Raw genomic sequence first — 72089 nt, forward strand, 5'->3', positions numbered from 1 at the left:
GCAGCTTGCAGGGCTCTCTCCTCAGCAGCTAGCCATTGCAAATGCTTTGCCTGGGCTTCTTTTACCTGCTAGGCCTAGGCTTGCCTCTTGTAGGTGAATATCTGCAAGTTGTTTCTCTTAAACATGTCTATCAGGGATGGTCTAGTATTTGGTCCTGCCATGAGGACGGGACTGGACTCGATGATCTCTCGAGGTCCTTTCCAGTCCTAGTATTCTGTGATTCTATGATTAAACAATTTGCTGCTTATTGGCTGCCCTCTGTGTTCTGACCTTTTCTGCAGCTTCTCTGGCCACTAGCAAGGATCCCACTTCTCAGATTTGTAGCTTTCTTTCTGAGGGCAATTCTCTTTTCTGAACACAAATCTTCCAGGGCGCTTTTTTCCCCCCCAAGGTCCTTATAGCATTACTCACTCATTGCAATTGCTCTTTAACCAATACAACTCTCAATCCCAAAATTCAAATCTGCTATAAGAAGGGAGTTCTCTGGGGATACTACTGAGAGTGTCAATTCAGGGTGAACTGCTTAGAGGCAGAACTGTCACAGCCCACGACTGGGGATCCTCTGCTACAAGGCACATCAAGCCAGTCAGGGTATGTCTACACTACCCCGCTAGTTCGAACTAGCGGGGCTAATGTAGTCATCCGCAGTTGCAAATGAAGCCCGGGATTTGAATTTCCCGGGCTTCATTTGCAGGAAGCCGGCCGGCGCCATTTTTAAATGCTGGCTAGTTTGAACCCCGTGCCGCGCGGCTACACGTGGCACGGAGTAGCTAGTTCAGATTAGGTTTCAGATTAGGCCTCGTTCCACAAGGAGTACAGCTAGTTCGGATTAGAAGCCTAATCCGAACTAGCTACTCCGTGCCGCGTGTAGCCGCGCGGCACGGGATTCGAACTAGTCGGCATTTAAAAATGGCGCCGGCCGGCTTCATGCAAATGAAGCCCAGGAAATTCAAATCCCAGGCTTTCATTTGCAACTGGGGATGACTACATTGCCCCCGCTAGTTCGAACTAGCAGGGTAGTGTAGACATACCCTCACAAAGAGAACTTCTGTTTCATCAGACTGATTAACAAAAAGTCATACAAGCAATTCCCTCAGACATTCCAGTTCTTCCACATGCATAGGTCAATATAAAACTCAGTTCTTCCCTAAAAATCATGCTGTTGTGAATCCTTTAGCATCTAAAATCTAAAAGAAAGAAAGAAAGAAAGAAAGAAAGAAAGAAAGAAAGAAAGAAAGAAAGAAAGAAAGAAAGAAAGAAAGAAAGAAAGAAAGAAAGAAAGAAAAAAAGAAAGAAAAAGAAAAAAGAGAGAAGAGAAAGAGAAAGAAAGAAATAAAAAAGAGAGGAAAGAAAGAGAAAGAAAAAAGAGAAAGAGAAAGAGACAGAAAGAGAAAGAACGAAAGAGAAAGAGACAAAGAAAGAAAGAGAAAGAGACAAAGAAAGAGAAAGAATGAAAGAGAAAGAGAAAGAACGAAAGAGAAAGAGACAAAGAAAGAAAGAGAAAGAGACAAAGAAAGAAAGTTAAATTTGTTAAAGGAATCAGATACAGGCTACAATTGTAAAGTTCTTTGTTCAGGCTTATATCTGTGATGGAATAAATTACTATCTTAAATTAAGTCTCTGGATTATATCCACTTCAGATGGGTCATTCAGTCCTTTGTTAGAATTTCACTTTGTAACAAAATTCCTCTGGAAGTAAGAAGCAGGAGGAAATGGAGGGGCTTCTAGGGCCTTTTATATCTTTTGCTATGTGGAAGAAAACCCAATGTTCTTGTCACAGAATCATAGAATCATAGGGTTGGAAGAGACCTCTGGAGGTCATTGAATCCAACCCCCTGTCCAAAGCAGGACCAACCCCAACTAAATCATCCCAGTCAGGGCTCTGTCAAGCCAGGACTTAAAAACCCATAGGGATAGAGATTCCACCACCTCCCTAAGTAACCCATTCTAGTGCTTCACCATCCTCCTAGTAAAGTAGTTTTCCTAATATCCAACCCAGACCTCCCCCACATCCGATGAGCCTTCTGTGAAAAATTACACCAACAAGATGGTGTTTGGAGTCACATGGGCAAGTCACCTGTCCATAAATGACTCGGTTTTTTTTACAAGTAGAAGCCATTGCTCTCATGCTAGTCTGAACATTCACTGGAAGGCTCGTCAGATGTGGACTGGCACCTTCCAAGGCCCATTGTCTATCAGTACTTCTATTCAACTTGAATATTCCTTTCACAATAGGCTGGCCACGTGTGTTACTGGTGCTACTCAGATTCAAACATATTTAAATACAAGTACATAGCCAATACAAGTATATACCTTCAGATACACAAATGATGCATGCATGCAAACAACATAATTATAACCAGCAGATCACAAGCTATTCATAGACACCTCATGTGGCATACTTTGTACAAAATTGGTTGCAAATATGTAACAGTGGTTGCAACAGTGATCTTTATGGTGTTATTTTGATTAGATAACATCACAGAAGAGGTCAGAGAGATGAAGAGATTTACCTGAAGTCTCACAGGGTATGTCTACACTACCCTCCTAATTCGAAATAGGAGGGTAATGTAGTCATACCGCAATTGCAAATGAAGCCCGGGATTTGAATTTCCCGGGCTTCATTTGCATAAAGCCGGCCGGCGCCATTTTTAAATGCCGGCAGTTCGAACCCCATGCCGCGCGGCTACACGCGGCACGGAGTAGCTAGTTCGGATTAGGCTTCTAATCCAAACTAGCTGTACTCCTCGTGGAATTTAACAATGGCGCAGGCCGGCTTTATGCAAATGAAGCCCGGGAAATTCAAATCCCGGGCTTCATTTGCAATTGCGGTATGACTACATTACCCTCCTATTTCGAATTAGGAGGGTAGTGTAGACATACCCACAGTGGTTCAGTGAGTGAATGAGGAATAGCCCTCAGGTCCTAAGTCTCTGGAGTCTCAGTCTATCACTCCGCCGTGTTGCCTCTCGGAGCATAGTGATTATCAGTGGGAACTGCTGACAAGAGCTGAACTCTTGACTTTCCAATGGTTTCATCTATAAAGTTCAGAGATGCAGAATTGGGTACTGAACTTTTCTAAACTTGGGATTTAGATTGGATGTTGTGGTTCTGGCACCACTCTGAATGTATTGGATGTGTATCTTTGAGATTCTCTATGCATATTTGACAGGTGTGAAACTATTCCTCATACACTTAACCACTGTTCGATCCTCTGTATTACTCATATTCTACTGGTATTCCATCTGTTTCATGTTTATGCAGCTTTGTTTTTCTTGCTTGCTCACTAAAAATGCTTTGCTATTTTTAACTTCTTTTGGTGATTCCATACAAGTTATACAGAGGAAAAATTAGCCAATGGCTATTTTAACTGTACAGTTGGTTAGCTATGACTCTAAGTTTTTAATATATTCTAGGCCACAAATAATAACATGAAATTGGTTGAGGTAATTTGTACATTACATAATTTTATAAATATCTATGGCCAGGGGCTACAATCGATTGGCAGTCAAAAAAGGTTATATCGTGAATGGAATAACCCTCTTACAAGTACATAAAACAATTGAACATTGTTAACCTTAATAACATAGCAGGCAGTTCTGTGATGTATATTTTGCACAATAATTCATCTAGGTGTTCTTTTCAGTGAAGGCATTTTTTCAGAATGCACAATAAATGCTTGGAATTTATAACATCGGTTTAGAGGGAAAATATTTCTTAATAGAGGTTGCACTGTTATTGTGAACTTCAAATCACTATAATGAATCCACACAACGAGTTGCCAAAATCATAGTGGCAAATGAATTATCTCAGAAACCTAGAATAGAAAGAGCAAACTCGGGTGACCCAGCCACACCCTACAATATTAGTAGAGCCGCTCCCCAAGTTACAACCACCTCCACTTATGACCATCCACACTTACGACCCAAGGGGTCATAAATGCAGATCCGAGTTACAAACGGCGATCCGCGCTTACGAGCAGCGCGGTCACCATGTAACTCTATGGGATCCAAGTTACGAACACTTAGAGTTACAGAGGAAGTGTTGGTCCGTGTACATATTTATTCAGCTGTCGCCACCTATAGAAACTGTGCATGGAAATGCAAATCTACATTTCATCAGAGTGAGAATGAAATGACTTTCTACAGGGACATCCTGAGACAGCTGGATTTCCCCTCTTCCCCTCTCCATTCCATTAAAATATTTTTAGGATCTCCTTAGAGTCAAACCTAATTACAATGCTATAGCAAAGCATTATGCTTTGGGCAGGCTATACAAATCTGCTGGAGTTGTCAGGGTTAACAGTAGAAAAATGGGATTAATTATCCTAAATTCTGCTAATTCTATTACAGTGAAATGTGCTTGACAGACTGCCCAGTAGGGTTTTCGTGGGCCAGACCCACTTCCTCAGATCAAATAATGGAAGAAAATAGTCACAACCATATATATCAAAGGATACAATTTAAAAAAAATGAACACACATGAAAAGGACAAATCACATTACAGAACAGAAGGGGGATGTGGGGGAGGGGGGGAAGGAAGGTGAATGCCAGTGAGTTAATGATATTAGAGGTGGGGAAGGGGAAATGTCTGTGAGTTAATAGTATTAGAGATGATAATTGGGGAAGCTATCTTTGTAATGGGTAAGATAGTTGGAGTCTTTGTTAATTCCCCTGCGGAGAGTGTCGAATTTTAGCATGAATGCCAGTTCAGAGGAAACCACCATCTACTACAAGAAAACCAACAATAGAACACCACTTGTCATCACCTACAGCTCCCAACTTATACCTGTCCAACACATTATCAATAGATTACAGCCTACACTAGAACAGGATACTAAACTCCAAGAAGCTCTGGGAGACAGACCCATAGTCTCCTATAGACAACCACCTAACCTCAAGATGATTCTTACCAACAACCACAGGACATACCACACTAATACCAACCCTGGTACTTTCCCTTGCAACAAACCCCGCTGCCAGCTTTGTCCACATATTCACTCTGCTGACACCATTATTGGGTCTAACCAAGTGAGTTATAAGATCAAGGATACATATTCCTGCGCCTCCAGAAATATAATCTATGCTATCATGTGCCGAAAGTGTCCGTCTGCTATGTACATTGGACAAACGTCTCAGACACTTCGCCAAAGAATCAATGCCCACAAAACAGACATTAGACAGGATCACAAAGAAAAAACAGTTGCTTGTCATTTCAACCAGAAATGACACTGTCTGAATGACCTGCTAACCTGCATCCTACTTCAGAAGACATTCAAATCTACACTTGAAAGGGAATCCTCTGAACTGGCATTCATGCTAAAATTCGACACTCTCCGCAGGGGAATTAACAAAGACTCCAACTGAGGAAGTGGGTCTGGCCCACGAAAGCTCATCATCTAATAAACCATCTTGTTAGTCTTTAAAGTGCTACATAGTCCTGTATTTTGTTTCAGCTACACCAGACTAACCCGGCTACATCTCTATCACTGCCCAGTAGGGTGTCATTGATGGACAAATATTCTTTCCTCCATAGAAAGAATCCCTAGGTGTAAAGTACAGGGTCTTTGGGGAGGAAACTGGGCAAAGAGTGTTTTCAGCAGTTGGATCTGAGTTTTGTGTGAGTCCTGGAGGGAGGCAGAAGTCCAAGGCAAATGCTTTTTTGCATGGGGCAGTGGGGGCTTTCTTGGATTTTCTGCAAAAAGGAGTTGCCTGAATGTAACAATTGTTGTTTCAGGAAACAGGACTTTGTGTGCACCCTGTAAATCAGCGGTTCCCAACCTTTTTATACTATGGACTGGCAAACTGTTTCAAACTTTTGTCAGACCGTTACAGAAACATTCGCGTATTCATTACGGTAGTTAATTTGAAGAAATCACGTGTTATTTTACATTGTGGCTGTACACACACAATAAGGGAATGGGGGAAAATGGCGCAGAAGGGAAAGGGAAAAAGGGGGCAAGGAGCGTGAGCTAAAGAGGAGACCAAACTGGGGAGACGGTGGGCTGAAAGTGGCGGGGTGCTGACTCCGGCTCGGAGGCCTTCTCCTGCCTTCTCCTCTCGCCCCACCACAGCCACCTAGGTAGTGGTAGCCCCTGTTTAGCCCTGGCCACCCTGCCAGAGGGTCCCTGAGCTAGCCAGCATGGCCGGGCAGCAGCAGGTCTCTGTGTGTGCGCGCTAGCGGGGCTGGGAGCAGCTGGAGACAAGGGAGAGGCTCCCACCGAGTGGGGAGGGAGGAGAGAGTGGCCCGGCAGCACCAGTGCAGGCGGGAGGGGAACGGGCTCACGAGCAACTGGTTCCTCGGTCTCACCTCTCACATGAGAAGCAGGGCGGGAGACTGGCCTGGGGTACTTGGGAGCTTCTTCTTTCCCACAGCCTCCCTCCACGCAGCCCAGGCCACCGGAGCAGCTGCCTTCCCCTTCCCCAGCTCCAGCCACCAGAGCAGCCACCGTCCACGTGGCCCCAGCCACCGGAGCAGCTGTCTTCCACGTCCCCAGCCCCAGCTGCCAGAGCAGCTGCTGTCCACGTGGTGCTGGGTCTGGCCACCAGAACAGCTGCCCTCCACAGTGAGGCCACAATGCTGCTGTGCAAGGAAGTGGGTGGGCAGAGAATTTTTTGTGCACACACAGATACTCGCCTCTTACAGGGAACTATGCTCCACAGCTGGGGGCATGGCCTGGCAGTGTGCCACGGCCAGACAAGCAGCGGTTTGCTGGCCTGCCACCAGTCTGTGGACCAGCAGTTGGGAACCACTGCTGTAAATAAAAAAAAAAATAAACAAATTACAATAAGAAAATAAATGAGTTGGTCACTGATTTCTGCTCCATTTGGGACATTGACCTACCAGAGCCAGAAATTTGCTACCACTTGGCAAAGAGGGAATAAAACTGTAAATACAGCACATAGAGATCATTAATGGAGCTGTCAAAGGTGCATGGTAGACAACCAGGTCAGAAAAGATTATACTTTCATAATTGCTTTGACTTCTGCACCTTTTGGTGGAGGGTGAGGGGAGAGGAGGTATATTCAAAAAAGCATTTCAATAACAGCATAAAGGATTTTTCAGAAATTGGATGAACTGGTGATATATCCACGCTAGTATACTTGATTCAGTCTACATCTAAGGAATGGGATAGGCTTAAGAGGTGTTTTGGCAAATGAGAATGGCAACTGGCTAACAGGCTGGAAATAAAAAATGTGGGTTTTGAGCCAATGAAAGCTTGCTGATCATAGCAGGTGTACATTGCTGGAACCTTGGTAAGTTACAATGGCTTTGGCCAATTGCCAGGAAAAAAGAGATTTCCACATTTGCTGAAGCAACTAAATGCAAGAGTACTGTAAATAATGAAGGGAAGCAGAGAGAGATAATGGAATCTAGACATCAGATGTATTTTATACTGTTGTCTATTTTACTGGCTTGGCATCATGTTAAGTTCAGATAAACGCAGACCAATATACTCTGAAACAAACACAAACAGTAGGTCGGATTTGGAGGATGTTATTGCTTAGCTAAAATGCAGGTACACACAAATCTGGTACTAGCTATGTGGGTGAGGAGGAATGCATTATCCTAAACAGCCTCCTCCCTTTTGATTACAAAAGAGCATTTGAATACTTGAAAATTTCAATTAAGCTTTAAAATTTGGCTTCAAAAGCTTCAGAAGTGACTGTGGGGACTGGCTGCTCGCAGGGAGCAAATATGAGCTGATGGCTTGGATTCCCCACCGGACTGTGCTAAATTTTTTGCTCTGTGTTATGTCACTTCTGAAGCCCTGCTAATGCACTGAGATCCAGGGGACATACCAATTTCCTTATTTTGATGTGCTGCACCCACCTAGTAGCTTATTCATTTGGGGAATACAGTTATGTGCCTCCCTACCAGGAGCGGCCCTAGACTAGCTGCCAGCAACTGGGGCCCTAGGAGAACCATGCAATCGGCACCCCCACCTCCAAACCCCTCAATGATAGTGCACCACCATTTGGTGCCCCATTTAACTTGGTGCCCTAGGCGACCGCCTAGTTTGCCTGTATGGACGGGCCGCCCCTGCTCCCTACTTCTTCTCTTCTGCACTGTTGAATCCTGAGGAATGCATTTCTTTGTTTCTAAGCACCTGACTCCCTCCTACCCTAAGAAATAAGTCTGCAGAAAAGTAATGTGAGGATGAAACAGAAGCTCAATCAGGCTTTTCCATGTAACTGGTGGAAGTCAGTGTGCAGGAGGTCAGAGAAGCAGATCCAACTCTGGCTAAATATGTGCAACTCAGTTGGAGTCTATGTGGTATGTTGTCACTTTAAATTTCAAGAATTTCTCCTGCTCCTCTTTGGAGGCTCTGTAGGGAAGAATGCAGTCTGGGCATAGCAGAAATGAGTTTGCAGATAGTTTGCCTAGAGCAAAGTGAGGTAATTGTCTGTGCACACGTGTGTTCACTCTTTGTCTTGGTTCTTGTTTATCATTCTGAATTAACTCTACTTTATTTCCCTATGTTGCAGCCTTCCAGCAAGAGTACTTCATGTTTTTATCTAATTTTTAGGTGTATGCTGTGAACATAATTTTCATGGCTAAATTCTACATCAGATGGCTAAATTCTACATGGCTGCTTCAATGACCAGTGTGTATGTGAATGAGGTGGATGCCAATGGATCCACTGAAGTGAGTGTATTGGCTCCATTGCTGAAGTTAAATCCAGCAAATAATTGCTAGGCTGTATTAAGAGACAGAGAATTACACTGAAGAAATATGTGATGGCACCCTTCAATGATGTGTTCAGTTTTGATTACTTCATCCCAGAAGACAGCAGATACAGAAAAGGGTCATGAAATGGATGAGAGGAATGGATAGTCTTCCATATTTGTGAGACTCAAGCTATCTACCTAGTAAAGATAGGAGTGGGAAAAGTAAGACTTGGTTCAAGGTAGGGAAGAGAAGCAGTACTAGGCTGGGGAAAATCCTACTGTCCAGAAGCCTTTCTAAGACTGTTAATCAGGAGGACTCTCGTGTTTCAGGATTTCTCATGGTGGACAATGTCTCAGGCCACGAATAGTTGAGGAGGATGGAGAATGAAATGTGGGCCCTAAGACTGAGACAGGAAAAGGTTGCTAGAGATCTTGGGTTGAGCGTGAACTGTTTGGCTGTGTTCAGACTCAGGGTTTTTTTCGGGAAAAGTAGCCTTTTCCCGAAAAAACTTCCCCTGCGTCCAGACTCAAGCCGCGTTCTTTCGAAATTATTTCAAAAGAATGCGGCTTTTCTTTCGATGGCGGTAAACCTCGTTTCACGAGGAAGAACGCCTTCTTTCGAAAGTTCCTCTTTCGAAAGAAGGCGTTCTACAATGTAAATAGGGCTTCCTCGAAAGAGAGCATCCAGACTCGCTGGGTGCTCTCTTTCGAAAAAGTGGCTTGCTCTTTCGAAAGATCCGCCTGCAGTCTAGACGCGATCTTTCGAAAGAGGCTCTTTCGAAAGATGCTTTTGAAAGAGCCTCTTTCGAAAGAAGCCTGCAGTCTAGACATAGCCTTTCAGAGGAGAGCAGAAGCCAGGTTGGAGAGGGATGAAGATGAAAATGGAGGAAAGGAATTGAAGATAGTGGTTGGAGAGAGCATCTGAGGAGTCTGGAGATAAATTGCGCGAGGTGAGATGGAGCTGGGAGTGGGGGTTATCTTAAGACAAAGGACATTAAACATGCTTGCACTGAGAAGGGACTCTGATGAGAATAAGAAGGGTGGGAATGGACTCTCTGGGGCAGATGGAAAGGTTGGAGGAGGAGAACAAAGAGGAAATCTCAGAAGCAGTAGTGGCAATGTAGCCATGTCTGTAGTTGTAGGAAATGGGTTAAAGTGACCCATTGTCTACCCCATGGTGAGGGTTTACACATACTTTAACCGATGAGAGTTCAGCCCCCTCCCTCCAAGACTGACTACCGCAGGGAGGTTATCAACAGAAGGGGAATGTCATGGTGCATACATAGACTACATAGTGCTCTTTCTATAGTAATTAGTTGTATTAACCAACCGAACAATGCACACACACACTGCAATCTGGTAAGGGAGCCAAAGACCGACTGAGAACGCATAGTATCAGCATTACTCACACCATGCCTTGCAGAAAACCCAGTTTTAGTCATCGCCCATCATCCCCAGCAGTTGTCCTCATGGCATCACCCTGTACTCCCTTCCCCCACCCCCTGCCATGGCACGCAGGTCAGAAAATAGCTTTTATAATGTGTGACATTGATGTCCACTGAGGTTCATAAATATTTATGAAAGTTTTAACTCCTTTTCCTTATTTGAACCTCCGAACTACAGGAGGAGAGTGAGCTGTGAGGTCTGGGCAGCGAGAGGAAGAGAACTTATTAGTACTGTTCCTTAAAGTGGCTCTGTCTTTGTCAGAGAAGGCCCTTCTGTCTCACCTCTCCTATGTTCCTCTCTTATTTTTGTAATCATTTTAGGAAGAATTCTGTGACACATCCTGAACTGTAGAAATGTAGGGCTGGAAGGGACCTTCCAAAGTTAAGTCCTATCTCCTGAACTGTGGCAGGACCAAATTAACCTAAAACCATCATGTTCCCTTGGTTATGTCTACACTAGCTCGTTAGTTCGAGCTAGGTAGGCAAATGAGGGCAACCGGAGTTGCAAATGAAGCCCGGGATTTAAATATCCTGGGCTTCATTTGCATGTTCCCGGGCGCCGCCATTTTTAAATCCCCCTTAGTCCGAACTCCGTGCCTGTGGCTACACGTGGCATGGAGTAGGTAGTTCGAATTAGAGATCCTAATTTGAACTACCGTTACTCCTCATTCCATAGCAACATGCGGCCCGGGTAATGGTAGTTCAAATTAGGATCTCTAATTCGAACTACCTACTCCATGCCACGTGTAGCCGTGGGCACGGAGTTCGGACTAAGGGGAATTTAAAAATGGTGGTGCCCAGGAACATGCAAATGAAGCCTGGGATATTTAAATCACGGGCTTCATTTGCAACTCTGGTTGCCCTCATTTGCCTACCTAGCTCGAACTAACGAGCTAGTGTAGACATACCCCTTTATAGTTAAAAACAAACAAACAAAAAAACTTCTCCACTTTTGCAAATTTTGATACCATTAATGTAATCTTAAAATGTCCTGGAAAGCTTTCAGTTGTTCCTGATGAATCCCTCATTCCTTATCGAAATGTCCTACGCAGCTCAGGTATCCCTGAGGATTGTAATGTATTTCCATTTCCAAGTCCAGCTCAATTCATCATTGCATGTTGGTCCCTTGACTTTTTCCTGTCTTTTGTATCATGTCACCCTCTCCTAGTTGAGTCCTCTGAGTTGTTACTTAAAGAATTCTCCTAGGTTGTCTCAGTGAAGAGAATCTCTCAGCTTTGAAAGTCACCTGGGTATTTCCTGTCTCCTCCAAGCCATGAGTCCTCAGATCCTCTGTTTGGGTTTCATTGTGTCAGATCTCTCCATGCGGAATTCTGAGTCTTTTTTTTTTTCTATAGACATTTTTCACGGTTTCATGTTCATAATAAAGAAAGAACTGCTTCAATTCTGCTGGAGTGCAATAAAAGTTGAACCATTTTAGTCAGTAGAGAAAGGAGGACAAGAGAGTGAAGATGCCTGTTGGAAGGCAGTTCTTTGTTCCAAACTCACAGCTCATTTTGCAGAAAATGTCAGCAAATTGCTTAAAGTAGAGCAGTAAAGCACTGAGCCTATGTTACAGAAAACATTCAGGCCTTTGTGTAAATCTTTGCAGCATTCATTAAAATAATAAAGCAACTCTATTGACCAGAAAACTAGTCCTAAAAATTAGGACTCGATTAGCGCAAAGAAATTGGATGCTTTTGATAACTGCTGTGCAATTGCACTACTATCCATCTGCTGAAATGGAACTTACCTTACATTTTGACACAAGGGATTTAGTTTAACGAGTTTCCAGAAAAAGTCTCTGACTAGAAAAGTCTTTGCCTATATGAATAATCTGCCATTTGAGAAAAGTGGATTGCAGTAGTTAGAGATGCAAAGGAGCTGTTGGATCCATTGGTTCATCTTCCCTGCCACTACGTAGACTCACCTATGGGCAGAGGGTGAAGCTGCTGCTTGGGGAGGCAAGCTCTCCAGTTTCTGACCTGGCCATATACCATTCCTGCTCCTCTCAGACTCTGCCCCCACTCTGCCTAGGTCCTGCCCTTTCCCCACTGTCTCCCTCTTCTCTTCCTTCCACCTCTCTGCTTGCCTCTTCCAGCCAAATCCCTAAACCCCAAAGTAGCAAACGACATTTGAAAAAATAAAAACACTCTTCTAAAATCTCTTTCTAAAGAAATTGGAGCATGTTTTCAACTGCCTGCTGGATTCTGAAGACTGGACGTGCAGAAGATACAGAATTAAAAACACTAAATTTGGGAATAAAAATGTCCAGTCACAGGTGTTCTGATATTCTCTGAAGTTTGGCAGAGATTTATTTGCAAAAAGCTTTGTAGTAAGTAAGTTGTCCCACTGAATTCAACATTAAATATGTGAATTTTAATCCAATTCATCATCTTTAATAAAACACGTATATCTTGCTCCCTATGTTCTCCAGTGCTTGGCCATGCAGAATGAAATGTCTTAGGTAGAGGGTATTTTGCCACTTCTGTTGCCATCAGCTAATTTTGGTGTCATTAAATTAGCTTGCATCCAGAGAAATACTGGGGCAGATTCAGCTCATGGTCTCTGCTGTGCATCCCTGTGAAAATATTCAGGTTTAATCACATTCTCCCTATACCTCTCCTTCCACTCTACCATTCAGGCTTGTCTCATTACACCCAACTACTTTTTGTATCCTCTCTGACAACACTCCATGGACTTTCTTCCACATCATTTTGCACACATACGATATCTGTCCTGAACTGGTTCTTACAGCCAGTAGCTTCCTATTTGTGATAGGGTCCACAAATGCAAAAAGATTATATTTGGGTTTTCTTCTGTGTTGTAGCCCATTTTCCCCAGGTTTCTGGAGATGCTTGTGTGTCCAAATATGTTTGTTCCACATGTTTCTACAGTCTTCATAGTTGGCATTCATTTTAGAAACTAGGTTTCAATGGGCATGTCATTATCAACTCGAGCTGTTTCTTTCCAGATCCTTTGGGATCTAGCAGATTTCTGTGGACAGAACCCGAACTAGCAAAATGCAGATGCTTCTGCACTACTGAAGCTCCAAAAAATACCTTTTGCGTTAATTGCAGCAGAAGCCAAGTGTAATTCTTGCTGGATTACAAGTGCCTAGTATCCTAAGGATTGTGCAAATCCAATAGAAGACTCAGCACAGCCCACATTCTACCAACTGCCACCCCCAGACATATGTCTGTGTTTTTTGTATATCTCTTGATAAGGTTAGAGAAGGGCACTAATGTGTTTTTCTTCCCCCTCCCAACTGAATAAATGTGGTACTTTTTTCTAAATTTAAACTACAACATGCATGCACTTAGGAGAATGATTAATTTATTATCAACTATGCAATTTATTAAAGCTAATGAAGTTACAATAGAGAGAGAATTGGCCCATTAAAGTTACACAGTTATTAATAATAACCTGCATGTCTTCAATAGTTACATTTGTATTTCAGTAGGGTCTAAAGGTTCCATTCAAGGATCAAGACTTTATGCAGATCCTGGCTCAAAAAACGTGAGAGGGAGACGTGTTTTTGATGTGGTTGAAATCCAAGATGTATTAGATAGCTGAATGAGACAAGTGGAAAGGATGAAGTTTACAGTTAAATGGTTTTTTTTAAATAACTGAGTAATCTTTAATTTATTTTATATTCCAAAATGCTTTAGAAACCATCGATGTAAGAATTATCTCCCTGCCATTAAAATGCAGTCATATTCAGGCAATGAAGAAACAACTACAAGAATGCTGCAAGTCTCAGGGCACATCTACACAGCAGGGCTAAAGCCGAAATAAGCTACGCAACTTGAGCTACATCAATAACGTAGCTTAAGTCAAAATAGTTTAGTTTGGCTTTTGGCTCTATCTGCACAGCAGGAAGTCTGAGAAAAAGCACTCTTCCTCTGACTTCCCTTACTCCTCGTGAAATGAGGGTTGCAGTATTCAGAGTAAGAAGTCCTCCTGCTCAACATTATTTTGACATTATGTCAAAATAATTGTAGTGTAAATGTGGACTATGTTATTTCGGAGTAACATCAGTTATTCCGTAATAATGCTGCTGTGTTGACATAGCCTCTGAGTGGTAACTGTGTTAGTCTGTATTTATAAAATCAAGGAGTCCTGTGGTACCTTAAAGATTAATAGATTTATGTGGGCATAAGCTTACATAGGTAAAAACCGCCTCGTCACATGAATGGATTCATGCATCTGACAAAGCGCTGTTTACCTACAAAAGCTTACGCATCTGACTAAATGGTTTTTACCCAAGAAAGCTTATGCCCAAATAAGTCTGTTAGTTTTTAAGGTGCCACAGGACTCATCCTTGTAATAGCAATGCAATCAATAATGACAGGAAGTGAAACATACTGTATCTAATCAAATTGCATTCAGTGTTTTTTATATTTTGTAGTTTTGTGTTTATAAATTATTATAGGGTATGGATAGGAGTATTTACAAAACTATATGAAAACTAGTGGTAGAACTTGGTTAGGATACCCTGGTGAACAAGGCTTCTACTGTAACAAGTTCATGGTACTTTTAGCACAAGTTGCTATGACCTGGGAGTTGTATCTTGTACTCTGCTTCTTCGGCAGCATTGCACATAGTGAGTGCCATCACTTCCTGTGACATATTGGATTTCCTACGGACGACTATGCACATGCTGACTGGGCCTGATCCTGCTTAATTTCTGGTAGAAGATGGAGAGTCTTATGGTTAAGACACTAGACTGGGATTCAGGGTCTGAGCTCACATCCTAGTTCTGCCATAGACTTTCTGTTTCAACTTGGACCAGTCACTTGATCTTGCTGTGTTTCATCTTCCCATGTGTAAAATCAGGATAACAAGTCTTTTCTTTTTCTTCTCCTTCTTCCCATCCTTCAACTGTATATGTGTTTAGATCATTAGCTATCTTGATCAGTGAGTTCCTAAATGACAGTACAACAAGGCCCTGTTCATGGTTGATCTCAATGTGCTATTATAAAATAAATAAATAATAAGGAAATGCTAACTTAAACTGGCATGACCAAAATAAAATATTTGATGTAATTCAAATAAGAATATATTTATGCGGTCAATTATATTCTTTAACAGATATGTTTTAAGCCCTCAGATATAACTTTTCAAAGACTTCTACATGATTTTATTTGCATAATTCTTATTGACTTAAGTCCCTAAAATGTGTTGTGTTGTTGAGAAAAGGCAGGAGATACCTTTATTTTTACTACCTAATGAAATAGGCATTGGGCCATATTGTCCCATTGGTTTTAAGCAAAACTTTAATAGGTCTGTTTTAAAATGGGTGGTGTGATATGGCTCAGGGCAATTAACACTATATTTTACGAGTCCTTGATAATCGTACAAGTATTTTTTCTAAAAGAAATAATGAAGAAATTAGTAATTATTTTAGTTAACTAATTTAGTTAGGGAATTAGGATGTTAGAACCAAGATAACTAAGAAGTTTTAAGTTAAAATTCAAAGTTTTTATATATGTGCCACTAACTAACCCGATAGATCCTGAAACAAGAATACATTTTCACATTGCAGCCCAAGAATCGGGGCCTGCAATAGTGAATTAGAGAAACACTTAGAGCATGGTTCAAAGCCCACTGGAATCAATGGAAACATTCTCATTAACCTCAATGTGTTTTGGATTAGACCCATGAATGAAATCCTGATCCCATTGAAATTAGGGATGTAAAAAGTCGGTTAAAAAGGCAAACGTGTAACCTCTGGAAATCTTACCAGTTATACAGTTACACGCTTCACAGTTACAATTACAGTATAAATAAGCTTTATACTGCAGAGCCTGCAGCGAAATCTCCCCGGGCTGCTCACCCTGTTCCTGGAGAGGAGGCTTTGCTGCCTCAACAAAGCTGCTTCCCCAGGAATGGAGCCAGCAAGAGCACCCAGCCCTGCTCCTGGGGAGGCTTCGTTGCTGGCTCTACAGCCAGCTTCTTGGGAGCCAGTGTGTAACCTATGGCGGGGGAGGGAGGAGGCAGGCGGGGCCTGCAACTAGAGGTTGCTCAGGATGACTAGCTGGAGCAGCCTTGCCTGCAGTGGGCCTTTCTGGGCTGAAGCAGCCCTCTGCCCAGGGCAGGCGGGTAGCTGCTCCAGTCCCTGCAGTTTACCATTATCAGTTAGAATTTCCCATGTAGGGTGATGCTTACTGGTTAGCCAGTTAACCTTTCACATCCCTAATTGAAATCAGGGCAAAACTCCCATTGACTTCCACGGGACCAAGGTTTTACCCACAGTTTTGAAAATGGGATGTACTCAGGATAAAACATGCCACTGAATTATATGAGGCTGAGGAAAGAGCTAATGATGGCAGTGTAGCCTTGCTATGTATTGCAATGGAAAAATGGCAATAGTTTCTATCAGCCCTGCTTCAAATAAGAGGTGGAGTACAGTGTTCTAAGGACTCTGTTTATGCTTGTTCAGCTGATTTTTATTTTAAAAATCCAAATATTTTGTAGTCCTCATAGACCAAATTCATCCTTGATATAAGTTCCTCTGACCATCTGTGTTTAACATCAGACCATATAGCCACTGTGGAAAGCTTTTGAGAGAGATTGTATGCACAATGGCTGCAGATCATATTTTATAAGATGTTGCTTGGAAAATGGGCTGATCATGTTTTATTAGGCGTTCCTGTGAAAACTAGGAATTTTGCCTAAATCTTGTTTCTGAGCCTTTTTACTTTGAGAAGGGAATATATCTACTCTCTAAAAGGAAGAAATGTGACTGAAAAAGAGGAATTATCACTGTTGAGTCTTGAACGTAAAATATCCCGCCCTCTACTTTTAACCAGCTCTCCTGACTGAAATCAGGAAAACTACTTAAAAATAAATTATATGATATGGACCTTTTTGTTAAAAATCTTCCTGGCGAAGCCTTTGAAATTATGCCTGTCTTTTGAAGAGGAGCATTATTATCGCAGATTAATTGGAATTCCGTATAATGATAGACTGTCCCATGTGTCCTTTGTTATGTGGCTCCATAGACTCACAAATTAAGAAAGAAACGCAAAACTTGAGAAGCCAAGCAACTAAAATAAGATAGCCAATTAATCTGAAAGCACATTAACTTTGTTAGATATGTTCCTGAGTTGCTTGAACGTCGACAAGGAGTGTATCAGGAAGCATTTCTGGCTCAGTGACCCGTTGCCAATAAAAGCTCCAAATGCTAAAAGCCACTCTGCAGGTTTATGGCTACTTCCCCATTGTTGTAAGAAAGGCTGTTGTCTTCTGCTCATTGCCACAGCTACATTCAGCCTATTGAGAGTAGCAAATACACTCGCTATTTTGGACAGAGCAGTTCTTTCATGTAGAACTCCAGATTTGCCTCTAAGAGTGTTAATGGAGTTCATGTAACAGTGGGAGTCCTGAAGTTTATCCCCAGCACTTTAGTAGTATTAACTGCTTTAAAGATTTATTAGGATTATTAAATTGTACGTGTTCTAACATCTACTAAACGGATCTCAAAGTCTTTACAAAAAGGGTAGTACTTCTCCAGCTGCAGCTTTATTCAGACTAGAATCCAATGTAATGTCTCAGGGATGAATATATATAAAAAAGATATATTAATTATTAGAGGATAAGGTAGTACTTGATGGGTCTTTTGCTGTATATTACCTTAATGGATAGAATACCGTAGCAGTTACTTACTAAGCTATTACAGGAAATGTGCTTTTTCCTGGAGTTCTGATATATTCCTATTTTAATTAAAGGAGGGGGGTATCCTCCCTGAATATTTTTTAAAGCCTGCTTTCAAAAATGAAAATTCTCATTTAGGAGCTTTTACAGGCTTGACTAAGGAGATTTCAAAATGAATTATTTGAGGTTTTTGTCTAATGTATTTATTTAATGCAGTTATTCAGTGCAGTACCTGAGATTTACTCTGTGAAACACATTATAAAAAACCTCTTAAAGGTTGTTCTCCACACTGGAGTTAGTGCAACTGAAGCAATTAATATCTGCATAGCTTGAAATCTCATTACAGTTCACTCCCCAAACACCACAGTGAATTGAGTGCCTTCAATTCCCATTGATTTCAATTGACGTTGAGGTTGCTCTGTTTAGTATTCTGCTATATGAAGTTCAACCTTCCCGCTAGCAAAAAGCAAATCAGTTACAAATTAAGGACAGTCAAGGCTCCTCATATAGTCACCATTTCTCAGTGAGTATAGCAACCTGATGCTCCCAGCAAAGCAACCACTTAGCCCCTCAATGCTGTCCTTCCCCTTCCTATAGTCACCCAGAAACCAACTGACCCTTTTGAACATTGCAAGCTCTAGACCCAAATGCCAATATAAATGTGATTGATAGAAAGTCTACAAGCTCTGCAGAAATGTGTGAATTAAAGGGCACTATCATTCTATCATTCTGGAGGACAAGGTCATAATTCAAAATTATCTGGACAGACTAGAGAAATGGTCTAAAGTAGATAGGATGAAGTTTAATAAAGACAAATGCAAAGTACTCCACTTAGGAAGGCGCAATCAGTTTCACACACACAGAATGTGAAGTGACTGTCTAGGAAGGAGTAATGGAGAAAGGGATCTAGGGGTCATAGTGGATGACAAGCTAAATATGTGTCAGTAGTGTGACACTGTTGCAAAGAAAGCAAACATGATTCTGGGATGCATTAACAGGAGTGTTGTGAGCAAGACACGAGAAGTCATTCTTCCGCTCTATTCTGTGCTGATTAGGCCTCAGTTGGAGTACGGTGTCCAGTTCTGGGCATCACATTCCAAGAAAAATGAGAAGAAATTGGAGAAAGTCAAGAAAAGAGCAACATGAGCTATGAGGGCAGACTGAAAGAATTGGGCTGGTTTAGTTTAGAAAAGAGAAGACTGAGAGGGGACATGATAGTAGTTTTCAAGTATCTAAAAGGGTGTTACAAGGACGAGGGAGAAAAATTGTTTTCCTTGACCTCTGATGATAGGACTAGAAGCAATGGACTTAAATTGCAGCAAGGGAGGGTTAGGTTGGACATGTGGAAAAACTTCCTAACAGTCTGGGTGGTTAAACACTGGAATAAATTATCTAGGGGGGTTGTGGAATTTCCATCACTGAAGATATTTAAGAGCAGATTGGATAGACATCTATCAGAAATTATCTAGACAGTGCTTAGTCCTGCTGTGAGGGCAGGGGACTGGACTTGACTGTAGTATAAGCCATATGTAGGCCTGCAGGGGTTAAAGTTCTATTCCTCTAAGCCAGCCATGGACCCTGCAGGCAGAAGCACCAGGTCTTCTTTATCAGATGGCCTTTATCAGCCGCAGTCCTATACTTCCTAGCTGAGAGCCAAGTATGGGATAAATAACATGATCCCGGCTCTCAGCCCCATGGGAACACTGAGTATGGCATTGAGCCAATATGTGCACACCTGGTAAACAACTCTAGTATAACTAGTGTAGGGAGTCCAATGTCCGGTGAGTCTCAACAGGGACCTAGATCTTGGAGGGTGACCTGGATTCCCGCAGCTGGAGCCATGTCGATTGTGGCCCTGGTGCGAGGTGACAGGAATGAGACTCTCCGCAGACTGAAGGGGTGTAAGCATTTCTAAGTGCCTGTTACTCTTTTATGCATTGCTCTGCCTGTGCTTATTGATGTGTCACTTTGCAGTATCTGTGTAACCATTTGGCAGTATTAAGCCTGTAATAATAGTAGTGACGTAGTGAGATTAATAAAAGCAACTATCCCTAAGCGACTCTGTGTTGAAGCCATAATGCTGTTTGGCCATGGTCCTGTGAGTTGACATTGACAATCTCTCAAGGTCCCTTCCAGTTCTAGTATTCTGTGATTCTACAATTTTAATATCACTACTGGACTGCAGATAGATCTCAAAAGATGAAAAATCACTTTTATAGCTAATGGGGTGTAGGCAATCTTGCCTAGCAGTCACAGTTGGGCAGGGGTCTGCCCACCAGGGACAGGAATCACCAGACTGGGGTTAGAGGAATTACAGGGTCAGGTTCCATAAACAAGAGTCAGGGTTGATTAGTCCAGGCTCAGAGATCAGAGGCAGTACCAGGTTAGGACTGATGCTGGACTCAGATCAGGTGACAAGGCAAAGTCCAGCATAGTAGCTGTCCAAGGCCTGTATGGTTGCCCAGACCACTTCCTAGGGGAAGCCCTGAGGATAAGTAGGGGCACTTATCCAATCAGAAGGCTGTGGCATAGTGTCACTCTGAGTCTCTTGGATGGTACTCCCTATGGCACCTGTTCTCTACAGTGCTCCCTGGCTGTACCATAGCAGAACCTTCCAGTGACCCTGTGGGAGTATCAGCCACCTTAGGCTCTATAGACCTGGATTCTATCTATTGGGTCCTTACAATGGGTCAGCATTGCAATTCAAAACCAAAAGTAGGAAGTAAGTGCCCGGTTCCCAGTGAAAGTCATCTAACTCATTTGTGCCTATGCAAATCTCACTCATTAAGATAGAGGGCAAGGGTATTTTTTTTCTGTAGGTGTAGCAGGAAGGTCACCCTGCTCCAGGTGAAACAAGGGTTAAATTCAGCCCTAGGAGAGGGTGGAGCCTATAGAGCAATCAATTGAGGCAAATAGCAGCCAATTAAGGCCCAGCTCCGGTAGTATAAACAGGGGGTTCTGGCAAGGCAGAGAGAAGACTCATGCTCCAGAAGTGGAGCAGGAAGGATGTGGCTGCTGATAGACTAGAGAAGGTAGTCTGGGCAGAGCAGGGCTGGGGAAGGGTAGGCAGAGCTGGGGAGCTCTGGCCAGGCAAATTCCCATGCTGAGGCCTTGCTCTCAATGCCTGAGGGTACTAGGGTTCCAGGGAGGTAGTTAGGGCAACAGAAGGCAGCAAGTTCACCCCTTGCTAATGATGAGTGGCCATTTCAGACTGCAGTTTGCCCCTGGTGCACATTGGCCAGTGCCAGAAAGAGGTAGACAAGGAAGACTTGCAACTTCATGGGACCACAGATAGGGTGTACAGTAATCAACAGCTCATCCAGCACTTTGCTCACTTAAACACCAATGAATTCCCACATCAGGCCAAGCCCTGCAGCCCCTATCCAGTTCAGTGGGATGATCGCTGGTAAAAAATTGAGAGCCTCATCTTGTTCAGATGTGCAGTTCCTGATTAAACAGGATTTGGACAGTGGGCCTCGTAGATACAAGGCAACGTCCCATTCCTGTCTTCTTCATTTTTTCAGTCTGTGTAATCAGAGCAGAACGGCTCTTGCACAAGAGGCGGTTTTTGCACAAAAAGGAGTCTACACAGCTCTTTTTTTCACACAAACCTCCTGTGCAAAAACGGCCCCTAATTAATCATGCAAATGAAGCACAGCTATATGCTAATTGGTGCTTCATTTGTATAAGCTTTTGCCTGGGAGCCCTGGCACTTCAGATTGTCACTAAAGCCACAGGGCAGCCATCCCTGCAATTTCTGGATTAATCTTTAATTCCTGGAAGTTTGGAGACTCTATCATTTCTTGTCCCTTCTCCTCCCTGAATTCATTTGAGCCTGGGGTTTAGTGGCTTTTCCTCATAGGCTCAGGTAAGGACCTTCAGACATGGGTGGGCCTGATTCCCAGAACTCATGGTTCTACAGGTAGAGGCGGGGGAGGAAGCCGGGTATACTTTACCAGGCCCCGGCTGCAATCTGAAGTATTTATATGGGATGGGGCCCGTGTTACAAGTTTGTGTTGGGCCTAAAAAATTTATGCTTGGGCCCTGGCAGAAGCGACTAGTCAGAGGGAACCTGGGGGACCACTGGGTACATAACCTCCCATCCTGGGGAAGGATGGAGACAACCTGCCCCCCCCTCCTCCACTCCAGGCCCTGCCACCTCCCCACCCTTGCTCTGCTCCCTCCCTGTCTCCATGCTCCCCCCTCCCTTCCCCAATTGAAGTGGTGCTGGGGACTAATGAGGCTGGTGTTGACAGCACGGGTCTGCCTAACACACAGCTGCAGGTCAAGCAGAGCATCATGGCCCCAGCTGCTTTGCTCCTTGGGCCACATCCTTCCACTTTCCCCTGGGGAGTGTGGGGGCAATCCTGCCCCCTCTCCCAGAGTGGTGAGGCCAGAGAAAGCAAAGCAGCTGGTCCTGCCTTGCTCCATTTCCCCAGCTGCTGGTAGTGAGTGCGGTGGGGGCTGGCTCCCTCCTACAAGTGCTAGCCCCACCCTGCAGCTTCTGCTGGTTGGTACCACCCACTTATGGTGGCAGAGGGCATGTGACCCCTCATGCTCCCATGTTTCACCCCTGGGTCCTGGTTCCCAGTACTCTGTCAGAGGCCTGTACACATCAGCTACTATTGAACTTGAGGACTGTCACAATAGCATAGTACTTGTGTATCTGTATGTTGTGCTCAGTGGACCTGTGCAGCTGCTGATTTTCTGACTAGGACCTTGGCCTTCTCTCTAATGATCAGCATCCTCAGTGACAGGTGGCCAGGTACCTTAGAGGATCGTGCGGTACCCTCTCTGTAGTCTCTTCCTCTCTACTGTAGAAATCTGGAAGAAGAGAACATTTCAAGAAGCCACCAGGAAGTCAGTCTGTGTATAACCTAGAAATACTAAGCTGCATTTAGGGCAGCTTTATAAATTGGTGCATTAGTAAAGAGGCCATTTAGTTTAATAACAACAGAGTCCTCTTTTGCCTCCCAGTGTGTGATCCATCAAACCTCAAGTACCATCCTGCAGAATGCCTGTGCATTTTTAATTTGGTGTAATTGTAATCTTCTTTGTTCTAGCCTGGAGGGTTTGGTGCTAAGGATTCCAGGATTTGGCTCAATAGAAACCAGCACAACTACAAACAATCTGAACAGTCATGCATCCAACTGACTATTGTTGAGTGAGATTGTAGCTTTGAGTAGAAGAGTTTCAGCTGAAGAGAGGCAGCACTAAACATACCTTCACTGATATTTAATGCACATTCTGTTGCAAAATATCAGCTGAGCAGGTGACTTGAGCCAGGGCTAAAAGACAAGGAGCCTTTTTATGAAAGCACAAGGCAGCATTTGTTACTGTCCTAATCAGATAAATAATAAATTAAGAGTTAAAAGGTGACGCATAATTGCAGAACGATGGCTCCTAAAGGTCAGAGGTGGAAGGGAAAACATGAAGTGCTTGCTCACATTGAAAGGAGCATAAGTGGATATGTGCAGCCCTGGGTAATACAGTTGCTCTTTCATGATTCTAGTGCACCCCTCCATGTTGTCAGAGTTTATATAACTGGGAATCAATCCTTTCTCCACTCATCAAACACTCTATGCTGATTTTAATAGGTAAGATGAAACGGAAGACAGCTCAGTATGGGTTGTAGATTGAGTCATGTTATTGAATTTGTCTGAGGTACAAAGGTTCTGCTAGTAGCAAAATGAAATAAGTGACTTTAAAAAATACCCTCCAAGAACAAAGAGCTTGGAGAGTAACATTTGTCACACTCTGTGCAACCTTTTGCCCTTCTTAATGCTTCTGATGAGAAATGTATACAACATAAAAAAACAAGGAAAGTTTAAAAAATACACTGCAAACTTGCAAGAACTAAGTGCAAGAATTGATTTAAAATAAAGTTGTTTTTTAAACTTAGCCACTACTTCATTTTTGCTTTACTAACAAATACAATGGAAGGAGAGCAAGTTTTGTTCAGTGGTTAGGTTACTGGCCTGTGCTATGAGACCCAGGTTCAATACTTTCCTCTTCCACAAGCTTCCTGTGTGACTTCAAGCAAGTCACTTGGGCCTGGTCTACACTACAGTAAAAGGTCAAATTAAGATATGCAACTCCTGCTATGTTAGTTACGTAGCTGGAGTCGACATACCTGAAATCGAATTTCTGCGTCATCCGTACAGTGGGAGGCTGACAGGAGCAAACGCCCCTGTTGACTTCCCTTATTCCTCATGAGGAGCAGGAGTACTGGCGCCGACTGGAGAGCCCTCTGAGTTCGATTTGGCGGGTCTTCACTAGACCCACTAAATTGAACCCCAGTAGATCGATGCTGCTGTGTCGATCTTTTGTGGTGTGACATCATGGCCTTAATGGTCCTCTGCCTTCATTCCCTAACTGCAGAATGGGGATAATAGTACTTCCTCACTTCAGATGAGTGTGGAAGATAACGAGCCTTCACTCTGCGTTGTGTTTAAGCAACAAGTTGCCAGAGGCAGTTTATTCGAGCAATATTGCAAGGGAAGACAGTGTAAGCGAATCTTCAAATACAAAACAATTAAAAGCCAATATATAAACCTTTCTGTTACATATAACATTAAACAATTACTTCCCTGCCCACTCAGTTCCCATCGGACACTGTCTTATCTCAAGGTTCTCACTGAGGTAAGCATTCCACTCTTATCTATGTGAGAGAGACAGAGAGGCGAACACAGTGTCTCTTCTAGCTCTCACGTTAGCAGGAGTCAGAGTGAACCAGACTCTTGCTCTGCTACTAACAAACCCTAAAATGGCCACCCAAACCCCCTTTCCCTTAGTCCTGCTTCCACATGGGTAACATGAAGATAAATGCAGCCATTAGGTCTTAAAAAAAAAGACAGCCCTTCACTCTCCAATCCAGCACTATTACATATGAGCTTAACTTCAGGTACTTGTATAGTCCCATTAATATGTGTTAACCCACCCACATGTCTGCAGGATCAGGGCCTAAAGCCTCAATTCAGGTAGGTCTCTTAGGGTATGTCTACACTACCCCGCTAGTTCGAACTAGCGGGGTAATGTATGCATACCGCACTTGCTAATGAAGCCCGGGATTTGAATTTCCCGGGCTTCATTAGCATAAGCGGGGAGCCGCCATTTTTAAATCCCTGCTGCTTCGAACCCCGTGTAGCGCGGCTACACGGGGCTCGAACTAGGTAGTTCGGACTAGGGTCCTATTCCGAACTACCGTTACTCCTCGTGAAACGAGGTGTACCGGTAGTTCGGAATAGGCACCCTAGTCCGAACTACCTAGTTCGAGCCCCGTGTAGCCGCGCTACACGGGGTTCGAAGCAGCGGGGATTTAAAAATGGCGGCTCCCCGCTTATGCTAATGAAGCCCGGGAAATTCAAATCCCGGGCTTCATTAGCAAGTGCGGTATGCATACATTACCCTCCTAGTTCGAACTAGGAGGGTAGTGTAGACATACCCCCAGGTATATGAGGAGTCCCCTTGAAGTCAGTGGAATTGCTCATGTGGTTAAGTACCATGCTTAATGGTCATCTTCGTCAGTAAAGCAACATTGTAATATGTGTCTGCAAGTATATTTTTAATACCTCATTATATTAACATTTTCCCTTCCTCCAATGGAAGGGTTTGGAGGAAAGCAAGCAAGAGACAGGACAATTTGAGTGAGGGATGTGAGGGAAATGCTGAATGAATTAAATATTAATTTTCAATTATACTCAGACATCCAACAAAATGAGTCTCCTTCTGCCTATTTGCCATGAGTGATGACAGCTGATGGAATTAATCCTTTTTATGGTCTTGCATAAACATTTTCTTTGTTAATATGGCAGCAACCTTAGAACTAACGCTGCAAAATGCTGGGCACCCTCCTTTTCCATAGCAGCAAGAGATTCCCCCCAGAAAGCTATTGCAGCCAAGGCTAGCTTCTGCAAAGGGACTATACATAATCCTTTCTCTATCAGCTAGCTGTTAAACCAATGATTCCTACCCATTTTGATTGAGATGGATCTCTCAGTGGAGAGCACAGTGCTAAAGGTACTGCTAATGAGACCTGCGTTCAAGTCCCTGCTTCACCACAGACTTCCTGTAGGACCTTGGGTAAGTCACTTAGCATCTTTATGCCTTTTTTCCTCATCTGTAAAATAGCATTTCCATACCTCATGAGGATAAATCCATTAAAGTCCATGAGGTGCTCAACTATTATGGTAACAAGTATCAGAGGGGTAGCCGTGTTAGTCTGAATCTGCAAAAGCGGCGAGGAGTCCTGTGGCACCTTATAGACTAACTGAAGTGTTGGAGTGTAAGCTTTCATGGGCAAAGACCCACTTCATCATGAAGTAGTTCTTTGCCCACGGAAGTTTATGCTCCAACACTTTGGTTAGTCTATAAGGTGCCACGGGACTCCTTGCCGCTATTATGGTAAAGTGTGTGGATAATTATTTTAAATTCATATGTAGCTATCCTCTTAGGATATGTCTACACTGCAGTTAAAAGCCCTTTGCTAGCCCATGCCATCTGACTTGGGCAGCAATCCAAGCCTAGAAATCTAGACTGCAATGAAGTAGCTCTGAAGTCTCAATCAGATGATATGGGCCAGCTGTGGGTTTTTTATTGCAATGTAGAGATCCTGAGTGATCTAGACCACAATTAGACCCTGTGTTGCCTAATCTTTTTTCTTTACTTTTAATGAAATTTGCTTTCTTTTAATGACAGAAATCACACACATAATTGAAGCTGAGGGAGATTTTTCAGCTTCAGATTAATATCTTTGTTCCCATTTCTCTTTACAAATGTGTAATAGGATAGTGTTATCATTTAACTTTCCATCCATTTCTTAGCTTTTGATAGTTCTGCTTCGCAAAGTAAATCTTGCCTAATTGTATTTATTTGTTCCCTGTTTAATTATACACCATAAGAAAGGCGCTTTTGGGCAGGAATGTGTACTTGTATATTTACACCGTCAAGGTAATGTCATCAAAGTGACCTTTGAATTTGCATTCCTCATGCTTTTGTGTCCCAAAGTTATACAGATTTCTCCTTTTGTTTCAGTTGCTTCAACAAATCAACAGAAATGAATACATTTTATCTGGAAGGCACAGTCAAGAGAAAAGCCAGATGGAGTGAGAAACTCTTTACCTCCTCTGTATCAACTCCTCAATGTGAAGCATTGTCATCTTCCATTAGAGCGCAGGCTGTCAGAGTGCCTTTGTTGTTCCCAAACTCTGTTGCCAAGGTTACACAACCAGATCCTTTGGCTCTGAATGAAAGAGCGTGATTTACAGTTCTTCCATAATTTAAAATGGGTTTGGTTCTCATTCCAGACACCTCAGTGGAATCCTATTTTTATCAAATCTGGCAGTCTTCTCTGTATTTGACTGATCCCTTCTCGCCCTAAATCCCCAATGTATAGGTATAGTAAACAGGCAGTCTCGTTCTTCATCTCAATGTTCATGTGGGCCTGGGCTAGGGTTAATTTTTCTCAGTTGAGTGAGGGTCCTTGCCTCCAGAGCCACCTGTTAACAGCTGTTATTGGTTATGTTGAAATCTTGATTTGCTGTTGTCCATAAGTTCCCCCTTATTCATTTGACTTTTTTATCCTTTACAGAATTTACTTTTTGATCATGAACTATATTCTGTTAGTGTTAGCCTATATCCACACATTTAATTCATTTTAAAATATACCTTTTATTTCTGTATAAATCCCTGTGTGAATAGTTATTTTGGAAGTGAACTATATTGATCTAGCTAAAGTAATTTTTTGACTAACTTAAGCTAAGGCCAGGTCTACAGGGCTTTGCCAACAGAGGAATGTCCATCCAAGGTGTGGAATTCCAGATGTCAGACTGATATAGCTATGTTGGCAATCCCCCTCTCCCAGGGAGATGCAGCTATGAGCAAGAGAGTCCTTTTAGGGTACGTCCACACACAATGTCCATTATTCCGAAATAACTATGTGAGCGTCTACACAGCGAGCTTGTTATTTTGAAATAACGGGTGGCTTATTTCAGCGTTTGTAAACCTCATTCCATGAGAAATAGTGCCTATTCCAAAATAGCTATTTTAGAATAGTGCCTATATAGACAGAGTGGCTGGAATTATTTTGAAATAATTGGCCTCCAGCCTTCCCATGGTGCCCTGCTGGCTGCTCTGTCCATACTCATACAAAAACAGTAGTCCCTGCTTCCTCTGGAGCCCTTACAGCTGCAGCCTCAGGGGAAAGGGCTCATTGCAGACAGCAGGCCCTGACAGCCCTGAGCCACCCAGCAGCTGCCACTGCTTCTAGGTAGGTCAAAATGAGCAACTGTGCTGCTCACACCCAACCCTCCACTGCTCCCAGGGAGCAGTCTCCCAGCTCCCAGGACCCTGCCTGGGGATGGAAAAGACACACGCTTTCCTGGTCTGGGGCAGAGATCCTGGACCTTACTGAGATAAGCGGTGACGAGACCAACTTCCAGGATCTCCACACCAGACACTGGAATGCCAACATCTATGGTCACATGACCAACAGCCTGGCCACCAAGGCTGCACCCAGGAGCAGTTGTGGATGAAAGTTAAAAAGCTCTGCCAGGCGTATGCCAAGGCCTGGGAGCACAGCATCTGCTCTGGGAAGAACCCTACACCTACCCCTATTATGAGGACCTGCACTTCATACTAGGGGGTCGGGCAGTCCCTTCCCCTCCAGTAGTCGACTGAGAGCTCGAGATGCCCATCGTCACCCTCATGGGGGGGCAGAGACACAGCAGAGGAGGAGGAAGTGGAGGAGCGGAAGAAGCCAGCACAATAACCCTCCTAACCCTGGAGACGGTACCCCATGCTCTGGACGTGTCCCAGGCATTACCCAAGGCCAGGGAGGGCCAATCAGGTGAGTGTCATCATGTTCCCTATACACCCAGGGTGGAGGTGGCAGGTGGTGAGGGGCAGCTTCATGCTCCTCACTTGGCCTTTGTGACCTGAGGATCGTGCAGTAGCCTGTGCACGTGGGAGCACACGGAGTGCCAGTCTGGGGGGCACAGCCCCAAGAGGCTGCAACAGAAGACTCTTGTGCTATTGCTCTAGGGAGGCCTGCCTTATTCCTGACACCGGGGTGGGACAACACTCTCCCACCACAAGCCACCATTACAAGGAGTCTGGGGACATGGACACACACACACACACACACACACCAGTGCAGCAAATGGCACATGGCACACGAGCATACCCGCACTCTCGGGGCAGCAGCTCCTCCTGGGGACAGTACAGTGAGGCGCAGGAGCATCTGCTGCTCACATACTTCCCCCCACCACCCTGCCCCCTCTCCTTCAGCACGCAGGGATACAAGTCCTCTCCCTGTGGGATGCCACCACTCCTGGACCTGGTGGGCACTTGGCACAGAGGGAAGCCCAGATGCCCCATGATCCCCCTCTCAGCCGCAAGATCTCAGTCTGGCCGACGCCTTCCCATGCCTACTTGTCCCTGGGACAGGGCGGTAGTGAGGCTTCCCCTGGGACATCTGGGCCCCTGCATGAAAGGGCCTGCTATCTAGGCCTCAGATGGCCTTGCTCAAAGCACGTCACCTTCGTCTCAACCGACACCTTTTGGACTCACCACAAAGATGAGGGTAAGGCTTCTGGCACAGTGTCTCCAGGGATGACTGACCGTCTATTCTTCACAGCCAGACCAGCTGTGAGAGGGGGACCCACAGGTGCAGAAGACCCATAGACGAGTTCCAGCAGGAGCACCGCACGACACTCCAATCCTTGGAGCAGACCCTGGATTGGAGACTGCAGAAAGACATCTGGCTGGCAGGAGATGCTGGAGCAGGGCCACACCATGTGCACAGCAGTTTAATCCCTGATCCCCAGCATGCTGACTGCCTGATGCTTCTCCCCTAACCTACCTCTCAGTGGCCGCCAAGTCCCCGCACCCATGGCAGTGGGATCACCAGAGCCAGGTGCAACTCCCAGACTCAGCCCTAAGTCTCTTCTTCCTCTCCCTGCTTTTTCTCTTGCCCCTCCCTGGTTCTTTCTCCTGTCCCTCCCCAGTAAGTTTGACCCCAAATAAAAAAAGCAACGAGTTTATTTTTTCCAAGTAGAAAAGTGTGTTTTATTTTCTCTGCATGCGAGGGGGGAAGGAGGAAAAGGAGAGGTGGGGGAGGAAGGCACAGAGGGGCGAGGCACAGGCCCCTAGTGAGGAGATCCAGGGGAGAGTGTCACTGGGGTCCTTGTGAGAAACTCTCCCTCAGGGCCTCGCTGATGCACAAGTTTCTTGATTGGCCTGCCAAATGGCAGCCGTGTGTGACTGCTTGAAGGCCTTGCTGAACTGGTTAGCCTCTGCCCCTACCCAAGAAGGAATGCCCCTCACACAGAACACCAGGTGGCCACCATGCAGCCACCACGTGTGGGATGTTCCACTCTCCAACATCCAGCCAGATGAGTAGGCAATGGAACCTCACCTTCAGATGCCTGTAGGTGCCCTCCATCACCATTCAGGCCCTACTATGCCTGACATTGAACCATTCCTTGGAGTGGTCAAGGTGGCTGACATTGGGCTTCATTAGCTAGGGCAACAGGGTACGCTGTGACCCCACAATACAGAGTAGCATGTCCTTGTCCCCAGTCCTGATGGTGCACTCAGGGAAAAAATGCCAGTGTGCAGCTTCTGGAACATGCTGGAGTTGTGGAAGATGCGGGCGTTGGGTGTCTCCCCCGACCACCCGACGTGGATGTCCATGAACAGGCTGCGATGGTCCGTGATGGCCTGCAGGGCCATCGAAAATACCCCTTCTAGTTGATCATAGATACCCAGTGCTCGGGGGCACAGATGGGGATGTGGGTGCCATCAACAGCATCCCTGCTGATGGGGAAGCCCATGTTAGCAAAGCTGGCGACGATGGCACCCACATTGCTGAAGTTGATGACCCTGTGTGGCAGAACAGTGTTGATGGCCCGCATCACCTACAGAAGGAGTCAAACAGAGAATCATAGGGTTGACAGAGCCCTTTGGAGGTCCTCTCCACCTCTCCTCCCCACAAAAGGAATAACCTCCCTCTTACCCCATCTCCCGGCAGGGCTTTGTGAGGGTGGGACTAAAAACCTCCCTGGGAGGGGGCTTCCACCACCACCAACCCCCCCCTTTCCATAGAGAACCCTATTCCAGCAGTCCTCCACCTTCCTGGAACAATAGCCCAAGAGCACAATACCCACATGACCAGGGCCCCGATGGTTGATCTCACACCAAACTGGTTCCTGATGGACTGGTAGCTGTCCAGCATGGCAAGCTTCCACGGGGTGAAAGCGACCCGCTTCTGGAAGGGGATGGCGGGTCACATGTGAGTGTCCCATTGCCTGAGGGCAGGGGCGAGCCACTCACAGAGCTCCAGAAAGGTCTCCTTCCTCATCCAGAAATTCTGGAGCCACTGCTCCATGACAAGCTGGTCCCACCAGCTGGAACTGGTGGTGTCCTGTTGTCAGAAGTGGCAGTGCATGATGTGTAAGGGAGGGCGGGTGGGATCCATCAGCATGAGCCATGCCCACAGAGAGCTGATGAGGGTCTCCAAGATGATCAGGGGGTTGGGTTCCTGCAGAGCCTGGGAGGCAGCCTGAAGAAACTGCTGCACGAGGTGCAGCGCAAGCTGCAATAGCCATCGACTGCCCAAAGGCAGCTCTGGCTCCATAGCTGGAGTGCTGAAGTGTCCGTGAAGGCAACCACAGCAGGCAAAGGAATGGGTTTGTTGTCCCTCAGTGAGGTAGGCAAAAGAGAAGTACCCGAGTCACTGCTGTACAGTGGGGGTCCCTTTAAGCACGAGCCTCAGATAGCCACAGGCAGCAGCCATGGGACGTGAGTGCTGTCTGGATGCCCTGCCTGAAGTGCTTCTGGGTGACCTTAAAAGCAATTCAGCTTGCACCGGTATAATGTCTCATCATTCTAGTGTAAACTAGCCATAAACAGTATTTCACTGTCTCAAGTTCAACCAAACCAGGACACGTCTTTCGAAACAAATGTCCACGCACAGACTTGAAGCAAAATAACAAAAGATGTGAATTAAGTCAGTGGAGTTATTTCAGCTCGTTTGCGTGAACCAGCTTTGTGTTGTATCTAGCTGCTTATATTGTCTTTACATTTTCAGTATTATGTGTTTGGCACCAAATCTTCTGCTCTGTTGACCCATTTAGATTTAACTTTATGGGGCTCAATGAAAATTCTATAATTGCAACATTGTGGAATTCTTTAGTAAACTCAAGGAGCAAGGATGGGGGTCCCTGGGCCTTTGAATCACCAGACCCCAGGGCAACTACCTCCTTTGCCCCTCTCCCCACATTAGTGGGGGTACGTCTACACTACAGCGCTAGTTCGAACTAACTTAGTTCGAATTAGTTAATTCGAACTAAGCTAGTTCGAACTAACGCGTCTAGAACTAAAAACTAGTTCGAACTAGCGTTTTGCTAGTTCGAACTAGTAAGTCCACATTGAGTGGACTCTGAACAGGGCTTAAGGCTGGCCGGAAGCAGTGCCGGCAGGGCATAAAAGGAGGACTTAGAGCATGGAGATGCTGTCTCAGGCTAGCCGAGGGCTGCGCTTAAAGGGTCCCGACCCCCACCCCGGACACACAGTTCTCAGGGGTGCCCCGCTTCCAAAGAAGTTCTGGCTTGGAGTGCCCTGAGTGCCCACACTGGGCACATCACACCACTCGGCCATCAGCCCGGCTGCACTTGCCGCAGGCTGCCATCTGGGGAGAGGGGGCAATCGGGGGGCTGCAGGAGAGCTTCCACCCCCAGAAGCCCACAGAGCCAGCCCAGTCCTCCCCATCGGGGGCTCGTACCCCATTCCTCCCTCACCTCCTTCCACTTACCCTTCCCTAGCCCCTCTTCTTATTGATGTACAAAATAAAGATAACGTTTCTTCCAACATTGACTCTGTCTTTATTGAAAAAAACTGGGGGACACTGGGAAAAGGAGGTGGGAGAGGGGAAGAGAAAGGCTGGGAGAGGGGAGGGCAACTAACATGATCAGGGGTTGGGAACAGGTCCCAGATGAAGAAAGGCTACAGAGACTGGGACTGTTCAGCTTAGAAAAGAGGAGACGGAGTGGGGACAGGATAGAGGTCTCTAAAAGCAGGGGTTGGGTGGAGAGGGTGCATTCAGAAAAGTTCTTCCTGAGTTCCCATAAAGAAGGACTAGAGGACACCAAAGGAAAGGAATGGGTAGCAGGCTTGAAACTAGTAAGAGAAAGTTGTTCTTCTTGACAAAGCAAATAGTTAACATGTGGAACTCCTTGCTGCAGGAGGCTGTGAAGGCTACAACTAGAACAGAGTTTAAAGGGAAGTGAGATAAAGTGATGGAGGTTGGGTCCATGGAGTCCTATTAGCCAGAGGGTAGGAGTGGTGTCCCTGCCCAAAGTTTGTGGAAGGCTGGAGAGGGATGGCACGAGACAAATGGCTTGGTCATTATCTTCGGTCCATCCCCTCCAGGGTCCCTAGGGTTGGCCGCTGTTGGCAGACAGGCTACTGGGCTAGATGGACCTTTGGTCTGACCCAGTACGGCCATTGTAAGCTCAGGGCTCAGTGTCGGGGGTCTCAGTGGACCCCCTTGATTTTCATGCACACCTGGTCCTGGGTGGCCAGGCTGGCAGCTCTCCTGCCCTAGACGGCCACTTTCCTGTGCCTAGTGCGGAGATCGTGGACGAGGTCCACGATGTCCGCACTAGCCCATGAAGGTGCCCGCCTCTTGCGGTCCAGGGCAAGCTCCCGGGAGCCGCCAGCCTGGTCCCGGCAAGAGGGGGTGGGCTGGGGGGCATCGGGTGGGTGGCTCTGTGCCGTGCCAGGTGCAGGGTCTGCTGGCTGGGTGCTGGCAGGCTTGCACCTGGCACGGGCACCGTAGCCAGCCCGTGCCCCTTTAAGGGGTCCGGGGCCGGGAGGGGGGCATAGAGTTTCCCTGGTGTTGGCCAGAGTGGCCACCAGGGAAACCTGGGGAGGGCTAGCCTCCCACTAGTTCGAACTAAAGGGCTACACAGCCCTTAGTTCGAACTAGCTAGTTCGAACTAGGCGTTAGTCCTCGTAAAATGAGGTTTTCCTAGTTCGAACTAAGCGCTCCGCTAGTTCGATTCAAATTCGAACTAGCGGAGCGCTAGTGTAGCGCATAGGAAAGTTAGTTCGAACTAACGTCCGTTAGTTCGAACTAACTTTCTAGTGTAGACATACCCTGGGCTTGGTTGTAACTTGGGGAAACAGGCACTTTTAAGTTTTCATCCTGCAAATCTGAGTTACATTACACATATGAGAAATCTCATGACTTTCTTACATTCATAAAACTACTCATCAATGTACTGGCAGGACTGAGGTCTGAAGATACATTTGGTGGATCTGTTAGACAACTACCCCAATATAACACTGCTAAACTACTCCTTTCTAACCCACTAACTCAATAAAAGAAACAGTCATTTTGCTTTCATCTGCGACACAGCTTCATACCAGACATTCTCGTAAGGTGTCCTATATTAAGATTTAATACAAAATATAATATATGCTGACTACTATAATAGGAAGTTTCATATTGTAGCTAGTTAAAGGAACCAAAACTGCAGTGGATAACTTAAATGAATACAATTTTTGATGGCTTTTATTAATTGTTTACTTATTCAATTTTGCAAACTGGCAGAGGATCTCTCAAACATTAGGGCTACGTCTAGACTGGCATGATTTTCCGCAAATGCTTTTAACGGAAAAGATTTTCCGTTAAAAGCATTTGCGGAAAAGAGCGTCTAGATTGGCACGGATGCTTTTCCACAAAAGCACTTTTTGCAGAAAAGCGTCCGTGCCAATCTAGACACAGTTTTGCGCAAGAAAGCCCCGATTGCCATTTTTGCATTGGGGGCTTTTTTGCGCAAAACAGTTTTTAGCTGTCTACACTGGCCCTCTTGCACAAAAACATTTCCGGAAAAGGGCTTTTGCCCGAACGGGAACGTCAAAGCATTTGCGCAAGAAGCACTGATTTTGGACAGTAGAACATCAGTGCTTTTGCGCAAAATCAAGCGGCCAGTGTAGACAGGAGGCAAGTTTTTGCGCAAAAGCAATTGCTTTTGCGGAAAAACTTGCCAGTCTAGATGCAGCCTAGGTGAATTAGTAGGGTCTATATTGTAATTATGATTATTTATTTAAAATCAGTTGCAAAGTGGGTAAGAACACAAGTCACAAAAGAGAATGAACAATTAAATAATATTTAGACAAGTTGGTAGGGCCTCATGGAATTCACATTAGGGTACTTAAGGTACTAACTGAGGCTCGCTTGTACCCATTAACAATTATCTAAGAGAATTTATGAAGCATAGGGGAGGTCCCGGAGGAGTGGAGAAGGACAAACATATTAACTCTTTCAAAAGGGGAGCAAAGAAGATGCTGCGGAATTATAGATCAGTCGGCAATGGGTGGATGGCAAGTGTAGGGCTGGGGAAGGCAAGCCCCAGCCCTGCCCCTTCCATTCATGCCCCACCCCCCCACCAGAGCCCAGCCATCTCCCTTCCCCCACCATGGGGAGGCAGAGCATCACACTGAACATGTGCATGCCCCACCACCACCACAAGGAAGGGAGCATGGGTCCCCCAACCTCCCCATCCCTGGAGCACGGGGAAGACGGGAGGTGCATGTCCCCCAGCCTCTCCAGCCCCAGAGAATGGGGAGGGCAGGTGGCACATTTCCTCAGCTTTCTGGAGCATGGGAACGGCAGGCACTGGGGACAGCAACACTCTACCTCCAGAATGCCTACAGTAAGTATTCTGGGGGTGGAGTGTGGGCGGGGCCAGGCTTGCAGTTTGGGAAGGCAATATCTTACCCTGCTATTATACTGGACGCCCATGCAGTCTGCCTAACTTTGAAATCTGGAAAGATGCTGGAAAAATTATCAATCAAATTGTAAGCACTTAAAGAATAACAGGCTGTTTAATAGACAACATAGATTCATCAAGTATAACTATATAACATACCATGCCCCCCCATGCTTGATAAAAATTGGCATATAAATATGAATAACTCAAAGACACTTTAAAATCACAAGGCATAAAGGATCTGCCGACGAAGGGTTCTGGGGTCGGCAAATCCCCGTCTAGACTGCCGTGCTGAGCCAACAATCAGCTGATCGGCACAGCACGGCGGCCATTTTGATGTAAATGAAGCCTCGATTATTTAAATCGCAGCTTCATTTCCCTTTGTCGTCCTGACTAATGTACATGGTTCCGTTGACGGAGCCATGTAATTTAGACATACCCTTGAGGTGAGAAAAGTTTGAACTGAGCACAAAGAATTCCTGTCTTGGGCAAAAGAGATATAAAGGGGGGAACCAAACAAATAGGGACAGATGCCAGGAGACACCCCCCACTTACCACTTAAGATGCCTGCTGGATATAGCTAAGAATGAACAGGAGGGAGGCTCAAGCTCAAGCTAGGAGTCTGCTTAGCTAGTGAAAGATGTTTTAAACAACCATTTAGGATAAAAAATTGCATGAAAGAAATTTCTTAGTGGATGAGGATTAGCTGGCATTTTGTTCATTTTAATTTAGTAACTTTGATCTGACTGTTTCACTTGCAATCACTTACATCCTACTTTTTATATTTAATAAAAATAGATGTTTATTATCAAGCCCAGGGCAAGTAATTGTTATTACCCATAGAGGGTGGGGGAAGCAACCACTATGCATATCTCTTTCATTGATAGGGTACGTCTACACTGAGGGGGTTTTCCGGGATACCTCTGGTTTCCCGGAAAAACTCCACCGCATCCAGGGAATGCATTTCCTCTTCCGCTTTTTTTTGCGGAAGTATGAATGCGCTCTTTTGGAAGCCCTGTCTTCCTCATTCCATGATGAAGAAGGGATCTTCTAAAAGGGGGATTTTCTGAAATTTGGCCTAGTGTAGATGGGCCAATAGAGGATGGGCCTTATGAGCTTTCTCTGTGTAAAACTTTTACACGGAGTAAGACAGATTTATTTGGGGTTTTTGATCCTCTTTGGGGTTTGCTTTCCTGGGTGTTTCGCTCTTATAGGTGAGCTCTCCTGTAGGTAAACTGATTCAGTGTCTGTGTCCCAGAATAGGGTGGTGGGGAGTCTCAGGCAGGAAGGCGGTCATCAGTGGCTTGATCAACACACCAGGGGATAATCCCAAAGGGATGTTTATGATCCAGCCTATCACAACATAGATTTGCAAAACCAATACTTTCCTTCTTTGATGAGGTTACTGGCCTATCAGATAGGAGGAAGTAGTAGTTGTGATAAGCAAACGAGAAATATGGCCTAAGAACATAAGAATACTGGGTCAGACCAAAGGTCCATCTGGCCCAGTATCCTGTCTTCCAACAATGACCAGTGCCAGATGCCCCAGGGGAAGTGAACAGAACTTGTAAACCGGACAGTCTGGTATTTGAGCTTTTTGTCCGGGAAATAAATTGAGACAATACCAGACATATAAATGTATCCCCCCAGTCTCCGTAGGTGCTTTCCCACAGAGACGGGGTTCTAGACCCCCAGGTGCGGCCACTCCTGGTACCGGTGTTCGCCTTCGCCTATATCAACGAATGGGTGTGTGGGGCTTGGCTTCCGGTAGGGGGAAGGGGGTCCGGGCCCACCCTCGCTCCGAACCCCAGCCCAGGGCCCTAACGCGAGGTCATCCGACCTCACTCAGCGAAGGCGGTCGTTACCCCAAACCCTCCGCTCTCAGGTTCCACGGCCCCGCCCTGGGCTGCTTCTTCCCCTTCCCCGGGGCCTGCCTACTCCCCGCCCTCCTTGGCAGGGTCGGCCTTACCCGGCTCCTCCTTCTTGCCCGGGTCCCGGCCTCCATCTGCCTCCTGCCCCAAGGAGCCTTCCTGGCCCCCTTTTAAAACCCCCGCCGATGCTGTGTCCCGGCTCCGCCCCTCCACGGCGTCCCTGAGGCGTGGTGGCCCCACCCTTTGCGGGGGGACACCAGTGACGTCACTCGCTGGCGTCGGCGCATGCCGGTCGCAGTCCCGACCGGCCCTCTCTGCTGCCCCCCAGCGGGGATACTTAAGCACGCCATAAGCAGCACTGTCCGGCTCCGCCGTGGGTTCCCTTGATCGGCCCCCGGGGCTGGCCAGAGTGCGGGGCATGGCCACGCCAGACGCTGCCCCATCACACTGGTATTTTCTAACTAAGTAAGTTTTATTATTATCATGAGTATCAGTATTTATTTGTGTACTGCCTGGCTGGTAGACATGCTCACACTGCATGAGCATGTCTACCAGTCAGACAATATGCAACTACACAGTAGAGAGGAAGAGGGGCAGGGCCAGGAGAGGATGGAATCCCTGGGGCTGGACTTGCCCATGCACAGGACGGGCGGCACCCCAGGATCTGCATGTGCTTGGGCCAGCCCTGCTCCCCACCAGCCAGTTCCCCCCGCCCCGCTCCCACCCAGCCAGCCCTGCTCCCCACCAGCCGGTTCTCCACCGGCCGGCCCCACTCCTCCCAACCTCATCCCAGCTATCCATGCTTCCTGCCAGCCAATCTCCCCCAGCCAGCTCTACTCCGCCTGACCTCCTCCCGGCCAAGCCCACTCCCTGCCAGCCTGTTCCCCCCCGGCAAGCCCTGATCCCCCCAATCCCTCCCGGCCAGCCCTGCTTCCTGCCAGCTGGTTCCCCCCCCAGTCTCCTCTGGCCAGCCCCGCTCCCCACAACCTCCTCCTGGCCAGCCCCGCTCCCCTCCCAGCCAATCCCCCCTCCCATTTTGTCTGTAAATGAAATTTCTGTGGGTTGGCAACCCTGGTAGAGAATGTGCTTATAGAATTTGTGGATTACACCAGATTGGGAGAGGTTACAAGGATTTTGGAAGACAGGGTTAGAAATAGAAATAATATTGATAACTAGAGAATTGGTCTAATATCAAGATGACATTAAGTGAAGAGAAGTGCAAAGTACTTCACTGAGGAAAGAAAATCAAATCCCCAACTACAAAATGGAGAACAATTAATTAGGCAGTCATATTGTGGAAAAGGTGCAATTGGGAAAAAGGCTAATCATTGTAGGTAAATCAACGGGAACGTGGTATGTGAAGCACAGAAGATAATTGTTCTGTTTTAATGGGCACTCTTGAGGCTTCAGCTGGAGTGTTTTGTTTTGGCTGCTACACTTCAAGAAATGTGGACAAATTGGAGAGAGTCCATAAGAGAAATGATAAAAGGTTTACAAAAGTTGACCAATGACAAAAAGTTAATATAACAGGGTATGTTTAGTCTTCATATAAGGAGACTGAGGGAGGAATCTGATAAATCTCCAAATATGTCAGGGGCTATTATAAAGAGGCTGGTGATCAGTTGCTCACCATGTCCACTGAAGGTGGAACAATAAAACTTAATCCGCAAGGAGGGAGATTTAGATTAAATAGTTAAACTGTAGGATCCCCAGCATTGGAAGTTTTTAAGACCCAGTTAGATAAGCACCTGTCATGGATAGTTTAGGTATACTTGGCCCTGCTTCAACTCAGAGGAATGTCTGGATGATCTCTCTGGGCTCGTCTACATTGGCCCCTTTTCCGGAAGGGGCATGTTAATTTCAGCGATCGTAATAGGGAAATCCGCGGGGGATTTAAATATCCCCCGCGGCATTTAAATAAAAATGTCCGCCGCTTTTTTCCGGCTTTTAGAAAAGCCGGAAAAGAGCGTCTACACTGGCCCCGATCCTCCGGAAAAAGCGCCCTTTTCCGGAGGATCTTATTCCTATTCCTTTGAAGTAGGAATAAGATCCTCCGGAAAAGGGCGCTTTTTCCGGAGGATCGGGGCCAGTGTAGACGCTCTTTTCCGGCTTTTCTAAAAGCCGGAAAAAAGCGGCGGACATTTTTATTTAAATGCCGCGGGGGATATTTAAATCCCCCACGGATTTCCCTGTTACGATCGCTGAAATTAACATGCCCCTTCCGGAAAAGGGGCCAATGTAGACGTAGCCTCAATGTTTAAGTTTATCACTTTATGATTCTAAGGTTTACTTATTATTCAGGAATAAAACACATAATTTTATTTGCATAGTATTTTATATATGTGATACTTTCTTCTCACAAATTAAATAAAAATGTCCTTTTTACAGTTATTTCAAAAACACCCAGTGAATTCAGTGGATTGTGCCTTAAGTCATTTGCCAAAATCTCACAGAACCAGGAAATTCATTCAGTTTGTTTTAGTTCCATTTCAGTGTCTTTACCCCCAAATAATTCCAGACAAGAATCTTTTATTTCCACGTGGAAACTAGATTGAAATATATAAATATGTCAACCATTTGCAATATCAGCTGGAACTTCGGCTCGTCAACAGTGTAGTGATAAGAATCAAACTCCACTCCTTTCTTGGTGATGAAAGGAAGAGAGATGCGATGAAGGCATATTCATGGAGAACTACTGAATTACTGTAGGAGACTGAATGAACAACTTGGAAGAGATTTGTAACAGCTGAGGTTTTGACTTCTTGGCTAGGGAGAAATAACATGGACACTCACTATACCAGACTGCACAGCAGATTTGCAGTCATTAGCGCTAAGGGAATATTTTATATCACGTCAAAGAGGTGGGGTCAGTCATTTCCTTCTGTCAGATCACTTTCTATTGGAATATGAAGTGATAATTAGAAATTCTAGATTCTGATGGTTTGGTGACACTTTATGGGAAGGATATGACCCAAGTGATCTTGAAGCTTTGTTGGTAGCATGCATCCATTCACATAGAAAAGCAAATGCCAGTTGACAGCTCCTTTATTCAGCTGCATAGATTCTCTGCAGACTTTGAATCTCTGGTGTGTTGCAACTCAGAGGTTGTTTCTTTTAAAAAAATGTCTTAGATTGAGCTCAGTCACAGATCCATGAGACAAAATAGCAGTGACTTTTTTTGTGGCGACAAACAGAAATATTCACCTCAAAACTTTTTATTCCTGGCTATATCCATTCCAATACTTCACAATCAGGGAATGTATTTTTTCATTCCTGTTTGTCTGTGTTTTACATTAGGCCTTTGCAAAACATGATGGGATACCATATACAATTGAACTTAGTCCATGACAACAGGTTTTTTGTGTGGCTTCCCTCGTTTTGTCTGTGGCTGGTTTCATTTGGCTCCTTCCAGGTTTTTCTCTGAATTTTGCTGGAAGAGCCTTCTAGTACCTTACTATAATTCTGAAACAGTTGAAACTAGAGAGGGGCCTGTTTCATTGGCAAAGAGTGAAACTCCATGCAGGTTAAGTTGACCAAGTGGAACTGCATTATACCCTGTGCACTGCTCTCTCCTGTGGCTGCTTCATTGCTTCCAGCTCAATTGCTCACACCTATTCCCTAGTTCCCTAGTGTCCCTTCAATAACATTCCCTCCAGGGAACACAGGCTCTCTGAGTCCAGTTGCACCGATCATGAGACATCTTCCCAATCTGTTCAAACATTTTAATATAAATATTAATCACAAATAATTCATACCCAGGCCCCCATCCTGCATCTTTTCGGCAGAGGTTGCCAGAACATAGCTGAGTTTGGAATCTTTTTTCTTTACCACAAACTCTGCTAATTACATAGCTGTTGAGGTTGTTTGATCTCCTCAGAAGGTGACCACACATTGACTGTGGCCTATCTCTGTCTCCCAGTCACCTTTCGCCAAGTTTAGCAAACTAACTTTCTGTGGAGTCATTCCCCTCACTTTAAAGGTTGGCTTCTGGATGGTGCTTTGCATTCTGGGATTGTCTCTATCACCAAAGACTTTCGCTGAGTGTCATGTCGGGCTTGTGTTTCTTGTTTCTTCAGATCACTTGTCTCTTTTGCATTGTCGCCTTGGATAAGCTTGGCATCAGGGCAACAAAAATGATCAGGGGTTTGGAACGGCTTTCATATGAGGAGAGATTAATAAAATTGGGACTTTTCAGCTTAGACAAGAAGAGACTAAGGGGGATATGATAGAGATCTATAAAATCATGACTGCTATAGAGAAAGTAAATGAGGAAATGTTATTTACTTGCTCCCATAAACACAAGAACCAAGGGTCACCAAATGAAATTAATAGGTAGCAGATTTAAATAAACAAAAGGAAGTTTTTCTTCACACAATACACAGTCAACCCGTGGAACTTTTTGCCAGAGGTGTTGTAAGGCCAAGATAATAACAGGGTTCAAAAAAGAAATAGATACATTCACGGAGGATAGGTCTAAAATTGGCTATTACCTAGGATGGGTCAGAATGGTGTCCCTAGCCTCTGTTTGTCAGAAGGTGGGAATGGGTGAGAGGGCATGGATCACTTGATGGTTACCTGTTCTGTTCATTCCCTCTGGAGCACCTGGCATTGGCCACTATTGGAAGACTGGATACTGGGCTAAATGGACCTTTGGTCTGACCCGGTATAGCTGTTCTTATCTTCCATGTTCTGTTCTTATGTGGAAAACCTTGCTTGAAGGACTTAAAGGCTGTGACTCCAGCAGTCTGAATAACCTATTAGTTCTGTCTATAATGAATGATCAAGAACAAATGGCTACAAAAGCTCTGTTAGCTATTCGCTCCCCTGTAACTCACTGAATGTAAAAATAAGCAGGAGCAACTTGAAATTAACAATACGGAGTGACACAGAAAGCCCATGTAAGACTACAAAATATATCATGTACCAAGAAAGGCATGAGTGTGTCTGTACCACTCCTGCTGTACCAGGTCAAAAAGTTGAACTGAAGATTGACTATCAACAGTCCCTGGACTGCCTGCTCCTTCTGATGCCCCTTTTGACTCCTCCATTTTCACTCCTTTCAAATGGCAGGCCAAGGCTGCACTTCTCTGGGGTGCTGGGGACCCATGATTCAATCAGTGTATGACTGGGTCTCCTGGGTAGAGCTGTGCGAATAACTAACTTTTTTCTTCTGTGGTGATTTCCAATAAATTGCCAAGTAGGGGGATGATTTTTGGGTCAAATTGAAAATGAAGAAAAAATCATTTCATGGAACATTTGTCTAACTCAAAATGGGGAAAACGTTTTTTTTTTTTTTAGTTTTGAACATCTTTTAAAAAATGTAAAATAAAATTCACAATTCCAACACAAAAAGTTGTGTTTGGATCAAAAACTGAAGTTTCCTTTCAGATTTTTTTTTTGGGGGGGATACAAATTGGTAAACTAACATGCATTTGCTAAATGCCCCAGTGGCACTGACTGGATTTTTTTACCCCAGACAACAAAAAAGCAGCTTTGGTAAAAACATTTTACCTAGCTGTATCCTGCAAGCATTCCTCGTTGGGAGCCAGGGATCAGTAACAGACTGCAGATGCAGATGTAGCTTCTTCCAAAGAAAACTCAGCTGATCTTTCTCAAAAGGTGCATTGTGTTTGGGGCAATGGATTTAAAGCAGGGGTTCTCAAATGTCATTGCACTATGATGCTAAGTTCTCTCTAGGCTGCATGCCTGCACTGGTGTGTACAAAGAATTCTAATCCCGCCCACCATGAGCATACGGTGAGCTTGGTGGTGGGAGACTGGAGGCTATGGCCATGGTTACATCATGGCTGCCCAACTGCTCCTGGGGCGGGGCCTGTGTGGCGAGTGGCTGCTCCATGTGCCAGGACTAGAGTCAATACCCAGCTCTGGCACATGGAGCAGCCACTAGCCATGTGGCCCCACCCTGGCAGCAACCGGTCATAAGAACATAAGAACATAAGAACGGCCGTACTGAGTCAGACCAAAGGTCCATCTAGCCCAGTATCCTGTCTACCGACAGTGGCCAGCACCAGGTGCCCCAGAGAGGGTGGACCGAAGACAATGATCAAGCGATTTGTCTCCTGCCATCCCTCTCCAGCCTCTGACAAACAGAGGCCAAGGACACCATTTTATCCCCTGGCTAAAAGCCTTTTATGGACCTAACCTCCATGAATTTATCCAGCTTCTCTTTAAACTCTATTATAGTCCTAGCCTTCACAGCCTCCTCTGGCAAGGAGTTCCACAGGTTGACAACACGCTGTGTGAAGAAGAACTTTCTTTTATTCGTTTTAAACCTGCTACCCATTAATTTCATGTGGTGTCCTCTAGTTCTTCTATTATGGGAACTAATAAATAACTTTTCTTTATCAGCCCTCTCCACACCACTCATGATTTTATAGACCTCTATCATATCCCCCCTCAGTCTCCTCTTTTCTAAACTGAAAAGTCCCAGTCGCTTTAACCTCTCCTCATATGGGACCCGTTCCAAACCCCTAAGCATTTTAGTTGCCCTTTTCTGAACCCTTTCCAAGGCCAAAATATCTTTTTTGAGGTGAGGAGACCACATCTGTACACAGTATTCAAGATGTGGGCGTACCATAGTTTTATACAGGGGCAGTAAGATATTCTGGGTCTTATTTTCTATCCCTTTCCTAATAATTCCTAGCATCCTATTTGCCTTTTTGACCGCCGCTGCACTCTGTGTGGAAGTTTTCAGAGAACTGTCCACGATAACTCCAAGATCTCTTTCCTGATTTGTCGTAGCCAAATTAGCCCCCATCATACTGTACGTATAGTTGGGGTTATTTTTCCCGATGTGCATTACTTTACACTTATCCACATTAAATTTCATTTGCCATTTTGTTGCCCAATCACTCAGTTTGGTGAGATCTTCTTGGAGTCCCTCACAGTCTGCTTCTGTCTTTGACTATCCTAAACAGTTTGGTATCATCTGCAAACTTTACTATCTCATTGCTTACCCCTTTCTCCAGATCATTTATGAATAAGTTGAAAAGGATTCATGCAGCCCTCGCCCCAACCTCAGCCCTTCCCCAGGGTGGCCAGGGTGGGACGCGTGGCAACTGCAGGAGCTGGAGCTGGCTGTTCCTGGGGCCAGGGCTGCAGTACTAAAAATAGCACAATGTCTCCAGCCCCAGAAGCAACTCACTCCAGCTCCTACTCTGGCAGCCACTGCTCTGGGAACAGCTGGGGCTGGGGCCGAGTGGCAGCTGTCAGAGCTGGGGCTGGGGATGTGGTACTAGAAATAGCACCATGGACCTGGCCCCAGGGGCAGTTGTAATAAGTCTCCAACTACTCCCAGGGCTGAAGCTGGGGAGAGGGCCATGTGGTGGCTGTCCATCTGCTCTCAGGGTACGCCATGTGGTGGGCAGCTGCTAGAGCTAGAACCGGGTGCATTGCAGCTGGTCCTTGGGCTGGTACATCCCTGTGCCCCTCTCCTCCCTTCACTGCCCTCTGGCTCTCAGAGCCCCTGGCCCCTTCCAGATCGCTGCCAGCTTCCTCTCCTCTGGCTCTCCATATGTCATTGCCCCACCCCCAGCACCCCACTCCCTGCAAACCTTGTACACTGGCAGTAACTTCCCTCTGCCCCAGGCAGGGACTCACAGGCAGCCCTGCAGGAAGCAGCCTAGGGCAGCCCCTGCCCTACATACAGGCTGCCCAGGAGCAGCGCTCCCTGGAGGAGCAGGTCTCACCTTCCCACGAGGTGGGGGTGCTGCCAAGGAGCAGAATTCGGGGTTCTAGCAGGGGGTGGAGGATGAGCTGGAGTCTCTGCATTGGAAGAGTCTCTTGGGGCTCAGCGCCACAGGTGAGTGTCACAGAGGCACACAACTGAACAAACACACATGACCTCAACAGTAGTGCACAAGACAAAACTCACTCCACTCATGGATGGAAAATCTTAGACCCCCTTCTGACAACAAAAGTTACTACATAACCCCAAGAGGGGGGGACTGAAACTGGAGTCTGCCTGAACCCCACTGCCCGATGTGGTGGTGGTGGGGCAAAGCCAACAGCTTCAGTCCTAGGCAGGGGGGCCTGTAATCCTGATCTCCGCCACCAAGGACTGAAGCCCCCAGACTCGAGCTTTGGCCATGGGTGTTTGGGCTCAGGCTTCAGCCCCAGGCTCCAGCCCTGGTGACCCTATTAAAATGGGATTGTGAATGATCCACTTTGGGGTCCCACCGCACAGTCGAAGAACTGCCAATTTAAAGTAAGAGAAATCTATGTGCATACTCTGTTCCCTCCCCTCCAGCCCTTAGAGAGACATGATCTAGCCTTGGTGCTCCCCGCTTTCTTGGGTCCATGTTTTACCTGCTTGCTACAGATCCCTGACTCAGTTTGTGTGAGCCTGGAATCCCCGACAACTCCACCAGCTCTCTTGACGTAAGACAGAGCCTTTAAAAATACCTGGCTTTATATCTCCCGATTTTGAATCTCGCAAACAGCCTCACCACCAGGTTTGGGGCTGAGGCATCCTTCTGGTGGCTATACTCTGGCTATTGGGGTTGAGAAGATATTCCTTATCTAGGCTATTGTTTTGCCTTTCCTGTCTGATTTCTATAACAATCCTTCCCGTGGCATTCGGGCAGGGCCCTATCACATGGACACACCACCACACTGATGTGGTATTTAGTAAAAACATACAAATATTTTCCAGTTCTCCATGGACTGATTTAAGTGATCGTTTTGTATATGCAGTGATGTTGAACCTCTGTCGGTCCAAATATATTAGATAAGATGCATTAGGCAATATCTTTTATGGTGCCAGCTTCTGTTGATGAGAGACAGTGGTCCAATGAAAGATATTACCTCACCCACTTTGTTTCTGAAACGATCCCTTTTGCTTGATCTGACCCTGATTATCAAATTATCACAATTTGAGCATTTAAGATCACTATTTTTGAAAACACTGGCCACAACTTCTCTGCATTTCTGTAAATAGGAACAATGCCTTCCTCTATAGAGTACTTTTAGACCTCTGATGAAAAATGTTAAGTGGTGGTGATATAGCAGTAGCACTGTATAAACCACAGTAACAGCTCAATGCAATATCTGTGCATGCAGTGGGTGAGGGGTTGGGGTGGGACAGGAAGGAGCAAGGGTGGCCCGTGAGGCTAGGCAAACTAGGCAGTTGCCTAGGGCGCTGCCGGCCTGGGCACCCGATGATGTCATGGCCATTAACAGCCATACAGGAGGGGGCGCCGATCGCACCTTCTGCCTGGGGAACCAGCTGCCGCAGCCAGTCTCAGGCCGCTCCTGGGAAGGAGAGTAGAGGTTCCTTTACACAGCGGGTCAAGGATTTGTGAATAATATTGGGTGTGAATTATAATATTCCAATAAGTATTTATGAACAGAATGAGCATTTTTATTGGTTGACTAGTTCTATTGCATCATATGGTTAAACTAAAAGTGGAGTGTTAGCAGTGAAGTCAGCTAGGGCATGTCCACCACCTCTTGTGTGGGGCCCTTAGTGGCCATGCGGGGGGCTAGGGGAAGAAGGTGGGGGGCAAGAGCAGGAGCAGGAATGGTCACCAGGCAGTTGAGGATGGCAGTGAAAGCTGTGCACATGATTTGGTCCTGCTGCAGCAGCTCCTGCCAGGAAGAGTGGGGGCAGGGTATTGGGGGGAGGTGTGCGTGAGCTGTCCCCGGGAGCGCATGCTGCCCCAAGAGTGCAGGCATGTCCGTGTACCATGTGTAGCACTGCTGTGTGTGTGTGTGTCTCCGTGTTCCCATGTGCCTCCTTCTAGTGGTAGCTTGTGGTGGGAGGGTGTCCCACAGGGTGTCCCACCCCCGTGTCAGGAGTAAGGCAGGCCTCTCCAGACACTCTGTGAGCAAGAGCACAAGGGTCCTCTGTTGCAGCCTCCTGTGTGCCCTACACTGGAGCTCCATGTGCACCTTCAGGAACAGGCTGAGAAGGCTGAGCGAAGAGTGCATGGCAGCCTGTTGCCGCCCGCCACCTCCACCCATATGTGTCTAAGGAATAGGGTTGCCAGGTATTCACCCGGATAGTCTGGTATTTTTGGCTCCTGCCCGGTAAAAAAATTCAGAGAATATCGGACACCTAGGGTATGTCTACACTACCCTCCTAGTTCGAACTAGGAGGGTAATGTAGGCATACCGCACTTGCAAATGAAGCCCGGGATTTGAATTTCCCGGGCTTCATTTGCATAAGCGGGGAGCCGCCATTTTTAAAACCCCACTCATTCGAACCCCGTGCAGCACGGCTACACGGGGCACGAACTAGGTAGTTCGAACTAGGCTTCCTAGTTCGAACTACCGTTACTCCTCATTTCACGGGGTTCGAACCAGCGGGGTTTTAAAAATGGCGGCTCCCCGCTTATGCAAATGAAGCCCGGGAAATTCAAATCCCGGGCTTCATTTGCAAGTGTGGTATGCCTACATTACCCCGCTAGTTCGAACTAGCGGGGTAGTGTAGACATACCCTCCTTGTTCTGAAATAGCTATTTGGCATAGGCATTATTCTTTGTAAAATGAGGGTTACAGAATCTGGAATAAGAAGCCCGTTATTTCGATATTATTTTGAAATAATGGGCTTACTGTGTAGATGCTCACTGTGTTATTTCAAAATAACGCTGCTGAGTAGACATGCCCGTAGTGAGCAACTACAAAGGGGACTGATATTTGTTTTCTCTCCTATTTTTCTGAAGGGAGTGCACCTTATCTTAGAAATAAGTATGTACAAGTAGAACTGTGAGCATTTAAAACATTTCCATCGTAAGTTATGAATTTGCACATGCTCACGGCTGGCCGGGCTGCTCTGCGCTGGGTGCTCTGCTCACGCGCTCACAGCCGGCCGGGCTGCTCTGCACATGGCGCCCAGCACACGCTCACAGCTGGCCGCTGTGCTCATGCTACCCCAGCGCCTGAGGAAGAAATGTGTGGTGGCAGCAACGGCGAATCCATAACACAGGTATTAGGTTGAGGAGGCTGGGAGTGCCTGGCTGTGGGGGAAGGAGGAGGCATTAGGTTGGGAGGGCCTGGGTCTGGGAATGGGGGAGGGGTTAGGTTAGGAGGGCTGGGAGTGCCTGGCTCTGGGAAAGGGAGGAGGCATTAGGTGGGGGTGCCTGGCTCTGTGGGAGAGGAAGGGATTATTTTGTTAATATTTTGTTATTTATTATTTCTTCCCAAATAAAATCACAACATGTATATTAATTTTATATCAATAAATATATGTCAAATTTTTGAAACTGCATGAATAATTATACGTTTATGCAAAATCTCAAACTTACAAAGTATCTGAAATTTTCACAGAACTGTGTTTTCTGTTTGATTAACCATGGTCTATACTTGCTTTTATTTCAACAAAACAAGTTATGTATCATATAAAAAATTAAAAAGTACCTTAAATTTATATTTAAATTAAAATTTATTTTATATGAGCAAATAACAATTTTACACATACAATTATTGTATTATGTTAAAACAAGGCCTGAAATAATATTATAAAATATACCGAAAACATAATCTATAATAATAAATAATTACAACTTTCTGAAAAAGTACATTTTCTTTGGTGGCCCTGAAAGCTATCAGTTTTCATTTGTGCGGCCCTCAGTAGGCTTCGAGTTTGACATGCCCGCTGTAGATCCTTTAATACTAAATGTATTACTGCAGACTGTATTCTACATTAATTCCTTATCTCTTTGTAAAGAGAAGAACTGGATTGACATAGTATGGCCCAGATCAGAATGTTGACTAAAACATATGAGAGAAAAGTAGCTATTTTTGTAAGGGCCTGAATTCCCCACGTAGCGTGGTGCTTTTAACAGGAGACTTACTTTTTTTTAACCTCATGTCTTTAATACTGGCAGTGTCGTCTTTTCCTTTTTTGCCTAGCAGGACGCTTCATCAAAGATGAAAGCATCTTTGTAGGTTGTCATGAAGTGTTTCCCTTAGCTCTGTGGATGTTAATATTTTAATTAGGCAATTCATTATGGTGGTAACTAGCTTTCCAACCAGCCATTTTTATATGTTTACTCACTTTTGCAAATTATGTTACTTGAATTCCTTATTGAAGAAATAAATCTCAACAGATAAGAATCCTTTTTAAAAAATCATTTGAGCTTTCATGACATAATGGTGATTTCTTCCCCTGCAATTTTAGGCATCTTAACATTCTGTGGAGAATCTCACCAGAAAGCAAGCAAGATGCTGAGATGAAACATTTAAGAATCAAGTTGCCCCTAAGCACAGAACAGAAAACTGCACAGATTCTTGACTTGACAGTTTCTAAGTGATTATTTTATTAAAGGGAGTGAATGGGAAGGGGGGGCAGTCTGTAGCTGTGCTGAGTTCACTTTACTTTCCACGGAAGAGCATTATAAAATAAAGTGAAATTATTGGGTAGCAGGTTTAAAACTAATAAAAGAAATGGGTAGCAGGTTTAAAGCTAATAAAAGAAAGTTCTTCTTCACACAGCGTGTAGTCAACCTGTGGAACTCCTTGCCAGAGGAGGCTGTGAAGGCCTAGGACTATAATAGAGTTTAAAGAGAAGCTAGATAATTTCATGGTCCATAAAAGGCTATTAGCCAGGGGATAAAATGGTGTCCTTGGCCTCTGTTTGTCAGAGGCTGGAGAGGGATGGCAGGAGACAAATTGCTTGATCATTGTCTTTGGTCCACCCTCTCTGGGGCACCTGGTGCTGGCCACTGCAGACAGGATACTGGGCTAGATGGACCTTTGGTCTGACCCAGTACGGTCGTTCTTGTGTTCTTATGTTCTAAAGTGAAGAATGGTACTGAGCTCAAACAGCCAAATTCATTTCTGATCAATGGAGTCAAACATAAGGGCTACGTCTAGATTGCATCCCTTTTTCGTAAAAGGGATGCAAATTAGACGTATCGCAATTGCTAATGAAGCGGGGATTTAAATCTCCCCCGCTTCATTAGCATAAAAATAGCTGCCGCTTTTTTTCAGCACGGAGCTTTGCCGGAAAAAAGTGCCAGTCTAGACGCGGATCTTTCGGAAAATAAAGCCTTTTCTGAAAGATTCCTTATCCCTCTTAAAATAAGGGATAAGAGATCTTTTGGAAAAGGCTTTATTTTCTGAAAGATCCACGTCTAGACTGGTGCTTTTTTCCGGCAAAGCTCCGAGCCGAAAAAAAGCGGCAGCCATTTTTATGCTAATGAAGCGGGGGAGATTTAAATCCCCGCTTCATTAGCAATTGCGATACGTCTAATTTGCATCCCTTTTACGAAAAAGGGATGCAATCTAGACGTAGCCAAGGTGAAACTGGCAAAAGAGTTCACCTGAATATTATTTTCATTTACACTTTATATTAAGATTCCTTTTATAAATCTACTATATATTTGAGAGAGTTTGTGTGTCTGAGTCCATGTGTTGAAGAACTCCTCCCAAACTGTAAAACCTAGGACCGCTGAATTTGGTACGCAGCTTCCCCTTATCATATCTTAAAAGCAAGATCAGGGTTTGGTTGTTCCACTTCCAGAACAATGGGATGTGTGTGGAATGCAATTGTTTCTCATCCAATGGAAAGGGAGGGGTCTGGTAGCAGTGACAGTTATACTCCAGAATGACCAGAGTGGGGCACAGGCAAAGAGGCCCCTAACAGCCCCAGAGAGCCTCAGAGCAGTGGTTGGCTGGGCAGAGCAGTCCCACTGACCTGGCCCAGGACAGCAGCTGCTGTCCTAGGCCAACCCCAGGGAGTAATGCCACTGGCTGGGCAGAATGGCCCCCACCACCCTGGCTGGGTCCCAGGAACAACTACCAGCTGTTCTCATCCCCTGCACTGAGCCATCCACTCCCTGCCCTTACTCCTCCACCTCCTCACCTCCTGCCCTCACCACCCCCCGACATCTCCAAGCCCCTGCCCTGACTCCTGCACCCCTCCCCCCCACTCCCAGCCCCCTGCTCTGAAGGACTGGAGCAATGCCAGGTAGTAGTTTATAAAGGGTTAATAAATGAAAACATAATGATTATGACATTTAGTATGTGTGATCGATGGTTAGAAGCACAGCAATAGATGTTATTGTAGGAAGATATAAGACATGGTTATAAGAAACCTGTTAGACTCTATAACAATGGATTAATTACTTATTAAAACATCTATTAATCATTTATAAATGCTATATGAACAGAATCTATATAAATTAAATCATTTGTAACTTTTCCACTTATGTCAAAGTAAACCTGTCCAGCTACATTGCTTTGCTATAAAAGTAAGTATGAGTGACTATTTTTTATGAAACTAAGGATCTTTTGTATGGTTTCTTTTGATTCTGACCATTAAAGATATCTATGGAAATCTCAATGGAAATTCAATTAAAATAAGCTTTTCCCCTCCACTAGTTATTGAATCTTTTAGCATTTAAAAAAATTGCCCATCGATGAGAAAAATCTCATCAGACAGACTGATGACTGACTGACTGTATTTCAATCAGTGTTTCAGATAGATAGAAGTGGAGAGATAATTTGAATAATTTTAATTTTAGGGCCATGTATATCCCTAGATCCATGACTCTAACTCCCATTGATGGTAATTGGAGTCCAATTAATTCACTTCTCTCTCATTTTAATGTTGGGTTTGAAATACTTTTGTAAGATGATGGAAAAATGTAGCTCATGCATTAGATTAGGCTTCATGGAAAGACTGAACAGCACAGGGAGTTGATAATTGGATCCAGAGAACCAGCGCTTGTTGAATTTTTTTTTGACTAAACTGTTTTCCATAAGAAAATGCAGTTTCATCAAAACAGAAATATTTTTGCAGGAATGTGTTTGGTGCAATTGATTTCATTTAAATTTTTGTTCCATATTTTGATTAACATAACATATTTAGTATTTTATGTTTTGAAATTGTGAAAACATTTTGGGTATGTGTACACTAGCCCTCAAGTTCGAACTAGGGAGGCTAATGTAGGCATTCGAAGTTGCAAATGAAGCCCGGGATTTAAATATCCCGGCCTTCATTTGCATGTTCCCGGGCACCGCCATTTTTAAATGTCCCTTAGTCTGAACTCCGTGCCTGCGGCTACACGTGGCACGGAGTAGGTAGTTCAAATTAGGATCTCTAATTCGAACTACCATTACTCCTCGTGGAACTTCGAATGCCTACATTAGCCTCCCTAGTTCAAACTAGGGGGCTAGTGTAGACATACCCTTTGTTTCACTGGTTTTGAATAAAAGTTTCAAATTGTCCATTCACTGTGAAATTTTGAAGTTACCGCATCTTTGAACTCAGAGCAAAAAGGAAATTTTGAAATGTCATTGTGATAGATGCAGAGACTGCATGTTAGCATTCACAAAATGATTAATGGATGGAGTAATCACCTGTCAGCTGCAATTAAGTGGCTGGTTGATGATAGCTAAGATAAAAGACATAAAGGGGCACTTGGAGAGGGGTGCTTGGAGTTACTTTGGAGAAACTCCCTGGCCACAGAGAGGGAGAAACCCACCAGAGGATTCAGGGACCAAACATGGAGTGGGGAGAGGGAAGGAGATATAAAATACAGCTTGGTGAAAGATGTCTGAAGGCAGACAAGAGGTAGGAAACAGTTTGGAGAAGTAGAAGGGCTCTTAAGAAGCAGTTTTAGTTGCCTAAATTCAGGATACATCTCTTCTTACCAGAAGATCGATGCTTTGGCAATCGATCTTCCAGGGTTTGATTTAGCAGATATAGTAAAGACCCACTAAATCGAATGCTGAGAGCACCTGATCAGTGCCAGTACTCCTGGCAGTTACAAGGAGTAAGGGAAGTTGACAGGAACATTTCTCCCATTGATCTCCCACTGTGGAGACAGTGACAAGCCCGGCTTAAGGTATGTCGACTATAGTCACGCTATTTATGTAGCTGGAGTTGTGTACCTTTAAGTCGACCTTCCCCTGACACCTCCACAGTATAGAGCTGGCCTCAGGATGGCTGGGCTGGAAACAGAGTAGATGGTGGATCTGCGTTCCCCTATGAGTCATTACAGTAGTGGTGGTGCAAGCCTCTGAGTGCACAGTAGAAAGGACATTTGGTTCCATGTGAACTTCTTTGGTACTCTGGAGGGGGCAAGACTATGAGCAACCTGGCTACCAGGATGACTCTTAAGAAAGGGTAGATCCTTGTGAGGCCTGGAGTGAGTGTTTGCAGGAAGTGCTTGATGCAAGGGGAAATGCGATGCTGTGCTTAGCCTCAAGGGGACACACTCACCAGTGAGTGGCCCTGCAGAAGTCAGAATTTCCTGTGGAGCAGAAATTCTGGTTTCCCACCTGCTCCACATGAAACTGATAAGGTGTATGGACAATGTGATATATGTATTAGCAGTCATAGTATAGTTCCTACAGGACAGAAAATCTCTATTGCAATTGTCACTGATTGGAGGTGTGGGTGGAGAATCTCTCTGCACAAGCTGGTCAAATATATTTTATGTAAATTAAACAGCAGGTGATATGATAACTTACAGAACAGGGGTTCTCTCTCTCGTATATAGGCAATGGGTTACTGTGGGATTATAAGCACATCTCAATGTCTAAGACAGAAGACAACCCCTCCAGCAAAGGAAACAGACTGTGACTGTAAACCTAGAAAAAGATCATCCACTGCCTCATTTATTCTGGGTAAGCCCCTTTTGTCTAGATGTCCATTCTCTTTCTAGGAGGGAAAGTCTTTTTCTAATACTGCAATAAAACCAAAGTTCTAAGCTACAGCAGATTCAGCCAGCCATCATTTCAGAATTTTTTCTGTAGATTTCCAGTGATATAAACTCATGTACTCAGTCATGCAGAAATCAATGTTACATACCTTCCACTAGGTAATAGGCTGCCCAAAGGTCGGAGTAAATCTAGCATATAAGACACTAAGGGAAGAGGGTATCTGTGTACGTAATTGCCGTGCCGAAGTCTTTTTTCTGTTAACTCCTAGGCAGTAGGAGAATATACTTACGAAGATGACTAGATAAGACTTCTTGAAAATCCATGGCAATAAAGTGCCCTTGCAGTGCATAAAAGCTGATTCAGGCTGGAAATGAAAACCAATTGGTTGACTTGGCAGAAACAAAATAGACCCTCACCAGAAATCAAGACTTGCTAATATTTGGAACACATAATAATCACAATACTTAAAAACCTCCCAGAATAGCTTAAAGAAGCACTTTTCAGGAGTGGTGTAGATATACTTAATCTGCCTCAGCACAGGGGATGAACTAGATGATGTATTCAATTTCTCAGGGGTAATTCCTGCCACAGGCTATGTCTACAATTCAATGACCTATCGGAAAAAGGTACACAAATTGCGCTCTGCAATTTGTATACCTCTTTCTGATAGTTTTTTTTTGGAAGAGGCTTTTCTGAAATTTGGCCTGTCCACACTGGGCCAAATTTCGGAAAAGCCTCCTCTTTTGCAAGAGCCCTTCTTCCTCATGGAAGGCAGGGCTTCTGAAAGAATGCATGTGCTCTTCTGCAAAAAAAAAAAAAGGCGGAAGAGCAGAGGCATTCCCTGGATGTAGAGAAGTTTTTCCGGGATAGCTCCCGTAACCTGAAAAACTCCATAGTATAGACATAGCACCAGAGAGTTTACATTATAATTAGACAAGATGAAGAGGTAAAGTGAAGTAGCCAAGGTCACACAGAAGATCAGAGGCAGAATCAAGAACTGAATCCATCTCTCTTAATCCCAATGTAGAACCCTATCCGCTAAATTGGGCTGCCATCTGGATCTGGAGTCTAGCCTTCTACAGGCAGTCTTCCCTTAGTTTATTTCAAATGGCCAGTGTCTTTCCTTTAAATGCTTGTACAAAGGGAAATTCTGACAAAAATAATCCCTTGCTCATCAGGAACAGAGTAATGCCCTTGTCTCACATAGAATTGTATCTAATGCCCTTTGTCATGTGATTGCAGAGGTAAAGTGGAATGAGATGTTTAGATATCAGGAAACTTTTTTTTCCACCTTGTGCGCAGCGCTATTTTGGGCTGTGTTGTGTCAGACTACATATCAAAAGGTATGTCTAAACTACATGCCTCTGCCAACAGAGACATGTAAATTAGACATACCGACATAGTCACAAACTGGCAGTCAAGATGGGGATCAATCGACAAAGAAAGCCTTTGCCGACCAATCCCTTATGCCACAATGTGGCGGCCATTTTTATTCTAATGAAGTGGGGGATATTTAAATCCCCATTTAATTAACTATGTTGGTATGTCTAATTGACATGCCTCTGTCAGCAGAGGCATGCAGTCTAGACATACCCCTAGTGATGGTGGGGGAGGGGTTTGCTCATAATTGCTACAGTATATGAACATTTTTGAGTTTTGATATAACATTAAAATCCATTTGAGGCCATCTGATAAACAACTCTGAAAAGAGAAGATGCAGATCTGTGGAAAATATGTGAAGGGTAAATATCTCTGAAGGATGGGTGCTTGCCCAAAATTAGTTCTTCTGTAATCAATTTGCTAGATGTCTCTCTACTTAGATAATGATAAGACATGGAATATAGATTGCATCTAATGAACCTGAGATCTGTAGCAACAGAACTCATGGCCAAAATCATGGTAACATGTAACTTGAGCCTTTTGCAACTTTGAGAAATGGCCCCACTGAACCATGGGCCACACTCCAATTTTACTGTATGTAACTCTGGAGTAACTGTACTAGATTCAGCACAACCTTCATACCTGATTCTTCTCTTGGTCAATGGAATTCCCTGGGGTAGAGAGAGAGAGCTTATTAACATGGTGGAATTGACTGGTGTGGCTTTAGAATAGCAAGCTACTCCTCTATAGCTGTGCCAGGATAATACATTAGGCTGTCTCCATGTTGGTCAATGCTCTGTGTAAACAAGTCCTAAGTCAAATCACAGACTCAGCCCTTCAGTTTTTAAACTCACTTTCTTAGGAAAAGATTAGCTCTTCCTGAGCCAGCCCTGAGTTAGGGGCAATGTGCTGAGGTACCCCAGGCATATGACCCCTCTGCACTGTAAGAACAGACAAGCTGCTCTGCTCTTCTAAGTGGTGCTCTCTCCTCTTTCCTGGGTGGCCAGCTATGGGGCTGAAATTGAGCCATAGCTATGTCTCCATCTCACCTCCCAAGGGGCTCTGTGTGATAGCAGCACGGCATTCCTCTGACCCCCATGGCTAGAGTGCTGCACAGCTCCTACTGCACCTGAAGAGAGGAGTAGAGAGGAAATGCAACCCTCCCTCAGAAAATTCTGTCAGAAGAAGGGGGTGCTCTGCTGCATCTGAATCAGTCTTCTTAGTACCTGGTAGATTTCCATAGCTTTGTTCTGACGTGGAATTGCAGGAAGTGGGGCAGGGGAGGAGGGGGAAGGGGGAGGGCAGCTTGGTGCATGTATAAAGATGTAATGTCTGTGAGAGAGTTCCCATAGATCACCCCTGAATCATAGCTCTCTCCTGCAGCTTTGAAACTTGATGGTTGTTTCCCTTTTGTACAGCAATCACATTCCTATCAGAGCTCTTTTTTGCATACTGTAAATGAGAGGTGGGTAGGAAAAGAGTCATACACGAGGCTTTCCAAAGCAGAACTGACATACCGCCGTTTCCTCCAGGGGTACGTCTCCTGGCAGCAGCTTTCTATTGCATATGGAAGAGGAGATGATCTGTCAGTGACTCACACAATTCTTTTCACTTTATCATGGAGAATGATCAAAAAAATGTCTACAGCTTAATGTCATAGGAGCTTGTGATTAAAAAATAAGGAGCTTAAAATGCGTGCTGGGTCAGAGCACAGCAGCAAGAGCAGTAGGTTAGATACCCTTTCTGGTATTGAAAGGGAGCGCTGGGTGACCACGCTTTAGGAGAGCTTTAGCATAGTAAAAGCACATCACCATTCCCTTCCACACCTCTTCTTCTACGTCTTCCCCCCTCCCCCGCCTAAAAAAAAGGACTGACTGGAAACAAAGATGACACAAAGCTCCAACATGAAAAGAAGCTGAGCTTTAGACGTCACTTAGTGCTGTGTACATATGGATGATTCACCTGAATCCATCTCTGTTGATTTCTCTTTGAACTGAAAAGACGTCAGACTTTGTGCTGAGTCCTGGTTCGGGCTCTGTGCAAATCCCTGCTTTTATCAGGTAAAGTAGCATGTGAAGGCACGAAAGGGGGGTGCTGGTATAAATGCTCCTGAGTGAGAGTGACAAAGAAATAACCACTGAATGCTTGTTCGTTCTTGCTGTCCCATGGATGACATTAACCAGAGGCTCAGAGGTGTAGACATGGTGGTCTGTAACTTTAAAAACAACGAGTTGTCCTGTGGCACTTTAGGGTGCGTCTACACTGCATGCTTATTTCGACATAGCACGTCTACACTACAAGGAAGCCTCAAAATTAGTCCAAGGCAGGCTTCCTTAATGTGCACACGCTACCTCGATTTAAAGGCCCAGTATGCAGTGGGGAGTAATTACTCTCAATGGCCCTGGGGAGAAGCTATTTAGAAATAGCAGCACTGGAGCGTGCACACTATAGCTATTCCGAAATAGCTGTTTTAGAATAGGTATTATTCCGCATGGAATGAGGTTTACAGAAGTCAGAATAAGCTGTCTGTTATTTTGAATTCATTTTGTAATAATGGAATTGCTGTGTAGACGCTCTCACTGTTATTTCAGAATAATGGCCAATATTCCAAAATAACGCTACTATGTAGATGCACCCTTAGAAACTAATTAATAAATATATATACATATATATGATCATGAGCTTTTGTGGATAAAACCCACTTCATTGGATGAGTTAGAGTGGAAATAACAGATAATAATAATTATCCAGAGGGTTAAACTGGGCACTTAAATTGGGTTGAATCCAGATAAGCATTTAGCTCTGGGCACTCTGAGCCAGAGGTGTAGGTGAGGCATGACTTACGTGCTCGTGTAACCCTGAATACACCCTGTCCTGGTTTCCAGGATGCCTACAACATCCTATAGGTTGATGCAGTATCCATCCTGATCACCAATGCTAAGGAGTGATACCTTAGCAGGGAACACTAGGGCATAAGAAAATCCCAATCACCCCATCTTTCCTTTGGCTATGCTAGCAGCAGGGGAGAAGAGAGTAGCAAAGGAGCCTATACACAGGCCATTCACCAGAAGATCTCCCTACTACAGCTGTAGGGGGTTTTGCCAGCTTTAGGAATGAAGTAGATGGGGCTTTGCTGGTTTTTCCCAGCTGATTAACAAGCCCTACATGTGAATACACTGAGGCTACGTCTAGACTGGCACGATTTTCCGCAAATGTTTTTAATGGAAAAGTTTTCCGTTAAAAGCATTTTCGGAAAAGTGCGTCTAGATTGGCAGGACGCTTTTCCGCAAAAGCACTTTTTGCGGAAAAGCATCCGTGGCCAATCTAGACACGCTTTTCCGCAATAAAGCCCCGATCGCCATTTTCGCGATCGGGGCTTTTTTGCAGAAAACAAATCTCTGCCGTCTACACTGGCCCTTTTGCGCAAAAGTTTTTCAGAAAAAGACTTTTGCCCGAACGGGAGCAGCATAGTATTGCTGGAAAAGCACTGACAATCTTACATGAGATCGTCAGTGCTTTTGCGGAAATTCAAGCAGCCAGTGTAGACAGCTGGCAAGGGGCCAGTCTAGACACAGCCTGAGGGTGTGTCTACACAGAACCATACAATTGAAATAAGATACGCAATATGTGCTACTGTAGTGTAGGTACTGGCGGTACTTATAATTTTTTCAAAGGGGCACTTTGTAAAAAAAAAAGTTGAGAAACACTGGTCTAGATGGGGCTTGGTTCTGCTGTGAGAGCAGGGAATTGGACTTGATGACCTCTCGAGCTTATTTCCAGTTCCATTATTCTATGATTCTCCTTTTCCTCTTCCCTCCCTCCTCCAGAAATGTGCCTCGGGTCTGTTGTGAGCCTTCATTTCATTGACATTTGTGAATTGTTAGCATGCTCTATATAGCCTGTCATTCTTTTGTACTATGTTTCCCTTTCAGCGCTTTGTTTTGTTTTTATTATTGGCAAGTAGAAAAAAAAATGCTACTGGCTCTTCAGCTAAAATCCTCTGCGGTCAGATTCCCTTGTACAAAGTTGTTCTCTCCTGGAGACTGAATTGCCCAAGCCCTGAAGCTATCTGTCTCAAACTTGCAAAGTGTTCTGTCTGATGTTGGGTAGACTCTTTCATCTTTAGCACCAAAATGCAGCATCAAAGGGAGGGAGAGTGAAATAGAAAGACACAATACACTAGCACACTTTGTGCCTTCTTGACTTAAAAACAAAAATTAAAATTAAAAATAGAGATAAGGAAGATGAAGTAATATCTCTCATTGGGCCAACTTTTATTAGTGAAAGAGACAAGCTTTGGAGCTCACACAGAGCTACAACACACTGCAACAAACAAACAAACAAAACAAATATGCCAACCAACAAAAATAGCAGGTCAGATTTTCATTTCGAGACATTGATTTGAGAGTAGGATCCAGCCTATTATATTGATCTGCCGGGCAGTATAAGCTGCAAAAAGAACTAAATAAAATATAAATGACACATTCTAAGAAGCCTGCATCACCCAAAACTGCAGTCTGACTGGATTTTAGCTCAACCAAAAGTTGCCAGAAGCATATTAATATTTTTCCCTCTCTGCCAAAGCAAAAATGGCCAACTATAGACACATTCCGTCTCCTTGGGACTCATTAGCATGGCACAGCTGTAGCTTCAGCACACGATTGAGTTGGCCACAGGGGAAAGTGTCACACGTGCAGCTAATGGCAACCTCTGTGCAAGAGCAAATCTATGAAGCAAAACTATGAAGGGGGAAGAGGAGAGAGTCATGGTTAATAATATGCAAATCAATGTAGCAGTTCATAGAGATTTGATTTGGGTTTCGAGGCAGATGCTAAAAATGTTGTTTTAACCCCTCCTGGGAGCATAAATGTGTCCCATAGATGTGGAGCAAGTAGCGGGTGATTATGTTTTTTAATAACGTTAATTTTACAAGGCAGCGCATTCCGAAGCAGTCATGTCTTTACTCCTTGGACTCAATTTGCCAGGAATATGTCTCTGCATAGAATATATATATCAGGATTAATACAATAAAGCCACACCAATCTGCACCAGAAAATGTCATTCTTAGAAATGCATGGCAAAAGTTTTATTATTTATTTATCCATTAGCCCCTCTCTCATATCATGCTTTTTACCAATTGTTCTTCACGTGCTTTATGATGGAGGTCGGAATCATTTTAGTATACCATGAAGTAGGGCTGTGACTAGTAAACCTGAAATAGAATGCACAGTTGTGATGCCTTTTCTTTGCTTGTATTATTGTTTCAGTGCAAAAACAGATCTGCAGGAAATATGCAAATGATATTGCAACTCATGCAAATGAGTCCCTCATTAGCATATTTTTTGCAGAGAAAACTCGTAGTGTAGACATAGCCTGACAGTGTGGTCCAGAGTCAACACAATTCAGGGACTCTTTTAACACCGTGGATGTTAGGCAGATGATGCAATGAAAACTCAAAGTTTAAGGCCAGAAGAGACCATTAAATCATCAAGACCAGTGTACTCAAACTGGGGCCTATAGACCTCCAACTCCAGGGAATCTGTGTCTTCTGCTAATCAACTTCTTCCCCTCCCTTCCAGTGCCTCTTGGGGCCCGTGGCTTGGGGCCCAGGCAGGCTCCCTACCAGCCCTGGCTCTGCATGATTCCCAGTAATGGCTGCCAGGTCCCTGTGGCCCTTTAGATGCAGAAGCAGACAGGGAGGCACTGCATGCTACTCTTGCCTGAGTGCCAGCTCTACAGCTCCCACAAGAGCCGTGACTTATGGGAACTATAGAATGAAAATACTAATTGAACACTTCTGCGTCATTAATCATTATATCAACTCCATTTAATGGTGGTCTTAAACCATTGCTAGGATTATTTTTGTTCCTAATATACTTAAATTCCTTCTTACTGTCCTTGGTCCTGCCAGCCAGGGATTTTCGCAGATGTGGTTAGCTTTTTTCTATACCTCATAACTTATCATTTATATCAGTTATTGTCTTTTTCCCCCTTTTCCCGTTTGCCACATCACATTTTGCTTTTTTTCCCTTTCACATCATCTCAGAACCAGCATGGACTTTAGTCAAAGTTGTCCTCTTCTTTGTTTGTGGAATTGTGGGGTTTTGGGCCATCAACAGTTTCTTCTGAAAGAACTCCCAATTTTCATTCACGTTTTTTTCTGTCTGAATATTTCCTCCTAGTCAATTTTGCTCAGCCTTGAGAAATGAGCCATTATGAAACACCATGGCTATAGGGCTACTGCTTTTTATATATAATACATTCATGTTGCTTTTCCCTTGCTCTCCTCATTCTCTTCTTATTTGTAGGCTTTTTGTTCCACTTGCCATGGGGCCAAATCTGAATGGGGGAGGAGAAAGGGAGGGAGACAGCATTCCTGCTTCTTGCCAGTGCTGATCTGTCGACTCCTTTCCCAGTAACTGAAGCAAACCAACTAGCGCTCACATTGGGTCCCTACACTAAATGAATCCTAGGAAAGTGCCTGGGCTGCTCTGCCTTAATTCATCCAGCCAATGCTTGTGGGTAACATGCTTGCACCATCTCGTCTACATAACCTCACCCTGCTATGGCCACTATCTCAGGCGATATCAGTGCTGGTCAGGGTCCTCCAACATCAGGGGTACGTCTGACAAAGCTTCTGTCGACAAAGAGAGTCTGGACTACATCCAGCAAGCCGCTTTGTCGACACGAGAGTGTAGACGCAAAGGACAGTGTAGATGCAGTAACGCCTTCTGTTGACAGACCTCAGTCGACAAAAGGCGTTATTCCTCATAGAATGAGGTTTACCGCCGCTGACAAAACCGCCGAGTTCTGTCCACATTATGTTGACAGAACTCGGCAGTAGTGTAAACGCAGGTTTAGTTTTGTCTACAAAAGTCCACTTTTGTCGACAAAACCCTGAGTCTAAATACACCCCAGGAGTATGTTTATGCAGTGGTGACTTGGTAGGGTTAATGGTGCCTCCAATAAATAAATCCACTCTTGGACTATCTTGGTTTGGAACGATAGCCTAAAGAACCACTGCTGGGAGAGGCTAATAGCGCTGACAGAAAAAGCAGCGCGTACTACACTGCCGGTTTCCAGAGACACAGCTGTACCGATCACTATGAAATAACCTCTTCCTGCTGTGACAGAAATTTGGTTTGTCTGAGGGTTGGTGCTGTTCTATCACTGTGTGTGTGTCCACAGTGAGCTATGAGGAAAGCTGCAAAGCTGAAGGACCAGTGTTCAGCGGGAACATAACTGTGGTGCACTTTGCCCTCCCGATCAATCATTCTTTGAACCACCTTTCTGGCCTGTCTAGATGATGGCTCGGAACCCTTGACCCTTAATTGACAGAAACATTGTTTTGTACAAACATGTCGGGCAGTGTTCAGGAGGGCTGCTGAGTAAGCCCTAACCCCATGCGGCAGATAGAGTACAAGCCTCATTTCAAATGGCTCAAGAAACAACAAACCATCTTGATTAAGACCCAATGAGCTGAAGATACTGTGTGGGAGGTAGGTGGAGGCAAGCCAAGTACGTGTGTGCAAGTGGGAGAAAAGGGCCCATGGAGGAGCGAGCACAATCTTTTCGGTAGCACTATCACTAGCTCCCTGAAGGGGGCCCATGGCCCTGGCTATCCTCCATGCCATGGGAAAAAAATAATGAATGCTCAGCACTCCCCGCCCCATGAGCAGCCCCACTGATCACCTGCTCCCCCTTCCTCTCAGTGTCCACTGCAATCAGCTGTTTTGCAACAGGCAGGAGGCTCTGGGGTGATGGTGAGGACAGGGCATGCTTTGGGAGGGGGACGGAAGGGAGCAGGAGGAGGTGGGTTGGGAGTGAGGACTCAGGGGGTACATCTAAACTACATGCCTCTGTCGGCAGAGGCATGTAGATTTGTTTGTTCAGCAAAGGCAAATGAAGCCGCGATTTAAATGATCGCGGCTTCATTTACATTTACATGGCTGCCGCGCTGAGCTGACAAACAGCTGATCAGCTGTTTGTCAGCTCGCACGCTAGTCTGGACATTCCCCCTGTCGACATCAAAGCCCTTTGTCGGCAGCCCCGGTAAACCTCATTCCACGAGGAATAACGGGGCTGCCGACAAAGGGCTTTGATGTCGACAGGGGGAACGTCCAGACTAGCGCGAGCTGACAAACAGCTGATCAGCTGTTTGTCGGCTCAGCGCGGCAGCCATGTAAATGTAAATGAAGCCGCGATCATTTAAATCGCGGCTTCATTTGCCTTTGCTGATCTGTCTAATCTACATGCCTCTGCCGACAGAGGCATGTAGTCTAGACACAGCCAGGGAGGGGAAAGGCTGAGGTGGAGGCAGGGCCTGGAGAAGACCTGAGGGATGAGCATCCCCTGGACCCAGAGGAAGCCAGTGCCTATGCTGCATGCTCAAGCAGTCGTAGAGTTTCTGCTTCTGCATGGCCTCAACTCAAGCCCCGAGGGATTCTGACGGCACGAGAGCGTTCCTGCTAGGGTTCTGCTATGCTAAGACCATTCCTCTTCTCCCTTCCTATCCCAGATGATGATGACCAGGGCTTAAAGGACAATATCTGGCCCTAAGTGTCTTGCTGGTGCTGTCTTCTAATTGGCACTTGTGCAATGTCTCTTCCGCCCTCTCTGATGTGCGTCCCCAGATACCTACACACATCCTGCTGAGAATGCCTCGCAAGCACGCAGCACACCGTTTGCAAGCCCTCGTGCTGCTGAATTCAGTGACAGTCAGCTCCTAATGCCAGCAGCTATTTCTGCTTTTTCTTCTCTTCTTCCTTCAAACAAATGTCAGCAGGGCCCAGTCCAGAAACTTTTAACAAAAGTTATTTTCTGGCTAACAGACAATAGCTCCTGTTTTCATGTACACCAGTGACTGCTGTAAATGTTGTTTTTGTCCATTGTGAGTTTTATCTGCTAATGGCCTGGTAGTTCTGGAATGGTGAAGTTCATCGCGCCACGCAAGCCTTCCCGCAAATTACTTATTTGTGTGTGTTTATCAGGTAATGTTGCTAGTTCGGTTGCATCTGGGCCATATTCTATAATTAGATCCAGCTCTGCTGGGTTGCCTGAGGACAGGGTTTGGGGAGCTGAAGGAGGATGGCTTCTAAGGGGGCTAGAAACCAACTGCAATTGGCCTACAGACAGCTCCCTTGGGGCATGTCTACACAGCAGTGTTATTTCAAAATAACAACGCGAGCATGTACACAGGAAGCCTGTTATTTTCAAATAATTTCGAAATAACGGGCTTCTTATTCCAAATTCTGTAACCCTGATTTCACGAGGAATAGTTATTTCGAAATAGGGGGTGTATAGAGAGCTCAGCGGCGGTTATTTTGAAATAACTGGCCTCCAGGGATTCTCATAGGTGCCCTGGTAGCCACTCTGTCTGCACTCATCAGAACTCTACAGTTCCCCTTCCCCTGCAGCCTTTAAAGGTGCAGCCTCAGGGGACAAGGAAAGCCCTACTAGGCCTGTGCCACACACCAACAGCCTGCTCTGCCTTCCACACCTCCTTTAGTGACCCCTGTGCTCCCACCAAGACCTCCATGGCTGCTAGGGAGCTGGCAGCCACCTCTGCAGCCCCTGCCCAGTGGCGAACGTGGAGGGCACCATCCTGGTCTGGTGCAGAGATGCTGGATCTCACTGAGATCTGGGGAGAGGGAGCAAACCTCCAGGATCTCCACCCCAGTCACAGGAATGCTGACATCTATAGCTGGATGGCTGACAGCTTGGATCAGACAGTTCACAGCCACACCCAGGAGCAGGTCAGGGTGAAGGTGAAGGAGCTGAGGCAGGCCTATACCAAGGTCAGGGAGTGCAGCTCCTACTCTGGGGCAGCACCCCAGACTTTCCAGTATTTCAACCAGCTCCACTTCATCCTGGGAGGGGGGTCAGTCACTTCCCCCTTTTAATGTGGACTCTGGGCAGGAGATGCCTGTCATCAGCATCCCGGAGGGCGTGGCTGGGGAGGCAGAGGAGGAGCGGGAGGAGGAAGAGGTGCACAGGGGGAAGCGGCGGGCAGCAAGTGACTGCACGTTCCTTGCTCGACCTTCTCGGCCTGAGGATCGCACCGCAGCCTGTGCACATGGTGCACATGGAATGCCAGTCCAGAGCACACAGCTACAATGAGGCTGCCACACAGTAACCCTGTGTTTCTGATCACAGGGTTCCTGCACAGGCCTGCCTTACTTCCAACCCCCTGGTGCGACACCTTCCCACCACAAGCCACTGCTAAGGAGGCTGGGGTCAGGGACATACATGCAGCAGTGCTGAACACAGCATATGGGCATGCCCACACTCTCGGGGCAGCATCCACTACTGGGGCAGCGTGGTGAGGCGAAGGACACCAGTCCCCAGACAGGGGAGCCTCCTGCAAAGGAGAGGAAGTGGAGGGGATCCCAGTAGCACCCTCTCCAGCAAGCAGTGTCTGCTGCTCACCAACACCTCCCCCAACGCCCTCGCCCCCCCACCCTCCAGAGAGCAGGGATAAAGTCTGGCTTGTGCGTGGCATGGAGAGAAGCCAAGCCGCACTGTCACCCTACTCGAGCCTGTAGGCTCCCAGCCTGGCCGGCACCTTCCCATGCCTGCTTGTCTCCAGGACAAGGGCATAGTGAGACTTCCCCTGGGACAGCTGTGCCCCTGCAGGAAAGGGCCTGTTATCTAGGCCTCAGAAGGCCTCGCTCAAAGCACATCGCCTTTGTCTGACCTGAGACCTTTCGGTGTCGGCTCAGAGATGAGGGCTGGGCTTCATACACCGTGTCTCCTGGGATGACTGCCCTTCCCTTTGTTCTTTGGACCAGCGGCGAGTGAAGTGCGAGCCTCATCTCCCACACCAGCCTCCTGACCCCCCAAGAATCACAAGTGCTGCCGCCCCCGCGAGGACTTCCAGCAGGAACACATCGGCTGCCTCCGTTCCCTCCAGCAGTCTCTGGACAGGCAGGAGCAGTGGTTGGATCCAGACTTAGAGCAGTGCCGTGCTGATGGGAACCACCTGGCGGGAGCTGTACCAGGAGGCCCGGAGCATGTACGTGGCATACAGCACCGCTGCCAGTCACTTGGTCGCTACGACTGAGTGATCCAGTAGCCTCTTCCCCCCCGCACCTGCTTCTTCCCAAGACCATCTACTCCCACTCCTACTCTTGCTCCTGCTCCAGCTCCTGCCCCTGCCTCTGCCTCTGCCCCTGCCCTCTGGCTTCTCCCGCTAGCCCTGCACCCCGTAGCCACCGAGGGCCCTGCACACAAGGCGGTGGGACCGCCCAAGGCAGGTGTCAGTCCCAACCCCATCCCTGAGCCTCTCCTCCCCCCTTCTACCTCCTTCCATCCTTCCCCCTCCCAGGTTCTTTCCCAAGTTACATTTACCCCAAATTTAAAAAAGAACAGACTTTCTTGTTCCAAAACAAAAGGTGTTTATTTTATCAGCAGGGGAGAGGGAAAGAATGGGGGAATGGAGGGCAGGGGAAGGGAGGGGTGTGGGAGGAAAGGCACAGAAGGGCACTGCAGAGGCGTCTTGTGGGAAGACCTAGGAGAGAGAGTCACAGGTGTCCTTGTCTGAAACTCTCTCGCAGGGCCTCCCGGATGCGCACAGCCTCCTGATGGGTCTGCTGGATGGCAGCTGTGTGCAGCTGTTCAAAGACCCTGGCCAGCCACTCGGCCTCTGTCCCTCACCCTGGCAGAAACATCTCCCCCTTATTTTCGCACAGGCTGTGCAGAACACAGCAGGCTGACCCTCCTGGGGGATGTTCCGCTCACTCAGATCTCACCAGGTAAGGAGATAGCAGAACCTCCTTTGAGACAGCCAAAGGCACCCTCCACAACAGTGCAGGACCTGCTGAGCCTGGTGTTAAAACGTTCCTTGGTGGGGTCAAGGTAGCTGATGTAGGGCTTCATTAGCCAGGGAAACGAAGGGTTGTCTGCATAACCCACAATGCACATTGGCATGTCCACGTCCCCGACCTAGATGGTGTGGTCAGGGAAAAAAGTACCGGCATGCATCTTCTGGAACAGACTGGAGTTCCTAAAGATGTGGGCATCGTGCGCCTTTCCCAACTACCCAATGTTAATGTTGATCAGCTCGGTGGTCCACAAGGGCCTGCAGGACCATGGAAAAGTACTGCTGATGTAGTCCGATGCCCGGTGGTCGGGAGGCCCGGATGGGGATATGGGTGCCATCAATGGTCCCCCCGCAGTTGGGGAAGCCCATGGCAACAAAGCTGGCGACAATGGGGTCCACATCGTCCAGGATGACGACCCTGTAAAAGGACACAAACAGAGAATCACAGGGTTACCAAGGACCTTGGGAGTCTCCTAAGCTCAAGCCCCTTTCCCACTCACCAGGACCAACCCCCCAATTTACCCCATTCCCTGGCAGGGCTTTATGAAGGTGGGACTGAAAAACCTTCCAGGGAGGGAGTTTCCACATACCCCTTTACCTAAGGAGTCCCATTCCAGCAGTTCACTGCCTTCCTGGGACAATAGCATGAGAGTGCCATACATGCATGACCATGATGCTGATGGTCGATCTCCCCATGCTGAACTGATTCCCGATAGAGTGGTAGCTGTTCGGTTTGGTGAGTTTCCAAATAGCGATGGTGACCCGTTTCTGGAGAGGGATGGTGGACCTCATGTGGGTGTCCTGCTGCCTGAAGGCAGGAGCAAGTCACTTGCAGAGCTCCATGAGGGTGTCCTTCTTCATGCAGAAGACCTGGAGCCACTGCGGGTTGTCCCACTGCTCCATGATGATGCGGTCCCACCAGTTGGAACTGGTGTCCCGTTGCCAGAAGCAGCGGTGACATGTTGTGCAGGGGAGGACGGAAGGGGCTATGCTTCATGAGCAACACGTGGAGAGAGAAGAGGAGGTGCCCCGCAGGGAGTGGTGGGTCCTATTTCTCCAGAGCCATGCGGCCACCACGCAGTAACTGCACCAGGAGGGGCAGTATGAGGTCCAAGAGCTGACGACTGCTTTCCAGCAGGTCCAGCTCTATTGCTGGAGTGCTGTGATGTCCACAAGGGCAACCAGAGCAGGTAGTGAGACGAGTTTGCTGTCCCTCAAGGAGGTAGGCAATGCAGAAGAGCCTGAGACATGACTGTACAAGGGGTCCCTTTAAGCATGAGCTTCAGATCGCCTCAGTCAACAGCTCCAGGAAGTGACTACTGTCCTGATGCTTGCCCAAAACACATCCGGGAGGCTTTAAATATGATTCAGGCTCCAATCAGTGTGGACCCTCTATTTCGAAATAGCTCAGTGCTATTTCGATGGGCATTTGTAGTGTTGACACGCTATTTTGAAATAAGCTATTTCAGAGGCTTTTTTCCAAAATAACTTATTTCAAAATAAGTGTGCAGTGTAGACATAGCCTTGGAGTGGAGTTCCCTGCTGGTAAATTGGTTGGTTTCAGGCCCTGCATCTCAGACCCCCTTATCCCTTATTTAGAAGCGTTTTGGGGATCCTTCAGCAGTCTCGCATTGCCTCGGGAGCCACTAAAGTCCATTAAGGACCCAAAGCAGTTGCACATTTAAAGAGGGCTGCATTCATAGCTGCATGTGAAGGTGGTGTATACTGAACATGTGCATCATACAGTACTTAAGACACAAATATATGAAATCAATAACCAGTGCTAAGTACGGTGCTTCACCACCATGCTATTTTTGGATGGTTTCATCTAATTAGCACAATAGCCTGTGCTATGTGCCTCTGGGTAGTGGTGCGTGTGTGTAAATGCTCTGATATATAGTAATGACCATTGTGTCTTCTGTCTTGATGCATGTCGAATCTGATAGCCTGACTCAAATCCCACTGAAGTCAACAGGAGCCTTTCCATGGATGTCAGAGGGCTTTGAATCAGGCCCTCAGTGAAGTGTGGGTCTGGCTCTTGGGATCTGTAATGTTTGTCTATTTCTGTAGCCTGCATGCCTATGAAGAAGGCCTTGGCTGGTACCACTATTTCCTGATTGCACTGAAAGATGAGGCTTTCTAGTTTATGCTGTCATTGGTGTGATAAAATGGGTTGCTATGACTAGATAAGCAAGCAACCAAACTTGTGGTTCTTTCGAGGGGGTTGCTAAGGGCACAGAGTTAAGACTTCATAATGGGAAGTAATTCTAGTCTCATCCTTAGCTTTAAAAAGTCTCTTCTTTATAGCAGTATTAGACGATTTCCTGGTGATGCTTGGGTCCTTAACTCAATACATTTTTGTTTTTTGGAAAATAAAATGGTGGGGCTAGAGATGAGGGGTTCAGTATGAAGGCTGCCCTGGGGAGAGAAGACCACTCCAGCCCACTCTCACTGCAGCAGCTTAGGGTCAGGTGAGAAACGCCTCTCTGTGGCTGCTGCAACTCCAGTTGGCACAGCTGGGGGCAGGGGTTCATATCTCTGAGCTAGGGCAGGTCCAGGTTTGTCTTCCTGGTGTGCTCCCCAAACTGTGCACCTTCCCCCTGCTTTCTGATGAAGGGGAACATCCAGCAATGTTCGCATATGAACACTGGGGGGAGCTTCAGCCCCCCACCCTCCCTAAAAGGCTCCCGGAGAGTGGGAGAGTTGGGGCTTGGGCAGTCCTGGATGGGGGAGTGTACCCCCAGCCAGCCTCTTTCACCTGCCTGGAGATTCTGTGTCCTATATGTGTGGTTTTTTGAGAAGCAATCCCACTCTAGGCACATCCCATTTTCCTGCTACAACCAACCAAACCCTGACCTTGTTTTAAGATATGATAAAAGAAAGCTGTGTACCAAATGTGGTGCTTCTAGCTCTTACTGTTTACGAGGAGTTCTTGAACAAACAGACAGACAGAAAGACACACTCATAGCCAGAAAGACTATGTCTACACTGCATCCCTCTTGCACAAAAGCCTATGCAAATGAAGCACAGATTAGCATATTGCTGTGCTTCATTTGCATAATTAATTAGGGGCCGTTTTTGCACATGAGGCTTTTGCGCAAAAAGGAGCCATCTACACAGCTCCTGTTTGTGCAAAAACCCTCTCTTGTGCAAGAGCCATTCTTCCGGAATTATATGCAAATGAAGCATGGCAATATGCTAATCTGTGCTTCATTTGCATAGGCTTTTGCGCAAGAGGGATGCACTGTAGACATAGCCACAAAGTCTCAAATACATAGTAGATTATGGTTGCATTGTGAATGAATGAGCACCATCACCGTCTACAGAATGTCTCATTAATACTGACCACTTATTACTTATGATATTTAGCTCTTAAAATATAATTATTATTAGATACTGAACATAGTTTTGCTCTAGAAAATCTTTCCTCTCTGTTTCTGCTGACAGCACAGAATTATTGTAATTTATACTCTTCATATCAGAAGCAATATGATTATTCAGTTAATCTATTATTCATTTCACTCATGGTCTATTCTTTTCACATCCTTGCTCTGAGTCAATTTTCCCCTCCCTGCTATTTTAATAGAGTAGCATTTTAAATTGTGAGAACACCACATTAAACATGTATAAGATTTTATCTAATTTAAAATGCTTTCTTCTAGCAGGATATGCCTAATAAGCATAAAAACAATAATGCTCACAATGCTATGGCATATTAACATGACATATTGTGAAGGATGCATTTTTCAAATAAAACTAAGCACTAATTAATGAATATGTTAAAACTTTCTTGTAGTTCCCCGAAGCTGCAGCATGATTGACACAGAAATATTCTTTTGAAGGGGTAGCACTGCATATAGGAGGCTTTGAAGTTTACAAACACTGTTACTTGCTGTCTAATATGACATCTCTAAAACAACATGGATGTTCAGAGATGATCTGCCCCATTATTAATGCTACGTTGACGCTGATGTGTTTGTCAACAATTAATTTTGTATTTTAGCTGGCACTGGATAAGTATATGTAAACCACTGGTGAGGCTACATTTCAAATCCTTCTCCACTTATACAACCTGACTTTTTATCTCAAGCTGTAGCAATACTTGCCTCTAGTTCTAGAGGTTCATGATTCAAACCTTGACATGTGGCCAAGATCGTGCCAATCCCATATGTGATAAGATAGTAAAATGCTAAAGCCTGCAAAGACTTACACATACATTATCACATACTTACACATGGCCGTTATCTTTGAAAATTAGTGGAGATTGAGAGAGGTCCCAGATGATTGGAAAAAGGCAAATGTAGTGCCCATCTTTAAAAAAGGGAAGAAGGACAATCCAGGAAACTGTACACTGGTCAGCCTCACCTCAGCCCCGGAAAAATCATAGAGGGGATCCTCAAGGAATCTATTTTGAGGCACTTGGAAGAGAGGAAAGTGATCAGGAATAGTCAACATGGATTCACTAAGGGCAAGTCATGTCTGACCAATCTGATTAGCTTCTATGATAAGGTAACTGGCTCTGTGGACATTGAGCAGTTGGTGGATGTGATATACTTTGACTTTAGCAAAGCTTTTGATACAGTCTCCCACAGCATTCTAGCCAGCAAGTTAAGGAAGTATGGATTGTATAAATGGACTGTACGGTGGATAGAAAGCTGGCTAAATTGTCGGTCCCAGCAGTTGGTGATCAATGGCTTGATGTCTGGTTGGCAACTGGTTTCAAGTGGAGTGCCCCAAGGATCAGTTTTAGGGCCAGTTTTGTTCAACATCTTTATTAATAACTTGGATGAGGGGATGGATTGCACCCTCAGCAAGTTTGCGGATGACACTAAG

Source organism: Pelodiscus sinensis, chromosome 15, assembly GCF_052426305.1.
Source record: "Pelodiscus sinensis isolate ZL-2025 chromosome 15, ASM5242630v1, whole genome shotgun sequence".
Taxonomy (NCBI): Eukaryota; Metazoa; Chordata; order Testudines; family Trionychidae; genus Pelodiscus; species Pelodiscus sinensis.